General features: G+C 38.0%; 4 protein-coding genes across 4 annotated transcripts; 3 read left to right on the top strand and 1 right to left on the bottom strand.

Moving 5' to 3' along the window:
- Window positions 1-13984: 13984 nt before the first annotated feature.
- LOC132279421 (uncharacterized) lies at window positions 13985-14977 on the top strand. The gene is made up of 2 exons (XM_059781397.1): window positions 13985-14680; window positions 14777-14977. Exons 1-2 carry the CDS (start codon window positions 13985-13987, stop codon window positions 14975-14977), a joined length of 897 nt encoding a protein of 298 aa, XP_059637380.1.
- Window positions 14978-50963: 35986 nt separating this feature from the next.
- LOC132279415 (GDSL esterase/lipase At1g29670-like) lies at window positions 50964-53121 on the top strand. The gene is made up of 4 exons (XM_059781386.1): window positions 50964-51218; window positions 52124-52251; window positions 52368-52613; window positions 52861-53121. Exons 1-4 carry the CDS (start codon window positions 50969-50971, stop codon window positions 53119-53121), a joined length of 885 nt encoding a protein of 294 aa, XP_059637369.1. The 5' UTR covers window positions 50964-50968.
- A 2848-nt stretch (window positions 53122-55969) lies between these two features.
- Window positions 55970-59002, top strand: LOC132312367 (GDSL esterase/lipase At1g29670-like). The gene is made up of 5 exons (XM_059810747.1): window positions 55970-56222; window positions 56437-56561; window positions 57237-57482; window positions 57956-58208; window positions 58329-59002. The coding sequence occupies exons 1-5, from the start codon at window positions 55970-55972 to the stop codon at window positions 58544-58546; spliced, it is 1095 nt and encodes a 364-aa protein (XP_059666730.1). The 3' UTR covers window positions 58547-59002.
- Window positions 59003-60297: 1295 nt separating this feature from the next.
- LOC132310657 (floral homeotic protein AGAMOUS-like) lies at window positions 60298-71607 on the bottom strand. The gene is made up of 8 exons (XM_059808700.1): window positions 71498-71607; window positions 70909-71144; window positions 64270-64351; window positions 62827-62888; window positions 62243-62342; window positions 62070-62111; window positions 60573-60614; window positions 60298-60468 (listed from the first exon to the last, which is right to left on the bottom strand). The coding sequence occupies exons 2-8, from the start codon at window positions 71133-71135 to the stop codon at window positions 60298-60300; spliced, it is 726 nt and encodes a 241-aa protein (XP_059664683.1). The 5' UTR covers window positions 71136-71144; window positions 71498-71607.
- Between the last annotated feature and the right edge of the window lie 482 nt (window positions 71608-72089).

Below are 72089 nucleotides of genomic sequence, written 5' to 3'. Positions count from 1 at the left end.
ATTTTTATATTTATGCTTTGTGGTCAAGAGAAAGGAACGTGAGCAGGTGGCTTAATGTTGTCCACCAAGTTTGGTATAATGGTGGTGGGTTATTGCGGGTCCCAAAAGAGTATTAATGGGATTTGGTTTTGTTATATGTATATATATATATATATATATATATATATATATATATATATATATATACATTATTCGTTTATTTATTTATTTATGAAGAAAGGCTTTCAGCCTGAGAGAAAATAAAGTGGGGATTGAAAAGGTGATGATGTAACTCGCGGGTCCCACTTGATGATATTTGATGGGTTAAATTTGAGTGTTGCATTTGTATATTATATTTATATGTATATATATATATATATATATAGCTTCAGTTGGAGTAATGGGTTTGATTTTACATATATATATATTATGTGGTCAGATGGTGAAAGGTGGCTGCCGAGAACGGGGAAAAAAAAATTGTAATAATGGGTGGTGGGACCCGATGGAAGATTTTTTAGCCAAAGTTTCTTTTGTTTTGGTTCCTTCACGTGGGTTTTGATAGAGTAAGAAAAGAAAGAGCATGTCGATCAGTTTAATGGAAAAAGAAAGAGAAAAAGTTGATGTGGTGGCGGGTCCCGCTGATTGATTTTGGGCAACTTTTCTTGGCTTTGATTTTTCTTCACGTGGGCTGCTGATGTTAGGCTAATGTTGCTTATTGAATCTGATGAAATGATGTTGATGGAGGCGTATGGTGTACACTAATGTGATATTTGTCGAGTGTCGGTGGATTATTGCCTATATAATTATGGTGTTTGCATTGTGACCTTGTGAGCATATAAAGAGAAAGAGAGAGAGAGAGAGAGCCGAGTTTGTAGAGATGCCGAGAGCTTGCAGAGGAGGCCGGAAGTTTGATGTTCTGATGATCCAGTGAGGAAATAATTCTTTTTCAGTGTAGGGTTCTCTGTACCTTGAATGGCATGTGGTGATTTTGCTTCAATGATTTTTATTAAATGTTTTGATTAAATGCATATTTATTTTATTTATATACTCACATGAATATGTTTATTTTGTGAAATTGTTTTATTACACCTCCATGAAATTCTTGTTATGGTTTTTCCTACTCGGACTTTCAATCTCACCACCCTCTAGTTTCAGGTACCGAGGATGGACGGGGATCGCTAGATTCGGGCTTAGGCTGAAGAGTTGACATTGAGAATTTATTTTATTTATTTATTTGGAAAGTTTTTTATATTTGAAGAAATTAATTTTTTTATAAAAGAGGGCAAATTTTATGATCCTGGGTGTATTGTGATGTATTTTGATTTATATAAATCGAGGATTTTATTAAAACATTCGGGTTGTGACAAAATGGTATCAGAGCATTTTAGTAGAAAAGTCGGGGCGTAACAAAATGGTATCAGAGCTGTACCCAGCCGGAAGTGCGAGTGTAGTGATGATGTGGATGGGTGTAAGTGGGCGAGTGTGTAGTACTGGTCAGCTACCACTCGTAGCAGAGTGTGTGTGGGCGGATGGCATTCACCAGCAGCTACTTGGATGGTTAGTTAGTGTGGTTGGGCAGGTAGCCCAGTTTGTTTTTGTTTATTTTTTTTAGTGAGCGGGTGACGGATCGACTAGCTACCACAACGGTTACAGAGTGTGTGGGTAGGTAACTAGCACTAACAGCTACCACAGCATCTTATATATCACGGTATCTCACACCGCCTGGGGTAAGGATTTATAGATTTGGTTTTGGTGGTTATTTGTGTTTTCGGGTATGCGATGACTGTTGGACCTGAATTTCGGGGATGAAATTATTTTTAAGTGGTGGAGATTGTGATAACTCGGATTCTTTTTTAAATTTTAATTTATAATTTCGTTTTCTTATTATAATTGTTATTATAATTATTATTATTTTTTTAAAAAAGAAGAAGGTGTAGTTGTTGTTATTTTTATATTTATGTTTTATGGTCAAGGGAAAGGAACGCGAGCAGGTGGCTTAATGTTGTCCACCAAGTTTGGTATAATGGTGATAGGTTATTACGGGTACCAAAAGAGTATTAATGGGATTTGGCTTTGTTATATATATATATACATTATTTGTTTTGTTTTTTTTTTTTTTTGGGATGAAGAAGGGCTTTCAACCGAAGAGAGAATGAAGTAGAGATTGAAAAGGTGATGATGTAACTCACGGGTCCCACTTGATGATATTTTATGGGTTAAATTTGAGTGTTGCATTTGCATATTATATATATATATATAATATATATATATATATATATATTATGTGGTCAGATGGTGAAAGGTGACTGTCGAGAATGGGGAAAAAAAAAATTGTAATGATGGGTGGTGGGACTCGATGAAAGATTTTTTAGCCAAAGTTTCTTTTGTTTTAGTTCCTTCACGTGGGTTCCGATAGAGTAAGAAAAGATAGAGCAGGTCAGTTTAATGGAAAAAGAGAGAGAAAAAGTTGATGTGGTGGCGGGTCCCGCTAATTGATTTTTTGGGCAACTTTTCTTGGCTTTAATTTTTCTTCACGTGGGTTGCTAATGTTGGGCTGATGTTGCGTATTGAATCTGATGAAATGATGTCGATGGAGGCGTATAGTGTACACTAATGTGATATTTGTCGAGTGTCGGTGGATTATTGCCTATATAATTATGGTGTCTGCATTGTGACCTTACGAGCATACAAAGAGAGAGAGAGCCGAGTTTTCAAAGATGCCGAGAGCTTGCAAAGGAGGTCGGAAGTTTGATGCTCCGATGATCCAGTGAGGAAATAATTCTTTTTCAATGTAGGGTTCTCTATACCTTGAATGGCATGGGGTGATTTTGCTTCAATGATTTTTATTAAATGTTTTGATTAAATGCATATTTATTTTGTTTATATACTCACATGAATATGTTTATTTTGTGAAACTGTTTTATTAAACCTTAATGAAATTCTTCTTATGGTTTTCCTACTGGGGCTTTCAGTCTCACCACCCTCCAGTTTCAGGTACCGAGGATGGATGGGGATCGCTAGATTCGGGCTTAGGCTGAAAAGTTGGCGTTGAGGATTTATTTTATTTATTTATTTGGTGAGTTTTGTATATTTGAGGAAATTAATTTTTGTATAGAAGAGGGCAATTTTTATAATCCTGGGTGTATTGTGATGTATTTTGATTTGTATAAATCGAGAATTTTATTTAAAAATTTGGGTCGAGACAAAATGGTATCAGAACATTTTAGTAGAAAAGTCGAGGCGTGACAAAATGGTATCATAGCATTTTAGTAGAAAAGTCGGGGCGTGACAGGTGGCTTGTGATGACCCTGTGGGCGGGTGTGCCATAGGCGGGTGCGAGACACTAACAGGCTATTACATTGGCGAGTTACATGTGCACAATCCCACATCGCCTGGGAAATGGAAAGGTGAAGTGCTTATATGTAGGTGTGTCACTACAATTGGTATGAGGCCTTTTGGGGTAAAGCCCAAAAGTAAAACCATAGAAGCTCAGGCCCAAAGCGGACAATATCATACCATGTGGTGGAGTGGGTTGTTACAGTTTTGCTCTTGGGTTTTACCTCAAAAGGCCTCATACCAATTGGAGTGACACACCTACATATAAGCACTTCACCTTTCCTTTTCCCAGGTGATGTGGAATTGTGCACCCATAGCTCACCAGTGTGGTAACTTGTCAGTGTCTCGCACTTACCCACAGAGTCATCACATTCATTTGTAATGACCCACTCCACCACATCGTATAATATTATTCGCTTTGGGCTTGAGCCCGCACGGTTTTGCTTTTAGGTTTTAACCCAAAAGGCCTCATACGAATTGGAGTGACACACCTACATATAAGCATTTCACCTCTCCCTTTCCTAGGCAATGTGGGATTGTGCACCCGTAACTCGCCGGTATGGTAGCCTATCAGTTTCTCGCACACCCGCGCACAGGGTTATCACAATCCACCCCCCTTGAGGCCCAACGTCCCCATCGGCACACTTCCGACTGGGTCAAACTCTGATACCATTTGTAACAACCCACTCCACCACATAATATGATTATGATGTTTCTAATTTTCAGCATTTTTCAGTTTTCTGAAAATTTGTTGGTGTAAGGGTATTTTCGTCATTTCACGTTTTGTGTACGGAATTCTGGTTGAGTCCACTTGCATTTCATACATTTTATTTCATGTGTCTTAAGTGATATTGTGTGGTGGTGCATTATATATATATTTTTTTATGTGGTGTAAAATTTAAGCAAAAAGAAAAAGAGAAAAGAAATTGGGAGTGGTAGGACCCACCACTGACTCTTTTGTGAGGCTAGAGACCATTTTGGTTTCTCACTTTCTCTCTCCCCGTAATCCCTCTCTTCCTCCTTCTTTTCTTCCCCTTTTCTTTTCCTTTTGATTTTCAAACTTTAAATCAAGATTCCATCGTCAATACTTTGAATTTTGGAGTGCCGTTTGAAGCAAAACGGAGAGCACGACGAGCTCTACGCGTGAGTACCAACAATTTCAGCTTTGAGCCTCCTTAGGGATTTTGAATTTAGGGACCCATTTTAAGAGTTTTGCTCAAATCAAGGTAGGGGTCCTTAATCCATGAAGCTCTTGTGCTTCACAAGAGAGAGAAGAAAAACGCAGGTTTTTTCTATTCTGCCCAGATTTCATCAAACGTCCGATCCCACTTCGTCCGTGATCCGATCGAGCTGAAATTTGCAGGAGAGGTTCACGACTCAATGAGTTAAAATCTAACGGTGGAGATCGAATTTTGAGCTCGGGAACAATGATTCGTGCCCGTTAATAGTAACCGGGTTTTGGTATTTTTCTCTCCAATTCTCTTTGTTTTTGCCAAGATTGGTGATATCTTGATGAGATGTATTGTAGCCTCTAATTATGATTAGAGAAGACTTTGTGTACCCATTATTTGGTTGATAGTGAAGATTTTAACTGAACTAGGTCCCGTGGTTTTTTCTTCCTCACACTGGGGAAGTTTTCCACGTAAAAAATTGCTTGTGTTCTTGTGGCTTGGTGTGATTGATTATTTTTCTATTATTTTCAGCACATATAAAAGTAGAGATACACTATATTTGCTTGCATATAGGGAGAAGAGTTATTCCGCTTGTTTGTTTATTGTTATCTCTCCTAACAGACTCATCTATGCCCGATGAGTGTAAAGAGGTATTTATAACCTTTTTCGCAAGGGCCTGATCTTTCCCTTTGATTAAAATCACATGAGTTATTCATTGGATACATGTGTATTGTGCTTTTCATTCTTCTTTTTCAATGTCGTCTTGTAGGGGCATTTGAATCCTTTAAAAAGGGAACTTGACCTTAAGCAAATAGAAAGCCATTGCCAGAGGTCTAAGAGTGGAGTGCAGGGACTTCGATTGAAATTGAGTAATGTGGTAGGACAACATGAGGAGGGGATTGATGCTAGTAAAGGCATTACTAAATTATATTGATACACAGGATGATCTGCCATATCGACCTGCAATGTCATTCTTATTCTTCGGTTTCACGGGAGCTGGTAAAGCAGATGTAGTAGGCTGCATACATAGAATCAGATTCACTTTCCCAGTTCTTAAATGGGCCGTTGGAACTTCCATAATAAGATTTCCTTGTTATTGTCATTTGGTTGTTTGAAATGCTAAAATTACCGGTGTGTACGTTTCATTCTATTGTTACTACGTGAGTGATCACTTTTTGTGGTATTCTGGTATAGTGGCCATGAGCAACGTGGCTTGTCACTCTTAGAGGCCGTCAGAATGAAGGCACACAACATCCTTCTTTTTTCTTTGGTAGAAAAGACTCACATGTCCGTTTTTAGTGTTTTACTTTGATCTTTGGTCTTCGTATATTTAGTATCAATGGAGGACATACAGTAGACTTCAGAAACACTATTGTCATATTTACCTCAGATCTGGGAAACAAGGCAATTCTTTCGCGACTTGTTGGCATCCTGATCAGGGTAGTGTTTTGGATGATGCTACTGAACAGGTAGACATATAGTCTAAATAGACACAGCAGCAAAGTAGTGGGTAGACTTTGGTAAATACTTTATAATGCTTCTCTTTCGTTTTTAATACCCCTCCTCATGCTATATGTTTTGGGATGATTTAGCAGGAAAAAAGAAGGTTTAGGTTTGTGTTGTTGAATCGCATTGATGAGATAGTAGTTTTTAATCCTTTTGCTCGTAATCAACTGAGTAAAGTTGGGAGGTTGTCAATGCGGGTTGGCCCTCATCCGGAAGCTAGATGTCCTCTTACATTTCCAATGGCATTTATGCATTTGTTCAAAATGGCTAACGATCTAGTAAGTATACACTCAGACACTAACTTGGATTTATTATTGTTGGGGTAGGTATAAGAAACGCCCCTGAAATATACATTTCATAGCACTTTTATCCCTTAATTAAAAAGGTGTGCAAAAAACATCCCTATTCTTTTTAATTTGTGCGAAAACAACCCTTAATTAATATAATGCCCATTTTACCCTTTTACTCTTCCAAAAATGCCCCTAAATAAATCAATAAATTTCTCTGCACCTCCTGCAACAAGGACCTCTGCAACTCTCTCCAAACATTTCTCCCTACTAATTTCCAATTTCTTTTCTCCTTTTTTCTGTAATTTTGATTCTCTCTCTCTTCCAAATTCCAATATTTATCCTCTTTTATTTCTTTTCCTCTCATTCTATATATATACACACATCTAATCTATATATCTTTCTCTATTTCTTGGAGGTGGTGACCACCATCGGTCATCACCACCACTTCCTTATAAAAAACAGGTTTAAAAATGCCAATTTGTCTATATAAATATGATATAAATTTGCAAACTTAAATCTGGATCTCATTGAGAGCTTAAAGGGAAGATCCAAAATTTGACCTTGGTGGAGGAGGTTTTGATTTTGGGCTTCATTAGGGTCGGTGGGGAAGAGGTGGTTGACGATTGGGTTTGTAAATCGGCGAGGAAAGAGCACCACTGCCGACGCAAGGACTGGACGGCGATGAGATGTGTCGGGTGAGCTAGGAATGGCGGCGATGATGCACGAGGGATCTGAACTTACCGATATCGGCGTCCAACGATGTGGTGATGTGCAGCTTTGAGGATGGCGGCAACATAACTAGCCGGTGATGAAATGTGTTTGTCGAGCTAACTTTTCAGATAGTTCTCTGTCGCCGCTGTCGGTTCAGAGCACTGCCATCCTCGCTGAAAACATCTTTGCCGCCATCGTTTTAGTCCGTCTCATCACTAGTTCAAACCATCGTCGTCCTTTATCCCCGTTCCTCGACACAACTGGGTGGTGGTAGTGAGATGTTGAGGTTGTGATTGGAAGGTGGGGTAGAGATAGAAAAAGAGAAGAAATGGGGTTAGGTTGGAGAGAGAGAGAGGGAAGGGGGTTGTCGATGAGTGGGCTCGAAAACACTACATCACGAACATATAAACTGGGTTTAAATGTTCTATTCCAATATTTTACTTTTTGCTAATAAAATAATAGAAGAAGATAAAGAAGGTGTGTAAGGTTAACATCATTAGGCGGAAGAGCTGGCCATTTTGTGCGACGCCGAAGTAAGAGTCATCATCTTCTCCAGCACCGGCAAACCCTTTTTAGTCAATTTACAGAAAAAGAAAAAAAATATATATTATAAAATGTGTTGTTAAGGGCATTTTAGTCCAATTTTTATAAATAGGACCTATTTGCACAAATGTCATAGTTTAGGGGTTTTTTTTTGCACGGGAGGAGTGCAATATACACTATAAGCATATTATATGAGTGTTTTTTGCACTTGACCCATTATTGTTTGTTCCTTTTTAACGTATAATAATGTAATTGTGTGGTTAGCTCTCTAATATGTTTTTTCTTGTGTAGTTCAATAAAGTAATGCCATCAAGCATCGATCTAGTAGCGTCTGTTTTCTCAAAGGGACTACTTGTCAATGAACGCTGTAGCAGATCAGAGGTATAGCTAGCTAACTAACTGGAATGGATGTCTTTCCAATGAACTCGTGGAAGGCTGGAAGCTAACTTAACAGTTTTCAAATCAACAATTAATCAAAACTGGTTCTCAAAGTTTTTAAAGAAAGTAAAGGCCATCCATAATTCCATATTAGCTAGGGATTTAAGTTATTTGGTTCTTAATAATGTAAATTTAACGAATTAGATTCTTGTTAGCATATGAATGCATCGTAATTTTTCAATTATTGACGCATTATATACAGAGATCCCATTTTCCTTGGAACAATTTTATTCAAGGTTGGGTGGTGTAAACGGGATCTGAAGAAGCATTTATCAAGGTGCGTCATCATAATCATACGTAGCACAGTACAGAAAATATTTCACTTCTATTTAATGGTGAAAACTTGTTCATTTATCAGGGTATGCATTGTCACTCTCATAAATTTGTGCATGTTATTTTATTATTATTATTTTTTGGCTAAACATAATATTGTTTGTTTTATATTCTTTTCGCTCGTCTAAACGTATAACAGTGATGTGAGACATCACATATTGTACCGTGTTAAATAGATTGTACCGTAAATATAAAAAAAATATTGTTAGCTTGGGAAAGCAAGTTCCACATTTGAAAGTCTAAACATCTTTTTTAAAAGATACTAGAGTGACACACCTTTTTTCTTTTAAATTTTGAATTAATTCAGAATGAAGGAAAAGATAAAAATTTGACTATTTTTGGAGCTGTGTGACAAACCCGGGAGTCTATATACCCAATAATCCAATAATTGAGGGAGATCTTTTATAAAGCATAGAAAACATAATTTCTTTCAAGACTAACCAAATAATGCAATGTTTTAAATTTATCTTGAGGTAAGCAGCCTTTGAATTAAGTTGCTTTTATTAATGACTTAATTTCCAGTGGGGTTTTTTATTTTTATTTTTTTATATAAAAAACGTAAAACAAGAATTGTGCAAAAGACTAATCTAGTGTTACTTGTTAAACCAATGATCGAGGTGTTGTTTTAATCTTCCGATTTTTCATGATTTTTTCATTTCTGATTCTTTTTCATCAAACCCATTAGAGTACACAGTAGCAACTACATGAACGTGTGTTATATGATTCAACAATAATCTTCTTAGTGGAGAATTCATCTTTAAACAATATAGAGAATTTTTAACTTAGAGAATCCTTGTCATTGCAATCACCTAGAATATATTTTATTCATTCAACTAATACTAATAAAGTTGAGCATTCAAATGCTAATTAGACAATCAAAGTACATTAAATTTACACATTTAAAAACCAGTTGTACTTGAATCCCCAGCTAATATGCATGGCCTATACTTTTTTTTTTTATTTTTATTTTTTTTTATTTTTTTGAAAGGTAAAACAAATTTATTAAAGATAGAAGAAGAATAACAAGCTGGCCCAATCGGAAAATTGAGCCTAAAATAAAAACGAAACCTTGGCCCAAAATTGAGCCCATGCTTTCTTTTGTTTTTGAAGATGGCACCCGAAACAATTTATTCTTCTTCTCAAGGAAAATGCTCCTATTTCAACATCCTTTTACCTTTTTCCCAGATTTTCTTTCTAAATATAAAAAGAGAGTCAATAATAATCTTATATAAATAGATATATAGAGAGAGGGTTTTGTCTATAATAAATAAAAAAATTAATGTGAGCCTACCTCATCTTATTACATTAATTCCATGATTTTTTTGAATTTAAATAATACTTTATAATTTAGGGCCTTGTTTGATTTTATAACATGGGTTCATCAATAACTTTCAATTATAATAATTCAATGTCACCTTATATTTTTTAAGTATGTATGGAACACTAATAAGATACATTTTCTTTTAATAAAACTGCTTGTTTGAGCAGTCATTTCATGTGCTGTATATTTATTGCGGATCAATTACAAATTATGCTATCTATTTGTTTCTGATATTAATATAAATGAGGCAGATACTATTTACTACTACGAAGAGCAGGTTGGATATTATTGCTTGCATGCAATTTAAGTCAGAATCAAAGAAATATATATTTTTTTAAAAGAATTTTTTTTTGTTTCCCGGTAAGTAAATTGTATAACCCATAAAATTCTATACAAAATAAAAAAAAAATATGTAAAAAAAAAAATTTCCATATATATATATCATCAATCCCAATTTTAACTATATAACTCACATCTTTAATGAATAAATCATCATTCAATATTTTTCTTCCGCCCTCTGATAAGCAATCCCAGCTAACCTTCTTACTATTCATGAAGCAACTGAATGAAGGAAATGGGATGTAGCTGCTGAGGAAGCCAAAGCCTTAGCTCAGGCAAAAGAGATGCTTGATGAAGCCCCTGCTAGATCTCTAGCAAATGCCAGACGTGAACTTGCCTATGCCAGAGAGAAAATTGCTGATTTAGAGAGAGCTCTAAACCACAGGGATAAAGTGCATAGAGGAAAGCAACCACTAACAGTAGAGGAAGGCCCTGCTGAACCTTTTGCCACTCACACTTGCTCAAGTGAGGAAAGGAGTAACGTTCCAAGCTTTCCTGCATCAGGCAGAGGAAGAGGGAGAGGGTCCAGTGGTAGGGGAAGAGGTGGAGGAAGGAAGACCGCCATTATCTCCCAACACCAGCACTAGAGGAGCATCCACGCGCCACCTTTGGAGGCAGGAAATACAGCAGGTCTGCAGTAAAACCATGTAACTGACACTTCTGTCCAACCCATTCCAACACAAAATGACTTTCCTTTCTTACACCAAAATAGCAATTCTAGGCTTCCACAAAGTCTTGACACTGCTCAGCAACCCTCTATTGACTATGCTGACCCTCGAGACACACACTTTAGCTGGTCAAAAGTTGCTGCTACTGGGCATGGCACAGGAAGTGACAGGTGCAGGATGAACCTGGAATTTCTCTCACCCAATGCAAAGTCTGGATCCTCCATTGTGGTTGATCTCCCTGCAAGTCTAGCTGAGGAAGGGGAGCAAGAATGGAAGGCCAGTATTGTAGGGTACTTTCTACAGAAGAAGCTGCCATACACTATTGTTAACAAACAAGCTCAGAAATTGTGGGGTTCAATGGGCTTTGAGGAATTACTTGGGGATGACAATGGCTTTTTCATATTCAAGTTTTCCAGTGAGGATGATTGTAACAATATCCTTGTGAATGGGCCATGGATGATGATGGGAAGACCAATCATTCTCAAAAAATGGGAAAAGGGTATGGAGTTTAAGAAGGAGGCTTGTAATATCATACCTTTATGGGTTAAGTTTTTCAATATTCCTTACGAGTATTAAACTGCAAAGGGCCTAAGTCGTATCACTAGTGCAGTGGGGAAACCTTTATTTGCAGATAAACAAATTGCAGCTTTAACTAGGATCAATTATGCAAGGGTTTGTATTGAAGTGGATGCTGCTAAACCTCTTGTGGATAATTTTGAAATAAGGTTGGAGACTGGTAAACTCATAACTATTGATGCAGAATACCAATGGATGCCTCAAGTTTGTGAGATATGGAAGTGTTTTGGGCATACAACCTCTAAATGTAAACCTCTCCTTAGCACCACAGGCCCTAAACTTCTTGAAGGCAACAATGTCACCTCTAGCTCTGAATAGAGGGTGGTTAAGAAGAACAATAAGGAGGGTCCAACCACACTGACTGAACATCATGCTCCCAATGATCTCATTACTACCACTGTTACTTGCTCAGAGCAGGCTCCTTCCCTCAGTAAAAATGGTAGACATGAACCACCCTTGGCAACAAAAAACCAATTTGCCTCATTAAGTTCTGAAGCTAATCCTTCCACAATAGGCTGCTCTACTCCTATTAACACTGATAATGCTCCTGCTAGCCACAACCATAACCAGCAAACTGAAATTGAACCTTCCACAATAAGCTGCCCTATTCCTACTGTCCACACAATTGCTGAAGGTAGCCACTACCATGACCAAGTGGGTGACTGAGGATACAATAAGTGATATGGGTCGGTTATAGTTTGCTGACATGGGATCGGGGCAAACAATTGAAGTATAGCCCATACAAGAGCACCACGAAATAGGCCGAGCTTGGAGGACCCACTGAAGAGGACCGAGCCCATTAGAAAGAAGGCCTAAAACAGATAGTCCAGTAACACTGGTAATTTCATATAAAAGGGCAGTGAAGAGAGTGAAAGGGGGGATTGATTTTTCATTATTGAAAATGTAACAAGATTCTATCAAAATAAAGATAGAAAAATCTTTGCATCTTCAATTGGCGCCGTTTGTGGGAAACGACGAAGACGATCGATTCGAGCTTGATCAATATCATCTTGATTCAAGCAAATTCGTGAACAAAAAGTTTGATTTCTGGAAGTTGAATCCAGATCAGTGAGATTGGAGTTTGTTCAGAGAAGATTCTTGAGTATTAATTGATTTTGAGGCATTTGCTTCAGAATTACGCAACTGTGATTTGTTCAATTGCAGTTAGATCCGGTGAGTTCAACGCTAGAAAAGCTCAGATCTAGCAAACGGTGACCACGATTCAATGAAGTTGAGTTCAGATCTGACAGAATTTGCATCGGTAACGCTTAGATCTGATTAGGAATTCGTGATTCATGCCTTTGCTTCACTCCGGAATCATGATAGGGGGTAAGAACTCCAATACGGTAGAGAATGTCCAGCAGATGAAACTTGATGAGTTGATGAGCATGATTCAAGCTCTCCGGAGAGAGAATGCATATTTAAGGACTAAAATGCAGTGTCAAGAAGTTCCGGTGATTCCGCGACCGCTCCCGGCAGGAGAAGAAGTTGCACGTACCAATGCAGCACAACATGGCGAGGAGGTAGGGAACAATCAGGCAGATCTTCACCGCGATGAGTTCCGGCTAAACGATTTGCCGTCAAATCCTCGTCGTGTTGATGATCGCGAAGGATCAACTCACGTGGATCCACGGCGTGAGCAGATCCAGCGAAACGAAGCCATGACTTTCTCGATTATCGCACAAAGCTATACCGCCGTGGCACAAAAAACTTATTGAGGACAGATCATTCGATCCGACTTATCGGCCTTCCATGGCGACATTCGACTATCGCAGCTCAGAGAGGAGATCTGTAGATCAGAGAGCGATCGCGAGGTTCCAGAGGGAAAATGAAGCCCTCCGTTCAGCAGATCGAACTGTTGATTCACCGTTCACCGATGAAATTCTGAATGCCCCGAGTCCGAGGAAATTTTCCATGCCCGTTTTCATTCTGTTCGATGGAACGACCGATCCAATTGATCATGTGTATCACATCCAGTTGAAAATGGCGCTGAACACTGAGAATGATTCCTTGATGTGCAAGTGCTTCCCTACAAGTCTAGCTGGACCAGCGCTCAACTGGTTCAAAAACCTGCCGAGGGGCTCAGTGGATAGTTTCCGAAGCTTGTGTGATCGGTTCATAAGCCAATATTATGGAAATAAGCGTCCAGCAAATGGCATTTCGAGCCTATTCACAATGAAGCAGCATGAGGATGAGCGTCTCCAAACTTTCCTAACCAGGTTTAACCTAACTAAGAGTATGGTGATTGAATGTCATCCTTCTACCGCGGTTCAAGCGTTTATATTGGCTATGACTCGTGGCACTCCATTCCACACAAGCTTGGTCGTGAATACGCTAAAGACTATGGATGAACTTAATGAAAGAGCTGATGGATTTGTAAGCTTAGAAGAAGAAGAGGCAGCTAACGCTCAGAAGACATCCGTCATATCCACAGAGGAGAAAACCAAAGCAAATATCAGACAAAAGTAGGTTCAGCCACATCGTCAGACCTCGTGGAAATCTGAGAAAAGGCCCAGGGCGGAAGAGCTAGTTACTCCGTTGAAAGTCACCTTAGCAAGGCTGTACCAAGAAAATAAAGATAAGTTCCAATCTCCTTTACCGATCAGACAACCCCTCGAACAGAGGGATCAGTCTAAGCATTGTGCATTTCATTCTGACTTTGGCCATCAGACTAATGAATACAGGAACTTAAGGAGACAAGTAGAGATGCTGATAGCCAGAGGGGAGTTCGCAAGTTATATTCAAGGCCCGGCGGTGGAACAGAATTGACCAATGGAGCACGTGAAGAGGAATCAGAAGTCGAACTCTCACAATACGCAACCAGTTCAAATAATCAATGCAATTCACGATCGGCCTGAGCCTACTGAGGAGTCAGATGAGCTGCTTCGAATACGCCTTCGCCAGGCACGGATGAAGAGGAGGATAGGCAGTGTCAACAATTTTCACCAACAGAGCACATCAACACAAATAAAGTTTGACAGAACAGATCTATTACGTGTCCAGATCCCTCATGAGGACCCGTTGGTCGTCAGTTTGACAGTAGCCGAATGTTTGGTATACAGAGTTTTGATTTATCCTGGGAGTAGTGCGAACGTCATGCCGAGGGACATATTTGATCGACTCGAGATCAAGCCGGACCGGCTCAAGCCCACTGGAAATCCCTTGCTAGGGTTTGATGGAAAACGAGTGGAGCCCATCGGTACGGTGGAGGTAGCAGTACACGCTGCTGAGAGGGTTCTGATGGAGACATTTGTAGTTGTCGAGATTCATCCCTTTTATAACCTTCTGATGGGCAGAGGTTGGATCCACAGAGTTCAAGGTGTTCCATCCACTCTGCATCAAATAATGAGATGCCTAGGATCAAACGGAACCAAGGTGATTGACATTTATGGGGTCCAGGTTGTAACTAAGGAATGTTATTCAGTAACGCTGAAGTATGCTGGAAAAGGGAAAGCTCCCATCTGTTTGGCAAGCCCGAGATAGCAATTACAGGAGCCTCCCCCCAAGCAGAGTGGGGAGGAAGAGCCAGTGGACTTGACTGAAGAACCCCTGGTTGATGTGCAGATCGATCGGTTCCGACCGGAACGAACAACCAGAGTGGGGGAACGACTCGCCGTGGAGGAGAAACAGGAGTTAGTTAATTTCTTGTCTCAAAACGCCGATGTATTTGCATGGAGCCACCTAGATATGCCTGGAATCGACCCTTCTGTATCCTATCACTTCTTGAACGTTAATCCCAATACAAGACCTATAAAGCAGAAATAGCGATGGTTTGTTCCCGAGCGCAACTGGATCATAGCTGATGAAGTTGACAGGCTACTTGATGCGGGATTTATAAGAGAAGTGTATTAACCTGATTGGTTGTCAAACGTTGTTGTGGTGCAGAAGAAGAATGGGAAATGGCGAGTGTGCATTGATTTCACCAATCTGAACAAAGCCTGTCCGAAGGATAGCTTTCCGCTACCGAAAATTGATCAAATAGTGGATGCTACTACTGGGTATAAGCGTTTAACCTTTTTAGATGCTTATTCTGGTTATAATCAGATCCCCATGGATTCTGCTGATGAAGAGAAAACTTCTTTCGTTACCGAACGCGGGACTTATTGCTACAAAGTCATGCCATTCGGACTAAAGAACGCTGGAGCAACTTACCAAAGACTTATTAGCAAAATTTTCAAGGGTCAAATAGGGAAGACCGTGGAAGCTTACATGGATGACATGGTGGTAAAAAGTAAGAAGAAAGTTGACTATCTGAAACATCTACAAGAAGTATTTGATGTGTTGAGACAATATGGAATGAAGCTCAATCCAACCAAGTGCTCGTTCGGCGTGAGTTCTGGTCAATTCCTGGTACACATGGTTAATCATAGGGGCATAGAAGCTAGCCCTGCCCAAGCAGGAGCTCTGACTAAGAATGCCGAGCCGACGACAGTCAAAGAAGTGTAAACACTTACGGGACGGATCACTACATTGAGCCGGTTCATTTCCAAATTGTCAGATCGCTGCAAACCATTTTTTGACACAATACGAAGCCATGGCAAACAAGTTTGGGGGGATGAACAGCGCTTAGCATTAACTGCTCTGAAAGAATATATGCAGAACCATCCAGTCCTGTCAGCTCCAGAACCAGGCGAAAAACTATTTTTATACCTCGGGGTATCCAGCATCGCGACAAGTGGCGTTTTGATCCGTTGTGTAGAGGGGAAGCAATATCCAGTGTTCTATGTTAGCAAAACGATGACTGAGGCCGAACGACGTTATTCAAAGGTGGAGTGGGTGATACTCTCACTAGTGCATGCGAAAAGAAAGCTCAGGCATTATTTTGAATCCCATCCTATCATCGTTCTAACCACTTTCCCTATCAGAATAATCCTGCACAAACCAAACCTCTCAGGAAGGATGACGAAGTGAGCCATAGAGTTAAGCTCATTTGATATAACATATGAACCCAGAACGGCAATCAAAGGGCAAGCGGTGGCAGATTTTTTACTAGAATGTGATTCAGAAGACATGGAGGAAGAACTTCGTGGTTGCTTGTGGAAACTTTTTGTCGATGGATCCTCAAATCAGATGGGGGCAGGCATTGGGATCAAACTGCAGACACCGGAGGGTACGTCCTTAAGTCAAGCGCTCCGGCTTGAATTCAGAGCCACCAACAATGAAGCGGAGTATGAAGCATTGCTGGCAGGACTTAAGCTTGCCAAGGAGCTGAAGGTCAGGAATTTGACTGTCTTTAGTGCTCGCAGTTAATTGTTCGGCAGGTGAATAGCGAGTATGAAACCAAAGATGAAACGATGGAAGCATATCATTCTGCTGTTATGCGGGAAGCCAAAAACTTTGAAAAAATTAAATTTATCCAAATACCGAGAGAGCATAACGAGGATGCCGATCGGCTAGCATGTAGTGCATCGGGTTCTGGAGAAACATTGGCAAGGGTGATTCCAGTAGGAATATTAAACCAGCCATCCATTTTTAAAGAACCTTCGGGCTCAGATCCTTGGCAAGTGAATGTTATTCCATATGAGCCAAGTTGGATTGATCCGATCATAACTTACATCCGGGATGGTACTCTGCCTGAGCAAAGAGATGAGGTTAGGAAAATCAAATCGAATGCTGTAAAGTACGCCATAGTGCATAACCAGTTATACAGAAGATCTTTTTCCGGGCCATACTTAAAGTGCGTCACCCCCACAGAGGCTCGGCAGATACGGCGAGCTATTCATGAAGGTGTATGTGGAAACCATTCAGGAGGAAGGTTTTTAGCGCACAAAACAATGACGCAAGGGTACTTTTGGCCGAACATGTCTCGAGATGAGGAAGAATTATTCAGAAGGTGCGATAGGTACCAAAGGTTCGGACCACTGATCCACCAACCACCTGAGGACTTGCACGTAATGGCCACACCATGGCCTTTTGCACAATGGGGGATGGATGTGGTTGGTCCTCTGCTAACTGCAAGAGCTCAGAACAAGTATGTGTTGCTGGCTACAGATTACTTTACTAAGTGGGTAACTCAAACTCATGTGAGACAGTTCATTTGGAGTAATATTATTTGCCGTTTTGGTGTTCCAAGGTCAATCGTCATGGATAATGGGACCAACCTTGACAGCAAGCAAGTAAGAGAGTTGTTGGAGGAATATGGAATTAATCAAAAGTTGGCGGCAGTTAGTCACCTCGAGGCTAATGGACAAGCAGAAATCGCGAATAGAACAATCTTTACTTACATCAAGAAGAAGCTTGAAGACAAGAAAGGAAAATGGTTAGATGAACTGCCGAACGTCTTATGGGCTTATAGAACGACCCCAAGGCGACCGACCGGAGAAAGCCCATTCGCCATGGCATATGGTACCGAGGCAGTTATACCGGTTGAACACTTGGTTCCGACTGTTCGAAGCTTGGCATGGACCCGAGAGCATAACGACAGTATGTTGAGGTTTAACCTCGATATGTTGGAAGAAAAGAGAGATGCAGTAGCAGTAAGGCTCGCATCCTACCAGCAGACGCTTATGAATAGCCATAACAAAAAGGTAAAGCATAGAGACTTTACACCAGGTGATCTAGTTCTAAAGAAGAAGGTAGGAAAGGTGAAGAAAATGGTGGCACATTGGGAAGGCCCATATAGAATTGCAGAAGTCATAGGAAATGGGGCATATACCCTAGAGACCATAGCCAGAAAGCTGGTTAACAAGCCTTGGAATGCTACATCTCTGAAGAGGTATTATCAATAAAAAGTTGAGTTTCAATTTTGAATCCTGTTCATTTTCAATTGAATGCAGGCGAGTGTACAAGTTTCCGAGATTTATAAAAATAATATTCCTCTTCAAGAGATTGATTAAGTAAAAATAGCGAAGTAAGTGGTAGCTGGCACTATGAGCCGAACGCCAGACACTTGCCAAAAAATAAAAAGCCAAGTGACAAGTGGCATTTTAGCCAAGCGCCAGGCACTTAAGCAAAGTAAGTGGCAGCTGGCATTATGAGCTGAACGCCAAGCACTTGCTAAAAAATAAAAAGCCAAGTGGCAAGTGGCATTTTAGCCGAGCGCCAGGCACTTGAGCAAAGTAAGTGGCAGCTGGCATTATGAGCCGAACGCTAAGCACTTGCTAAAAAATAAAAAGCCAAGTGGCAAGTGGCATTCTAGCTGAGCGCTAGGAACTTAAACAAAGTAAGTGGCACCTGGCACTATGAGCCGAACGCCCAAAACTTGCCAAAAAATAAAAGAGTGAAAGTGGCAAATGGCATTCTAGCCGAGCGCCAACCACTCAGCAAAGTAAGTGGTACCTGGCACTATGAGCCGAACGCCAAAAAAACTTGCCAAAAAAAATAATAAAAGAGTGAAAGTGGCAAGTGGCATTCTAGCCGAGCACCAACCACTCAGCAAAGTAAGTGGCAGCTGGCACTATGAGCCGAACGCCAGAGACTTGTACAAAAAATTTGTTGTATGGTAAAGTGGCACACTAGCCGAAGGCCAGCCATTGACATACAGAGAAGAACCAGATTAGATAGCATTTAATCATTAAATCAAGTGATTTATGGTAAGAGTTTAATAAAAAATCAGCCATCTCATTAATAATGAAGTTTAAGAGTTACAAAAAAAAGTGAGGTATACAGATGGCAAAAATATAAAAGAAAGGAGATCAGTACATCAGAAAGGTTCTAGCTAGAAGCATTTGCCCCGGCAACTTCTTGATGTTGCTGAACGGCCTCCTCATCATTGTGGGCATTACCATCCTCACGGGGAGGAGAATCGAGCTGAATGACAGAATCATTCTGCTGAGTTCTATCCTCAATAGCATTAGAAGAATCATCCTACCGAGGGTTATCTTCAGCAGCAGTGATGGATGGAGTCACAGTGGATAGAGGAAGAACGTCCAAAGGCAGAGCGGTTGAAGGAGTAGGAGTGATCCTGGAAGAGGCAATCTCTTGGCATTCGTCAAATATGCCCTCAGCAGCGGTGGAGTCTGGATCGGCATAAACACCCAGATGATCAATCTCCAGCTCTCTGTCAACCTCGTTAGGAGTAGAACCGGTCTGACCTTCATCCGGAACACGATCGGCATAACCATCTCGGAACCCCTGAGCATATCTGAGGGCCCCAACCCTGGAAAACTGAGCGTGCAGAGCTAACATACCACCATTTACCTTACTGATGGTGTTGAGTAAAGCATTGCGCTCGTCTAGAGCCCTTTTCTCAAAGGCCATCTGAGCGGATTGCTTATCACCCAGGAGGCGTAGAAGTTCTTCCTTTTCAGCCCTAAGGGATTCTCGCTCGGTATGCAAGACGCTCTTCTCAAGCTGCAGAGCATTCCTTTCATCCTGAAGAGAGTCCGTCTCTTTCCTCAGAGAGTCTCTCTCCTTTTCAATTTTGTCGAGCTGAACCATCAACCCGGTCTTCTGAGCAGCTAAATCATCGTTCTCCTTATTAGCTGCACCAAGGTTGTTAGAGAGCATGCGAACCTTGGCATTCACCAGCTCAACCTGCTTCTGCATGGCCATCATCCCGTACAGGGTCTGTAAAGATATACAGGACAACTGATTAAGCCGAGCAGATGGTTAGAAGAAATCAAATGTAAAGACTGTATAAAGATTCATTAACTAAGATGCAGAAGTTACCTCCATGGCAGATAAGGGGAACCGGCTAAACACTTCCTTCTGAGACAGACCCTTGGTTACCTCAATGTCCTTAGGAGTCCACATGCTCCTATAGTATGCCATAGCGGTCTGACCATCCTTGAATATGGTCTCATTCGGCTTTATAGACGATCCGTCTGTCCGAATAAAGCGAAGGTTCCATGGTGCCGTTCCAGAGGCAGAGGCATGCCCAGAAGGGGTAGGAGGCCTAGTCAGAGGAGTCCTAGTTAGAGTTTGCACGGACACATTCGGCCCAGAAGGCCTAACCCTCTGTGACAGAGGAACGTCATCGAAGCTGAGGGCACTATCAGGCTGATGCCTTTTTCCTCTTGTCTTTTCCCGTGCAGAAGTAGTGGTAGAGCTGGGAAGGTTGCTGACAGAGGGGGTCACGTTCGGATTAACGGTCATTGTGTTGGAGATCAGATCGGTAGCCGTCACGATCGAATCGGTGGAAGGAGTGGTATCAGAAATGGTGGCAGAAGAAGATACTGAGACTGGAGAAGAAGTTGTTGCAGGGGTAACAACGGGCTTGGGGGCAGTTTTCCTCCTGCCAAAGAAAGGGATCTGGAGCTGATTCATTGTCTTGCCGAGGGCTAAGAGAGCAATGAAGTTGTCTGAAGTAAGAATATCCGAGCAGGAGGGAATGTTGGTCAGAACGTACTGCTCCAAGTAGTTATCCCTATCCCTGCACACACCGTAGCTCAAATCATCACAAGGAAGCCTAAGGAACGGCACAAGAAAGTACAAAAACGAGGAACGCAGATCTCGCAAGAACAGTCACTCTTATAGGTTTTTTATTTTTTATAAGAAGAGACAGAGCACTCTCCAAAAGCGCTCGGGATAGGGAAATCCTCTGCGACTGGAGAAAACCAGGCTCCCCTAATCCCAATTATATTTTTCCTCCAACCCTTCTTAGATTCGATCTTATCTTTGCAAATGGACCTCTTTTCAATGGGGTAGAAGTGGTAAAATGGTTCATCAGTTCTGATTTTGCTAATCTTGTAACAGAGGAGAAGATCTACGAGGTCCAGATCTAGACCTCTGTCAAGGTTCAGAAGCAACATAACAGATAAAATCCTAAGAAAATTTGGATTTACTTGCAAAGGGAAAAGTTTCAGTTTATTAAAAACATAGTAAAAGAAGGGATGCAGAGGGAACCTAAGGAGATTAAGATGAAGGTGGGAAAATAGAACCTTGCCGGGAAGAAGGCCAACACCGTTTCTAATATTCACCTCTTTAGGGCAATTTCTAATTTGTATATCGTCAGAAAAGTGAAGTCTCATACGAAGAACATCTAGATCTACAATCATGGTGAGAATGAATGAGGATTTTAAGGGAGAAAAAGAGGTCTTCTGAAAGAAAAAGGCAAATGAAACTAACCTCAAGGAGTGAGAACGTCAAAGAGTACTACAAGGTCGCTGGAAAAAGAAACTTTTGCAAGAAATCGCCGAAGAAGATTCGAGCAAAAATAAAGTGAGATGGAGATGGTAAAGAGAATCGATGGAACATCTATGAGGCTTATAAAGACAAGGTGGGCCCGAGGGCCGAAGAGTTAGGAAAACGAGGAGTTTTTTTGAATCTCGAAGCGCCGACCCCCAAATCTAACCATCCATTCTCCCATGTGATCTTCTCGAGCCGTTAAGTCATGATTAGCAGCCTCTAATAATTACCCCCTAATTATTAGGGAGTAATTATGGGGGCAGTTGAGGATACAATAAGTGATATAGGCCGGTTATAGCTTGCTGACATGGGATCGGGGCAAACAATTGAAGTATAGCCCATACAAGAGCACCACGGAATGGGCCGAGCTTGGTGGACCCACTGAAGAGGACCGAGCCCATTGGAAAGAAGGCCCAAAACAGATAGTCTAGCAGTACTGGTAATTGCCTATAAAAGGACAGTGAAGAGAGTGAAAGGGGGGATTGATTTTTCATTATTGAAAATGTAACAAGATTCTGTCAAAATAAAGATAGAAAAATCTTTGCATCTTCAGTGACATACAGAGTGATGATGTTAGTTCCAGCAATGGCAATGCTGAAACTTCTCATACCTCTTCTGATACTGCCATGTCCTCTGCAAGTCATGGTAGTAAAACAGGAAAAAGTGATGACAGATGTATTGAGGATGATACAGTGAAGAAGAAGAAGAAGAAAAAGAAGAAGAAGAAGGGTGACATTACCCAAAAGATGCCCATTCTGGGATTTCCAGGTCTTGTTATCCAATCTACTTAACGATCAATACAGTAGCTTAGAATGTCAGGGGTCTTAATTCCCCTGAAAAACAAAAAGAAATAAGGAAGCTTATTTATGAATATAAGCTCCAGCTAGTGACAATTGTGGAGAGCAAGGTTTAAGAAGTTAATGTCAACTCAGTTTTAAGGAACATTGCCCCTTCATGGCAACTACTACACAACTACAACCATGCCGCCCTTGGACGAATATGGATTCTTTTTTACCAAAGATTCATTAAGGTCCAGAAGCTTAGTGATAGTGCCCAAGCTATCCACTGCTCTATCACCATAGACAGTGACCTTACTAACTTTAATCTCTCTGTTATCTATGCCTTTAATAGTGTTATAGAAGAAGTTTGTGGAATAACATCTGTCAATTTGCTGCAGCTAGTGTGCAAACCCCTTGGATCCTGCTGGGTGACTTTAATGTCATTAGACACCCTTCAGAATGCTTTGGTGGATCTCAAAGATGAACTCCTGCCATTGATGAGTTTAACACTTGCATTTACAACTCTGAACTTAGTGATTTGAGGTACTATGGAACTCTCTTTACATGGACTAATAAAAGCCCAAGAGTTGCCAACATCTCAAAAAAGCTTGATAGAGTCTTATCTAATGATAAATGGCTTACAACTTTTCCCCTTTCTGAGTGTGAGTTCTTACCCCAAGGAATTTCTGATCACTCCCCAATGGAGGTTAAGATTGGTAACCTGAATCCTAGAAGAAATATCCCTTTCAGGTTCTTTAACTTTCTTGGTGATCACAGGGACTTCTTATCCACTGCCAGGGCTGTATGGGAAACTAATGTGAATGGTCACACTATGTTCTAAGTAACTAGGAAGCTCAAGCTTTTGAAGCAGCAGCCCAAAGTTTTAAATACTAAAGAGTTCAATGGGATCTGTTCTAGAGTTATTGAAGCTAGGGAGGCCCTTCACCACTGCCAAAAGACTCTTGACTCTTCTCCCTTTGATGAGCATCTAAGAACTAGAGAACAGGAGCTCCTTCAAGCTTATAATGATGTGGCAGCTGCAGAGGAATCCTTCTTTAGACAAAAATCCAGAATTAACTGGTTAAAGGAAGGGGATTACAACACTACTTTCTTCATGAAAGCTTTCAACAACAGATACAATAGGAAGAAGATTCTCAACCAACCACTAGTAATGAGCCTCAAGTGATCAAGGAGGAAGCTCTCAAATACTTTAAATCTATATCTGGTGGAGAAACAAGCAATTACTCAGGTATGGATGCTCTACAATCTGTATATCACAAGGCTATTCCTGATACCTTCATTGCTCAGCTCACTGCTATTCCTTCTAATGAAGAGATTATGAAATGTTTTTTCTCCTTCAAAAACAACAAATCTCCAAGGCCTGATGGGTATAATGACTACTTTTATAAAAAGGCTTGGTCTGTCATTGGTGAAGACACCACTAAGGCTGTTAAAGAGTTCTTTTGAACTGGTCACTTACTCAAGGAGATAAATGTTACCTATCTTGCTCTTATTCCTAAAGTGAAGAACCCCAATTACATGAGAGACTTTAGACCCATTGCCTGCTGCAATACCATCTATAAAGTCATCTCCAAGCTTTTGGCAAATAAGCTCAAACCAATTTTTCCTTCCTTTGTAGACAAATGCCAAACAACCTTTATCAAGGATAGAAGAATTGGGGATAGTGTTCTATTGGCTCAGGAATTGATGAAGGGGTATCATACTAGTTCCAATAGTCCTAGATGTACACTGAAAGTTGATCTACAGAAGGCTTATGACACTGTGAATTGGACTTTCTTGCTGGACACTCTCCATATTCTCAAATTTCCAGCAAATTTTGTTAATTGGATTAGGGCTTGTATTACATCTCCTGGTTTTTTAGTATCTATAAATGGTGAGCATCATGGTTTCTTCAAGGGTACTAGAGGCCTGAGGCAAGGTGTGATACCCCTCGGATCCGAGACATGGGTTGATTAGGCCCAGGCCCAAACCCGAGGGTTATCAAACAATTAATATTTTATAATGAACACAGAATACAAACCGAAATAAGAAAGTAAAGATTAAGCTGATAAAAACTAAAATAAAATCCTTAAATACTAAAGATCCAATAATCCAGCTCAAAAACCTTCAAGGTTATAACCTGGGAATCCAACTAGTGGACCCCGAAATAAAACTCCAACTGAAACTGAAAAACTGAAAGTAAAGATATTCCAAAACTAGATCATGAAATGAAATCCTATATCGTCGGTATAATGAATGAGACTCCCTACTTAGCACGATTAAGCTTGAGACTGGAACCGTCCGTTACCTGAAAAACAAAAAATAAAGAAGTGGGTCAGGCCTACATGCAAGTCCTAAACTAACTGTAATCCATACAGTGCCCGATACGCAGATACACCCTAGATACCCTCAACATAACTACATAATCCATAAATATACATATATATCCACACTAAGGACATTCACTGAACTATAGTAGAGGTCTCAACCTGAATAGAAGGCAACATGCGAAAACGCACCCAAAGGTGGGTATGAGTACCTAAACCTAACAGGGTACACCTACCTACTATATCTAGCTACGCATCCACTGCATATACGCACCCTAACCAATGACTCTGAGACTCACACTCATATCGTGGTACCATAACCATATATCTAAAGTCCATCCAAAACCATAGTATGTCATTCACTTATTCAATGAGGAGACATACAAAATACCGTCCAGATAAGCACTCAACTTATTCAGTTGAAGTGACTTAATTACAACCAATTAATCCAGGAAATCACTCAACCTAGTCAGTTAGTTCGACTTAAGCACATTAATGGATTCCATATTTTACAATCCATATTTTCCATCCGGTAGGTTAGGTTAGCGTTTTTAAGCTAAACCATCCCCAAGTATGCCACCGTCCCATACCGGTGCATACAATCCTCCATAATCATGCAGATTATAACCTATAAACAATTATTAAGTGATTTACAGTTCAAATCCTCATCCATGTAATTGCAGAAAAGCAATTTATATTCTAGCAATTTAAATCCGAACAAAAATTCAGCTAATTGCAGAAAAGATTTAAATTTGTCAACCATTATTATCCAGAGCATGCATATAACACATTTATTAAACAGATAACCTTAACATGCATTTAGAATCAACATATCAGTTCATGTTAATCTACTGGATTCACAAAGTTTAGCTTAAGCAACCAAGTCTCCTTCCGTCGGTTAATCGTATACAATGTACATAACCTTTCTACAATTTGTTCTATTAATTCAGAGGCAAGCTTTGATCAATCAAGGATCCTATTAGCACTTAAAATTAGCTTCTTAGTCACACTGAAAAGTCCCAGAATTTTTAGACATAGTTCAGACCCTCAAAATTCCAAACAGCTCGTTAAAATTCAACTTCAGAACAAAGTTTGAGAGAGAGCCTGCTCTTCTTTTGAAAGAGCAGGCTCTTAGAATTCCTAGAGCTGCCTCTAAGGAGGGTAGAGCCGGCTCTACCTCTCCTAGAGCCGGCTCTTTGATGGGGGAGCCGGTTCTTTGTATTCCAGAGCCGGCTCTCTCCTCCTCCTCGAGCCCATTCAACCTCTGTTGCTCCTACAACTTTTTGCAGTGTTTCCGGCCATTCACAACCTGTCTAGTTGGTTTTAAACTGATCCTAAGAGTTCCATCTAAGTCCAGTATCATTCCCAAGATGTGTTTACAGCAGTTAAATACAAAAAATAGAGGCTACAGATTCATCAGATTTTTCATGCTTCAAGAGACAAATAAATCACAGACACGCATAAACTGTAACTGAATAAATTTTCACACATACAGAACATTGATATACCATCAAATATACATAAGAAACTCAGTTAATTCTTAATTAAATCCTAGAGGCCACCTAGGTGCACAAAACATAAGCAAAGGGAAAAAAGAAGGAAAAGAACTTGCCTTTGAGTTTCAGACTTGAAACTCTAAATTCTCTGCTTCTGTGGTGATATGTTTGTGTCCTAAACTGCAAGTCTGCTTCCCCAGTAACTTGGTTCAACCCAGAGACACCTCCTATCTTCCTATGTTCTCCCTCTGTACCTCACAGTTTCTGTGTCTTTCACAGAACTCAATTCACGTCTCCGAGTTAACTGCTATGAATCCAAAAAACCCTAAGCTTACCGCAGGTAATATATTTATAAGCTTAACTCTGAACCCTAATTCTTGTAACCTTAAAGCCAGAGCCCATCTCGGCCCATAAACCAACCTAGGAAATATACCTACGTCGGCCACCTATGTGAATTGTAAACCTAAATTCACGTAGAGAACAGAAAAACTAAATTCCTTTAAATTTAAATTTTCATTAAATAAAATTGATTAAACACTTAAATAAACACAATTAAATAAAAAAAAATTAAATAAACAATTACCAAAAACAATTAATTAAGTAACATGACTAATTAAACAAATAAACCTTAATTAAATAAAACTATTACGCAAATAAGCAAATAAAATGCAAATAAACTATAAATTAAATTCCAGGAATAGCCTTTTAAAATTAGGGGTATTACATTTTTTCCCCCTAACAAAAGGAATTTCGTCCTCGGAATTCGCTCTTACCTTCATCCAATATTTCAGGAAACTGCGAGCGAATCACATCCTCCCGTTCCCAAGTGGACTCAACGTCATTGTGAAGGCTCCACTGAACACGAACCAATGGAATAACCTTGTTACGAAGAATTTGATCCCATCGGTCGAAAATACGACACGATGGCTCCAAATAAGTGGCATCCGGTTGCAACTCAATCTCCCCAACATCGATATGCTGATACCGATCCTCATCTCGCAGAAATTTTCGTAACATGGAAACATAGAACACATTATAGACGCGATCTAAGTTATCCGGAAGTGCCAACATATAAGCCACAGCCCTAACACGATCCGTAATCATGAATGGACCGACAAATCGCGGAGACAACTTCCCTTTCTTCCCAAAGCGCATAACACCCTTCATAGGAGATACTTTGAGAAGAACCTGATCCCCAACACGAAACTCCAAAGCACGAGTGCGACGATCCGCATAGCTCTTTTGCCTACTTTAGGTAGTACGCATGTGATCTCGTATAAGAGCTATCTTCTCAGAAGTATCCTTGATGAACTCAGGACCCAAGAATCGGCTCTCGCCAACCTCCATCTAACAAACAGGCGATCGACACGGTCGGCCGTATAACGCCTCAAAAGGTGCTATCCCAATAGTCTTCTGGAAACTATTATTATAAGCAAACTCCACAAGTGGCAAATAATCCTCCCAGTGTCCCTCGAAGTCAAGAACACACGTAGCATGTCTTCCATGATCTGATTAACCCTCTCAGTCTGTCCATTAGTCTGAGGATGATAGGCAGTGCTAAGGTGCAATTCCGTACCCAAAGCCAGCTGAAAACTCTTCCAAAAGCCAGACACAAAGCTCGAATCCCTGTCCGATATAATAGACAATGGAATGCCGTGCAACTTCACAATCTCTGAGATGTAAAGCCTTATCAACTGCTCCGAAGTGAAATCAGTGCAAATAGGCAAGAAATGAGCTGACTTGGTCAACCTATCCACAATGACCCATATGGAATTATGCCCCTTGAAAGAATTCGGCAATCCTTCCACAAAATCCATAGATATGTTCTTCCATTTCCACTTCAGAATCGGTAGGGGCTGTAGAGCTCCTGGCGGCCTCTGATGATCAATCTTAACCATTTGATAAGTACTACACTGAGAAATAAAAAGAGCAATGTCCCTCTTCATACCTGCCCACCAAAACTGCCGCTTCATAACCTAATACATTTTATCGCCTCCTGGATGAACAGAGAACTCAGAGTGGTAAGTCTCAGTCATCACATATTTCCTCAAACTATTAGCAGAAGGTACCACTAACCGTCCCTTATACCTCAAACCTCCATCAGCCGCAATATAGTAAAATGGAACCTCGCCGGACTCTATCTTTGCAACATTGTCAATGCATTGCTGATCTGCGAGTTGTGCCTTCAAAACCTTGTGAATGATAGAAGGTGTAACTACCATACAAGCCATGAACGCATCCGACAATTCATCCACCTTCTTTAACGCATTCCACTCAGTAGTGAACAGAGCAAAAAGACTATCAACAGGTCGGCGACTAAGTGCATCTGCCACCACATTCGCTTTCCCTGGATGATACTGTATAGAAAAGTGATAGTCTTTTACAAACTCCAACCATCTGCGCTGTCTCATATTCAGCTCCCGCTGAGTGAACAAATACTGCAGACTCTTATGATCGCTAAATAATCTAAAGGACTCACCCAACAGATAATGCCTCTAAATACGTAAGGCAAAAACCACAGCTGCCAACTCCAGATCATGTGTTGGATAATTAAGCTCATGAGGCTTAAGCTTCCGAGATCCATAAGAAATCGGTCGCTCCTCCCGCACCAAAACATATCCAAGACCCTACAACGAAGCATCCGTGTAGACAAGATACTCTATCCCGCTCTATGGAGTAGCCAGAACCGGTGTAGAAGTCAACTTCCTTTTCAGCTCATCAAAAGCTCGTTGATAGTGCTCATCCCATACGAACTGTACATCCTTCTTGGTCAGATAAGTGAGTAGTCCTGTTATCTTGGAGAACCCCTGAATGAACCTCCGATAGTATCCTGCCAATCCGAGAAAACTCCAAATCTCGGTAAGTGAAGTAGGCTGTCCCCACTCAACTACAGCTTAAACCTTGGCTGGATCAACAGCTATCCCCCCTTCTGACACCACGTGACCCAGAAACTTCACTTCCCGCTGCCAAAATTCACACTTCTCGAACTTGGCATATAACTGGTGCTCACAAAGCGTCTACAACACTATCCGTAGATGCCTAGCATGATCGGCTCCGACCGAGAATAGATCAAGATGTCATCAATAAAGACAATAACAAACTGATCCAAATAAGCCCGGAAGACACTGTTCATTAAGTCCATAAACACTGCTGGTGCGTTAGTCATCCCAAACGGCATGACACGAAACTCATAAGAACCATATCTCGTGAGAAATGCTGTCTTAGGAACATCCTGCTCCCTAACCCTCAGCTGATGATATCCAGAACGCATATCAATCTTGGAGAAGTATGTAGCTCCCCGTAACTGATCAAACAAATCATCAATCCTGGGAAGAGGGTACTTGTTACGAATAGTAACCTTGTTTAACTCCCTGTAATCTATACACAGGCGAAGCGAACCATCATTCTTCTTCACAAATAACACTGGTGCTCCCCAGGGTGAAGTACTCCTGCGAATGAAACCCTGGCTGAGTAACTGCTGAATCTGATCCCTCAGCTCGCGCATCTCTACCGGTGCCATCCTATAAGGTGCCCTAGCAATAGGCGTAGTGTCTGGAGCTAAGTCTATCACAAAATCAATCTACCGGTGCCATCCTATAAGGTGCCCTAGCAATAGGCGTAGTGCCTGGAGCTAAGTCTCACAAAATCAATCTCGCGACTAGGTGGCAACCCTGGAATCTCCTGAAATACATCCGGAAAATCTTGTACAATCGGTATGTTATCCAACAATACAGTAGTCCCCTCCTCCATTTCCTCCTCTACATAGATCAAATAGGTGCTAATGACTCTGCTAGAACGCAGCATGGCGACGACATATATGTCCTGACCAGGTATGGTAAACACAATAGACCTATCAAAACAATTAACTTGGGCATGGTAGTGAGACAACCAATCCATCTCAAGTATCACATCATAAGTGCGCATGTCCAGGACCAATAGGTTGGCTAGAAATCTGAGTCTGCCAATATCTAGTGTCACAGGCCCATCACTCTCATGTATAATAGTTGTATCACCCAATGGTGTAGAAATACCCTGAGGTCTAGTGCATACCCTCGTCCTCATCCCAGATAAAACAACAAAAGTCCTAGCTACAAATGAGTGTGCAGCACCCGTATCAAACAAAACACGTCCATGAAAACCATGTATAGGAAACTTACCCTCAACAGCCTGAGGTGCCTGCATATCCTGTGGCTTAGGGTTATACACCCTGCCATAATGTAACTGCTGCGGTGCCTGTCCCTAAGGCTGCGACGGTGCCAGTAATGCCGGATAAGTCTATCCCTGAATTCGTGGAACCTGTGGAGCTGGTAGAGGCACTGGCGCTCTCTGCCCCTGCTGCACATGCTGTCCCTGTCCCTGTCTAACTGTAGGACACTGCCTGGAAGTGTGACCATACTCTCCATAAGTGTAACAACTACCCTGGAAAGTACCAAATGGCCTCCTCTGTCGGTTAGCCTGTGGCTGACCCTGTCCTGCTAGTGGTCCCCCATTCTGTTGATGCTGAATAGCTGCCACATCCTTGGGAGTATCTGAACCACCCTTGTGCTTCTTCCAAGGCTGCTGTCCCTGGAATCTTGATAAGCGCCGAATATTGTATATTCAAGCGCCCTAAATTGCATTAGTTAAGTCCATCGTTTGATTATTTAAGTAGATTATCTTCATTTATGTGTATGTATATATTTTCAGGTCCATTTGCCAAAAAAGGAGCAAAATCAAGGCTTTGTGGAGTTTTGGCCATCAAAAGGCACAATTCTGAATTTCTGACAGTAGTGGAGTCAGGACTTTGCTTGCCATTTTGACCTTGCAAACTCGAGAACTAGACTTCCATTATAAAATGGCATATTTAGAGCTATGAATCAGATTTCCAAATCTTCAAGCAGTTCATCATTTGGAGCTTGGAGCAGAGAGTTATGGCCTTGTTACCAGAGGTACACAGAACTGCCTGGCAGCAATGAAATTCTTCCTTGATCTTCATTTTCTACCAACCATCCTTGAGAATTGGATCTCCACCAAAACATGAAGTTTTTAGAGCTCTGAATTAGCTTTCCAAATCTTCAAACGGTTCATCATTTGGAGTTTAGAGCGCAAAGTTATGGCCATTTTACCAAAGTATGTCCGGACGGAGCAAACCAAGCATAGGGCATTCTGGCCAATTTTCGAGTGCTCGAGGCCTTATTTCGAGTGCTCGAAATTAGGGCAGATTGCTTTACGAGATCAGCAGTGGAGTCAGGACTTTACTCGCCATTTTGACCCAGAAAGCTCGAGAACTGGACTTCTGTCATAACATGAAAGATTTAGAGTTCTGAATTAGCTTTCTAAATCTTCAAACGGTTCATCATTCGGAGCTCGGAGTAGAGAGTTATGGCCTTGTTACCAGAGGTGCGCAGAACTGCCTGGCAGCACTGAAGTACTGCCTTTCTCCCCATTTTTGACCAACCAGACTTGAGATTTGGGTCTTCATCAAAACATGAAGTTTTTAAAGCTCTGAATCAGCTCTCCAAATCTTTAAACGGTTCATCATTCGGAGTTCGGAGCGCAAAGTTATGGCCATTTCATCAAAGTAGGTCTGGGCGGAGCAAGTGAAGCATGGAGCTTTTTACACTAAATTCGAGTGCTCGAGGCCCTATTTTGAGCACTCGAAATTTGGGCAGTTTGCTCCACGAGACAGCCCACTTGTGCTCTGAAATTTCCAATTTTGGATGGCCCTCTTTTATGAGGTGGTTGGGGATGTTTTTGGAGGAGAGAGAGAGCCTAGTTTGGTGGTAGATAAGAGGGATAAGAGCCACACATTTCATAAGCTACATTTTACAAGATAGAGGAGAGAGAAGAGAGCAAGAAAGGTGTGTTCTTGGAGCTAGAAGAGGGGAGCTCGAAAATGGAGGTCAAGGCTTTGCTTCCTCCTTCCTCTAGTGCATCAATGGGTAACTAAACCTCCATCTAGGGAGGTGATGAAGCTCTACCTTGTAAGCATGTCTAGTTTTTTATTTATTTTGGGGAATGAAATGTATATTTGGCTAGTTCCATGGCCTAGAGCATGTTACAAATTGTAATGAAGATTTTGAATGTTTGAATGACTATGTTGATTTACATACTCTTGTCTTAGATTATTTAATCTCATAGTTGTATGGCTTATAGTTTCATAGTGACAATGGAACTAAGATTATGGAACGGTTTTAATGGCATGGTTTTGAGTAGTTTGTTAATCCATAGCTTAAGAATTTCTTTTGATGAGTTAATCTTATGAGTTGATATCATGTGCTTCCACCAATTGATTAATTGTTTGACAATTTCTAGCTTAGTGAGCATGTCTAGGTTTGCATCTTAGTTTAGGTAACTCAACCATGTGAAGCTTTGATAGGTTGTTCTTACTCTTTAATTAATTGAATTTCTTGAAGATATTATAGTAGTCATGTATTATTATATATCAAGGTCATTTCTACATTAATTCCCCAAATCAATCATATAATTAGCTTGTGTAGAGGTTTGGAGTGGATTCACTTCCTTAGACTTCCTTCTCTAAATCTTCTCTTTTAATCTCCTTCAATTTATTGTTTTATGCATTCTGAATTTGTAGTTTTGTGACAAACAAAACAAACCCTCTATGAACACCCCTTATCACTCTAAAATGACTCTAGACACTTAGGTTGCCATAGATTAGCGCAGTCCCAGTGGTTCGACTTACCCGACCAATAGCCCTATTTTACAATGATTCGTGCTATTGCGAAGGTTGATGTATAGTTGATCAACCGATCAATTTTTGACGCCGTTGCCGGGGACTGCAAACGGTTTAGCGACCAAGGTTCTAGGGTTAATTTTAGTTTGATTGTGAATACTGTGTTTTGTAAATATTTCTTGTGTGTTTTGACCATTTTCGTGTTGTAAGATTCTAGGGACTCGAATCTCGCCGTGGAAACGCTAGCAAAGCGTAAGTCTAAAGGACCCCAGGTAAGTTTCTTGACCTTTTAGTTTCACATTGTAAGATATCGTGCATGTGTTAAGTTTAGAAGTAGTTAATTTATTTGCAAGCCCTTGTTGAGGCTATATTATTGTTTTAATTCTGTGTATAAGCATCAGTCCTTGTCGTGGCCATGTATTTTCTGTCTTGATAATTGAGGAGAAAGGGAACATCGTATGTGGAGTTGTGGATAATGAATTGCTTTGTTGATTATATGCTGTGCTGTTGATGTTCGGTCGTAGGTCACTCTCTCTACCCACAATCGATTCGCCCATTGATATCAATTCTCTTGAAAGAACTCTTAGAAGAAATCTTAGGGAATTTACTCTTACAAGGGATCTTGAAACTGAATTTAATACAATGGGAGATAATATAGGAAATCTGGGGAATGAAAGGGCTGAAATTCCTAATATCGAGCCAATGACTCTTAGAGATCATTTCATCCCTACCACCTATGCTTCTCCTTCTTGCATAGTAATGCCAAACATCGATGTAGCTCAATATGAGATCAAATCTAGTACCATCCAAATGCTTCCATCTTTTCATGGTTTTGATAATGAAGATCCATATAAGCATCTCGATGAGTTCCTTGAAATCTGTTCGACCATCCGGTTGAGAGGATTTTCTGAAAATGCACTCCACTTACATCTTTTCCCATTCTCCCTAAAGGATAGGGCAAAATATTGGTTGAACTCCCTCGCTCCCAACTCTATTACTTCTTGGGCTCAATTGCTACAAGAATTTCTTAAGAAGTATTATCCGGTGAGTAAAACCAACCAAATGAGGCGTTCCATTATAAGCTTTTCTCAAGTTGATGGAGAACAACTCCACGAGACTTGGGAAAGGTTACAAGATCTTCTTCGGAAGTGTCCTCATCATTTGATCCCAAAATGGCAATTAGTGCAAGCTTTCTATGCCGGCTTGACCGACACCCATAGATTCATAGTTGACTCTTCTTGTGGTGGGATGTTCATGTCCAAGAATGCGGATGAGGCTTGGACCTTACTTGAGAATTTGAGTGAAAATTCACTTCAACACAATTCTCGTAGGGCTCCGACCTCAACCACTCCAAAGAACACCAATCCTTGTCAACAAAAATCAATAAGGGAGGAATCATCTCAAGTGGATGCCATTGCTCATAAATTCTACCAATTGATGGCACCACATCTTCCCCCTTCATTGTCTCAAAATTCGGCAAGTTCGGTTTGTACTTCATGTACTAGTCCATTCTATCTTTCGGAAGATTGCCCCACACTGGAGCAATTTCCCAATCCCAACCAAGAGCAAGCTAATGCCATGTTCTCAAGGCCCGGGCATAACCCGTATTCCAATACATATAATCCAGGTTGGAGGGACCATCCGAATTTTTCGTGGAGGAAACAAGCCCCACAAAATTCCCAACTTCAAAATCAAGGGCCTCAAAATCAGCCCTCTTCTCAATATCAAGGTAGGCCTTTCCAGGCCTCTTCAAGCTGCCAACCTCCATACAATCCGAATGTCTCCACTCAACCTCCTGTGAATCCAATTGATGAGATAGTGGCTGCAAACAAGCAAATGATGGAATCATTAAATGTGCAAATGATGGAATCATTAAACAAGCAAATCATGGATTCCAACAAGCATCTCTTAACATCCTTGCAACCTACTCTCCAAATGGTTCACTCCCATACTCAATCCATAGCTAGGCTCGAAAATCAAATGGGACAAATAGCTAACCAAGTGAACCAACTTCTTCAAAAAGACAAGGGTAAGCTTCCCGCTCAACCATTTGAAAATCCTAGAGGAATGCATGTGATTGATGAAACCCCTCCTCCGAGTGGGCCGACTCATGAACAAGTTCAAGCTATCACCACCCTTCGGAGTGGTAGAGTGGTTGACAACAAGGTTGATGGAGACACAAGTGAGAAAAACCCTCATTTGAAAAATCCGAATTCAAGCTCTTCAAGTCCAAATTCAAGCTCTTCTTGTCCAAATACCATTCACGGAAAGCCCACTTATGTCACCCCAAATGTGGAAACTTCTTATGAGCCAAAAGCTCCGTTTCCTCAACGTCTCCAAGAGTCGACACATTTTGGGAATAAGAATTGCAAAATTCAAGACATGTGGAAAGTTTTCAGGCAAGTAAAGATCAATCTTCCTCTCTTGGATGCTATCAAGCAAATTCCTCCCTATGCAAAATTCCTTAAGGATTTGTGCACTCAAAAGCGCACTTCCAGAAGTCATTTACCAAAGAAAGTGAGGTTAACCGAAAATGTTAGTGCGATCATTCAGCACAGCACTCCTCTGAAGTATAAGGATCCGGGTGCCCCCATAATCTCTTGTGTCATTGGTGACAACAAAATCGAGAGGGCCCTCCTTGACTTAGGAGCTAGTGTGAATTTGATTCCATATTCGGTTTACCTACAACTTGGTTTGGGAGATCTTAAACCAACTCCGATAGTATGGCAACTTGCTGATAGATCTATTAAGCAACCACGGGGAATTATTGAAGATGTTATCATAAAGGTGGATAGGTTCTACTTCCCGGTAGACTTCGTGGTTCTTGATACGGAACCAGTCCACGACCCAAGAAAACACATTCCCATAATTCTCGGACGTCCTTTTCTAACTACAGCTAATGCTTCTATTAACTGTAGAACCGGATTGATGGATATCTCTTTTGGGATTATGAATGTTAAGCTCAATATCTTCAATGCTGTGCAACTTCCTTCAGATGACAATGAGTGTTTTGCAATCACTATTGCTAATGAACACATTCAAAATCCAATCCCACCTCCTTCAACGGAGGATCCCCTACATGCTTGCTTGGTCCTTTTTGATTTTGAGGATTTTGGTGTGGACAAATCCATTCGGGAAGTCAACTTCTTGCTTGATATTCCATCACCATTTTCCTCTCCTTTATGGGAAGCACCAAATCCATCTCTATCTTGGGATTGTCCATCTCCTTCCATTACTTCACCGGAGTTACCTCAACATTTTGAAGGTGAACCACCGGACAAGGGTAAGGAGAATGTTGGCAAGTTGCTGGAAATTCTTCCAATCATTCCGGCCCAATCTAGAATCATTGTCCATGATACTCAACCTATGAACAAACCATTTGAGTACAATGAGGTATATGACTTGGAGATTGCAAATATGAAAGGTCATGATCCTCCCATTGTTAGTCAAGACAGTGACATTCAACGAGCCTCTATAATCTCGAACAAGCAACACCTTTGCTTAAATCTGAAAATAAAAGAAATGAGATTAAAAGCAATGCTCAAATCCTCTAAGGCCAAACTTGTTTCTCTTCGGAAGGATCAATATCCCTCACCATTCATTGATCCAAGTTTGAGACCATATGAAGAAGGCAAGTTACATACGGAGCGTTAAGGATCCATCTCTCCAATGGATCCCAATCCTGGTTCGTCTAGCTATCGACATTAAATTTAGCAAAGCAAGGGAAAAAATTCTTTCGATGTTCCAAGCTTCCCTCCTTTCAATTGCCTGAGCCTTGAAATTTTCCGGGAAATGGTTTCGAAAAGCCAAAAATTTGATTTTTCTGGAATGCTCTTCAGTTGTGTTCCACAATTTTAGACCGGCTTCTTAGACCTTCTCAACTTTTGTTTTCATTCCCGGAAGTTTCTGGCTCTATCAGGCAATTTTCTCGGACTTTCGATATGGCACTCACATGCATAACCTCTCATCTTCAATGCATTGTTGAAATGTCCTTAATCTCATTCATGCATTGAAGAGATGTTCCAAAGCTTGAAAATTTCCTCAAAATCATCCATGCATTGTGTGAGGTTGCAAAAGTTGGGAAATCTTCTTGAAATCATCCATGCACTCAAAATCTATCCATGCAAGATCTTCCATGCATTCAAGTTGGCTAAAACATTCAATCTCCAAGTGCCAATTCATTTCCAAGCTACTGAGCCAATTTTGTGCCCTCCAAATCCCATTCAGATTGCTCCAAATTACCACACCAATTTTGCATGCTCACTGCCCAAGTTTGGAGCGCTCTAGCTTCTATTTGGATTGCTCCAAACTTCTCCACCATCATTCCGAGGCTGCTGCTTGTATTTAGAGCACTCTAATTCCATTTTAGAGTGCTCTAAATGTGAACCAATCTCATCCCAAGCTACTGCCTTCATTTAGAGCACTCTAGCTCCCATTTGGAGTGCTCTAAATGTGAACCATCAATCATGCAAGCTCACGATGCATCCATGCAAGCTCACTACCTTCACATTGCAACCATTCAATTTCCATGGTGTGCAACTTCATTTCCGCACCTACTGATGCCAATTTCGTGCACTCCAAAGTCTAGTTGAGTGCTTGAAAATTCCGACCCAAAATTTTGAACCCTCTGCCTCAATTTCGAGCAATCTCAGCTCCATGTTAAGTGCTCGCAGCTGCCCTCTTCCAAGTGCTACACCCACTGCCGGATCTTCGAGCACTCGAAGATCCCATTCGAGTGCTCGAAAAGCCTTCAAGCCACAAATCTTGAGCCCTCGAACTCACTCTCGGCATCAACCTCACAAACTTCACCCTCCTTCACCAAACCAAACTCTCAGCATCTACCAACTCATCCACCATACAAACCCCCGAGCCCTAGCAACCCTCACCACCATGCAATCTCCATTAACCCGTCCCTCTTAACTCATCCCACACTCCAAGCCACACCTCTCGGCCACCCTCTCATCACCCACAAACCATCACTTACCCTCAGCACACCACCTTGTACACACTAAACTAACCCACCACCAAGCCACCACCCACAACTCCACATACCAACCCACCTCACAAACCATGCTCGAACTCCACCAACCTGCACACCTCTCACTCTCGGCATCCACCCATAAACCATGCCAACCTAAACCTCACAGCAAACAATCCCCTCTCGGCATCTTTGCACACCACCACATCAACCAAACCAACTCCCAAGCCCCATGCATGCATGCCCCTCACCATGCACCAACCATATCAACCTTTGGCCCTCTTCCTTTTTGTCTTGCACACCACGTGTTTGACGAATTGCCTAAGCCAACTTCATCTCTCTAAATGCACGGCTTTTGGCATTATTTTGTTTTCCATTTTAAACTTATGACTCATGTGTGCCAATTTGTATTTTGTATGGATTTTTACCTTGCAATAACATTCATCTTAGTGTTTTCATTTCTGTTTTGATTTTTCTTAAGAGACCTATGCTTTTACCTGTGTATATTCGTTGTATTTTGATAGGTCTTTATGTCCAAGTTTGGGGGACGCAGTTGCGCACTCACATAGCTGAACATCTTCGCCTTTGTCACTCCACTTGGTATTATTGTTCTTTTCCCCCCTTTTTGCTCTTATTTTGATTTACTTGTCTTCTCACATTTAGGACAATGTGACATTCAAGTTTGGGGGTGCATTTATGCATTTTTGGTTTCATAATTTTTGCTAAGCAATGATAGTATAACTTGACACTTGTCGGAGATGAAGCATATGTTTAATACCTTGTGTATAGAAGCAATTGACATTTTTGAAAATAAAGAAAAATTTGAGTTGAAATGATCATGTAGATTCAAATTAGTCCGTATAAATGTTTCAATTAGATTCTTACTGGATTTACACTCTTATAAGCTTCACAATGCACAGATGCACATTGGAAACTTAACTGTGAGGCATGCAACTTGATCAACCTTGACCTTGGCCTAGTTAATCTGATTTGATGAACCTGATAGATGAATATCTTTGGCATGATTTAAGTTGAAAAAAAAAAAAAAAAAAAAAAAAAAAAAACTGAGAAAGAAAGAAAAAAATGACCAATTGACGTTCGTAGCCTTTCCAACTCGAGCTATTAAGCCCTAGGAGTGTCTCTACACTTAGCACCCTAAAGCCGTCTGGTTTGGGAGTTGTTAGCCTAACGCTTGCTACAAGGGTTGGTTAAAAAGCTTAAAGGACTTAAACATTGCACGGTCATTCAAAAAAATTGTAATAAACATGGTTCGCTAGAGTTCGTAGCCTTTCCAACTTGAGCTATTAAGCCCTTTGGAGTGTCTCTACACTTAACACCCTAAAGCCATCTGGTTTGGGAGTTGTTGGCCTAACACTTGCTACATAGGTTGGTTAGAAAGCTTAAGGGACTTTAGCATTGCACAACCATTCTATGTTTCGCTTATGAGTTGCAATAAATTGTCAACAAGCAACAAAAGTTGTCTTGTAAATAAAATCATGCCTTAGGGACCTCATATAAAGGGGAATTCAATGATTTGAAAACTTGTGCCTTGGAATTGGAAAAGAAAGTAAAAGTCGCATGTTGAGAATCCAATTCACTTTCACTGAAGTAGAGTTAATTTCCATTTAAGAGATGACAATCGAGTTATTTATATGGACGATGATGTTGATGCATGTATGTGGAAATGTATTTAGCCAATTTTTGTATCAATGCTTCATATATGCAAGGTAGTTTTCCCAATGACCCCATCTCCAGTTTTTGTCTGTTTCAAATTGTATTTGAGCTATGTATCTATCTCATTTTACCATGGATGATATTTTTGTAGTAGAATGCCCATGGTTGTCTCTTCATTAAGTTTTTCATTGTAGTTTTGCTAAGAGACTAGCAAAATGTAAGTTTGGGGGTGTGATAAGCGCCGAATATTGTATATTCAAGCGCCCTAAATTGCATTAGTTAAGTCCATCGTTTGATTATGTAAGTAGATTATCTTCATTTGTGTGTATGTATATATTTTCAGGTCCATTTGCCAAAAAAAGGAGCAAAATCAAGGCTTTGTGGAGTTTTGGCCATCAAAAGGCACAATTCTGAATTTCTGGCAGCAGTGGAGTCAGGACTTTGCTTGCCATTTTGACCTTGTAAACTCGAGAACTGGACTTCTATTATAAAATGGCATATTTAGAGCTATGAATCAGCTTTCCAAATCTTTAAGCAGTTCATCATTCGGAGCTTGGAGCAGAGAGTTATGGCCTTGTTACCAGAGGTGCGCAGAACTGCCTGGCAGCAATAAAATTCTTCCTTGATCTTCATTTTCGACCAACCATCCTTGAGAATTGGATCTCCACCAAAACATAAAGTTTTTTGAGCTCTGAATTAGCTTTCCAAATCTTCAAACGGTTCATCATTTGGAGTTCAGAGCGCAAAGTTATGGCCGTTTTACCAAAGTAGGTCCGGGCGGAGCAAACCAAGCATAGGGCATTCTGGCCAATTTTCGAGTGCTCGAGGCCTTATTTCGAGTGCTCGAAATTAGGGCAGATTGCTTCACGAGATCAGCAGTAGAGTCAGGACTTTGCTCGCCATTTTGACCCAGAAAGCTCGAGAACTGGACTTCCATCATAACATGAAAGATTTAGAGCTCTGAATTAGGTTTCTAAATCTTCAAACGGTTCATCATTCGGAGCTCGGAGCAGAGAGTTATGGCCTTGTTACCAGAGGTGCGCAGAACTGCCTGGCAGCACTGAAGTACTGCCTTTCTCCCCATTTTCAACCAACCAGACTTGAGATTTGGGTCTTCATCAAAACATAAAGTTTTTAAAGCTCTGAATCAGCTCTCCAAATCTTTAAACGGTTCATCATTCGGAGTTCGGAGCACAAAGTTATGGCCATTTCATCAAAGTAGGTCTGGGCAGAGCAAGTAAAGCATGGAGCTTTTTACACTAAATTCGAGTGCTCGAGGCCCTATTTCGAGCACTCGAAATTTGGGCAGTTTGCTCCATGAGACAGCCCACTTGTGCTCTGAAATTTCCAATTTTGGATGGCCCTCTTTTATGAGGTGGTTGGGGATGTTTTTGGAGGAGAGAGAGAGCCTAGTTTGGTGGTAGATAAGAGGGATAAGAGCCACACATTTCATAAGCTACATTTTGCAAGATAGAGGAGAGAGAAGAGAGCAAGAAAGGTGTGTTCTTAGAGCTAGAAGAGGGGAGCTCGAAAATAGAGGTCAAGGCTTTGCTTCCTCCTTCCTCTAGTGCATCAATGGGTAACTAAACCTCCATCTAGGGAGGTGATAAAGCTCTACCTTGTAAGCATGTCTAGTTTTGATTTATTTTGGGGAATGAAATGTATATTTGGCTAGTTCCATGGTCTAGAGCATGTTACAAATTGTAATGAAGATTTTGAATGTTTGAATGACTATGTTGATTTACATACTCTTGTCTTAGATTATTTAATCTCATAGTTGTATGGCTTATAGTTTCATAGTGACAATGGAACTAAGATTATGGAACGGTTTTAATGGCATGGTTTTGAGTAGTTTGTTAATCCATAGCTTAAGAATTTCTTTTGATGAGTTAATCTTGTGACTTGATATCATGTGCTTCCACCAATTGATTAATTGTTTGACAATCTCTAGCTTAGTGAGCATGTCTAGGGTTGCATCTTAGTTTAGGTAACTCAACCATGTGAAGCTTTGATAGGTTGTTCTTACTCTTTAATTAATTGACTTTCTTGAAGATATTATATTAGTCATGTATTATTATATATGAAGGTCATTTCTACATTAATTCCCCAAATCAATCATATAATTAGCTTGTGTAGAGGTTTGGAGTGGATTCACTTCCCTAGACTTCCTTCTCTAAATCTTCTCTTTTAATCTCCTTCAATTTATTGTTTTATGCATTCTGAATTTGTAGTTTAGTGACAAACAAAACAAACCCTCTATGAACACCCCTTATCACTCTAAAATGACTCTAGACACTTAGGTTGCCATAGATTAGCGCAGTTCCAGTGGTTCGACTTACTCGACCAATAGCCCTACTTTACAATGATTCGTGCTATTGCGAAGGTTGATGTATAGTTGATCAACCGATCAAATCTGCCCTTGTCATTCTGTCGGTGTCCGTTCCCATTCCCTTTCACAACTGACTAGTTAGCAGAGTTTCTGTCACCCCGTTTCTCACCCTTAGCCTGTCTGATGTCCACGGTCAACTGGTACTGCTGTAAAGCGGCGTCTACCACCTGAGCATAGGTAGTATAGGCTGGACTACCTGTAATAGCTCTCTTGATAGACCACATCAGTCCCTTGACGAAACTGTTGCGCTTCTTCTCTTCTGTATCCACCTCCTCTGGTGCAAAAAGAAACAAGCGTATGAACTGCTGCTCATACTCTACCACAGTCATGTTCCCCTACTGGAGATTTAGAAACTCGGTCTTCATAGTTGCCCTGACTGCATAAGGAAAGTACCTTTCATCAAAGCGTGCACTGAACTGATCGTAAGTCAATGCCATCCTCTCCTCTGCGGTGGTAACTGACCCCCACCACTATAATGCATCCCCAACTAGCTTGAATGTAGCAAGCATCTGCTTCTGAACCTCCGTGCACTGAACCAAGCGAAGATGTCGCTCGATGTCCTATTTCCATTGGTGAGCTGCTCTCGCATCGGTGGAGCCTGTGAACTCAGGTGGGATCCTCTTTGTGAAAAAACTCCTTGCCTTCTCCTAAGTATTAGTCGGAACAACCGGTGCTGGTAGCGGTGCCGGCTGTACCTGAGGCTGATTCCGAAGTACAGCTGTTACCCCAGCTTCTATAACCCGAGTAATGAGGTCATTGATGCGAGGAGTAAACTCTGGATCTCCTCCCTGATCCCGAGTTTGCTGAACATCCTCCTGCTCTTCATGGAACTGACCATCATCCTGAAACTCTGGCAAATGCTGCTCTCCCTGACGCCGCAGGCGTTCCTGTAGCCTACGAGCCATTCTCCTCTGTCGACTGTTCATTTGTCCTCTTCTAGCGTTAACCATGCTGTTAATAAGGAAATACAGATATCAGTACGAGTTTAAACGAACCGTAAAGGAATACAATGAATCCTAAACTTAAGCTCTAATCAAGAGAAAACGCTACGCGGAAGTCTTAATATGAAACATCCTAGAGACACTTGAACCTGGAGTGCTCTAATACCGACTATGATACTCCTCGGATCCGAGACACAGGTTAATCAGGCCCAGGCCCAAACTCGAGGGATATCAAACAATTAATATTTTATAATAAACACAGAATACAAACCGAAATAAGAAAATAAAGTTTAAGTTGATAGAAACTAAAATAAAATCCTCAAATACTAAAGATCCAATAATCCAGCTCAAAAACCTTCAAGGTTACAACCTAGGAATCCAACTAGTGGACCCCGAAATAAAACTCCAACTGAAACTGAAAAACTGAAAGTAAAGATATTCCAAACCTAGATCATGAAGTGAAATCCTACATCGTCGGTAGAATGAATGAGACTCCCTGCTTAGCACGATTAAGCTTGAGACTGGAACTGTCCGTTACCTGAAAAACAAAAAATAAAGAAGTGGGTCAAGCCCACATGCAAGTCCTAAACTAACTGTAATCCATACAGTGCCCGATACACAAATACACCCTAGATACCCTCAACATAACTATATAATCCATAAATATACATATATATCCACACTAAGGACATTCACTGAACTATAGTAGAGGTCTCAACCTAAATAGAAGGCAACATGCGAAAACGCACCCAAATGTGGGCATGAGTACCTAGACCTAACACGGTACACCTACCTACTATATCTAGCTACGCATCCACTGCATATACGCACCCTAACCAACGACTTTGAGACTCACGCTCATATCATGGTACCATAACCATATATCTAAAGTCCATCCAAAACCATAGTACGTCATTCACTTATTCAATGAGGAGACATACAAAATACCGTCCAGATAAGCACTCAACTTATTCAGTTGAAGTGACTTAATTACAACCAATTAATCCAGGAAATCAGTGAACTTAGTCAGTTGATTCGACTTAAACACATTAATGGATTCCATATTTTACAATCCATATTTTTCATCCGGTAGGTTAGGTTAGCGTTTTTAAGCTAAACCATCCCCAAGTATGCCACCGTCCCATACCGGTGTATACAATCCTCCATAATTATGCAGATTATAACCTATAAACAATTATTAAGTGATTTACAATTCAAATCCTCATCCATGTAATTGCAGAAAAGCAGTTTATATTCTAGCAATTTAAATTCGAGCAAAAATTCAGTTAATTGCAGAAAAGATTTAAATTTGTCAACCATTAATATCCAGAGCATGCATATAACACATTTATTAAACAGATAACCCTAACATGCATTTAGAATCAACATATAGGTTCATGTTAATCTACTGGATTCACAAAGTTTAGCCTAAGCAACTAAGTCTCCTCCCGTCGGTTAATCGTATACAATGTACATAACCTTTCTACAATTTATTCTATTAATTCAGAGGCAAGCTTTGATCAATCAAGGATCCTATTAGCACTTAAAATTAGCTTCTTAGTCACACTGAAAAGTCCCAGAATTTTTAGACATAGTTCAGACCCTCAAAATTCCAAACAGCTCGTTAAAATTCAACTTCAGAACAAAGTTTGAGAAAGAGCCAGCTCTTTGATGGGGGAGCCGGCTCTTTGTATTCCAGAGCCGGCTCTCTTCTCCTTTTCGAGCCTCATGCAACCTCTGTTGCTCCTACAACTTTCTGCAGTGTTTCCGGCCATTCACAACCTGTCTAGTTGGTTTTAAACTGATCCTAAGAGTTCCATCTAAGTCCAGTATCGTTCCCAAGATGTGTTTACAGCAGTTAAATACAAAAAACATAGGCTACAGATTCATCAGATTTTTCATGCTTCAGGAAACAAATAAATCACAGACACGCACAAACTGTAACTGAATAAATTTTCACACATACAGAACATTGATATACCATCAAATATACATAAGAAACTCAGTTAATTCTTAATTAAATCCTAGAGGCCACCTAGGTGCACAGAACACAAGTAAAGGGAAAAAAGAAGGAAAAGAACTTGTATTTGAGTTTCAGACTTGAAACTCTAAATTCTCAGCTTCTGTGGTGATATGTTTGTGTCCTAAACTGCAAGTCTGCTTCCCCAGTAACTTGGTTCAACCCAGAGACACCTCCTATCTTCCTCTGTTCTCCCTCTGTACCTCACAGTTTCTGTGTCTTTCACAGAACTCAATTCACGTCTCCGAGTTAACTACTATGAATCCAAAAAACCCTAAGCTTACCGCACGTAATATATTTATAAGCTTAACTCTGAACCCTAATCCTTGTAACCTTAAAGCCAGAGCCCATCTCAGCCCATAAACCAACCTAGGATATATACCTACGTCGGCCACCCATGTGAATTGCAAACCTAAATTCACGTAGAGAACAGAAAAACTAAATTCCCTTAAATTTAAATTTCCATTAAATAAAATTGATTAAACACTTAAATAAACACAATTAAATAAAAAAAATTAAATAAACAATTACCAAAAATAATTAATTAAGTAACATGACTAATTAAACAAATAAACCTTAATTAAATAAAACTATTACGCAAATAAGCAAATAAAATGCAAATAAACCATAAATTAAATTCCAGGAATAGCCTTTTAAAATTAGGGGTATTACACAAGGTGACCCTCTGTCATCCTTCCTCTTTGTTATAGTTATGGATGTCTTATCCTCTATTACGCTTCAGAACATTGCCAATGATCATCTTTTCAGTTACCACTGGAAATGCAAGAAAACTAAACTCTCTCACCTTATGTTTGCTGATGACCTCATGTTTTACTGTCATGGTGACATTCAATCCCTCTCTACCATTATTAAGTCTATTACTACCTTTTCAGAGTTGTCTGGACTCTTCCTTAACCTCTCTAAGAGCCTGCTATTTACTACCAATGTCCCTGAGGATATCCAACAACTTATGACAAATTTGTATGGCTTTGAAGTGGGAAATCTTCCTATTAGATATCTTGGTATGCCCTTAAGCTCTAAGAGGCTCAATGCTAATGACTGTAGAATCTTAGTTGAAAGGGTTACAGGTAGAATTACATATTGGACTGCCAGATTCCTATCATATGCAGGAAGATTGCAGCTTATAAAATCCATCCTTGTTAATATGATTGGATTTTGGTGCAGCCCTACTGTCCTCCCTAAGATGGTGGTAAATCAGCTCAACACTGTCCTTAGGAAATTTCTTTGGATAGGGGTTAAACTAAAAGCTTCTAAAGCTCAGGTTCCTTAGTGGAATGTGTGCAAACCAAAAGATTTTGGGGGAGTAGGCATACCTCAGTTAGCTGCTTTAAATCGAATATCCATACTCAGGCATATATGGAACTTGTTCAAAGACAGAGGCCAATCAATTTGGTTCGAGTGGGCTCATGTTAATCTCATTAAAAACAGAAGTTTCTGGATCTTGAAGGCTCCTTAGGTGTGCTCTTGGAATTGGAAAATGCTTCTCCACCTTAGAGGTTTGGCTAGACCTTTTTATCAAACATGTGGTTGGGGATGGGAAGGATGTTTCAATCTGGTATGATTACTGGTTTCCATTAGGTCCCCTTGACACTAGAGTTGATCATAATCTCATCGCTTGTTTACAGTGGGAAGATTGGGCAAAGGTTCAATGTTTCATTAGGCATAAGCAGTGGAGAATTCTTACTTTGTTTAAAGAAATCATCCCTTCCATAGGTACCACAGAGCAGCTTCCTATCTTGAATGTAGGATCACATGACTCTGTCACTTGGACCCTTTCCCCTACTGGCAGCTTCCATCTAGCTACCACTTACAGAGCTCTTATCTCTCCATCACCGACCATATTATGGCACTTTGCTATTTGGTTTTCAAATCATATCCTAAGGTATTCGTTCATTACTTGGGTTGCTCGCACTCACAAACTCAAGACTAGAGACAGCCTAGTCCTGGCAAAGAAAATTGTTCTAAATTACTGATCTCTGTGCCTTGCTGATACTGAGAGTCATCAACACCTTTTCTTCAAATATAGTTTTGCTTCGGAGGTGTGGATGTTTTTCCAACACCTTTGTGGAATTTATGTTGGGGATTCTAACTTATATGACATTACCAACTGGATCGTGTCTAGGTGGAGGGATGGAACTAAAGTTCCGAATGCTTATGTATACAAGCTCTGCCTTACTATAACTGTCTACTTCATATGGAAAGAGAGAAATAGGCGACATGCCATGAATCAAGTTGCCTCTGCTGCTTCAGTTACTAAATTGATCTACAATGATGTTAGGAACCGTCTCTTGTCCTGCAAGCTGCGTGATTCGAAGGCTGCGAGATCTATTGCAGCTGCTTGGAGTTTACATAGTTCTGTTTTTGGTAAGGGGCATTAGTGTGTCGTGTTGGTTCTCGTTGCTACTGCAACTGTGTTCTCTAGTTGCAGTAGCAACGGGTTTTTGTGGTGTTGGTTTTTGTTTATGTTGCTTGGTTGGGCCTTTTTATGGCCTCCTGGGCTTGTTGCCTTCGGGCCTTGGGCTTTAGCCCCTCCCCTCTTATACGGTTTTTTTTTTCCTTTTAATGAATTTGATTTACCAAAAAAAAAAAAAAAAAATCATCATTCAACATCCATGTAACTTACTTGTGAGGAGTTAAATCTATTTCTAACTTGTTGGAAATTCTCATTTTATTACCTATTTACAATCATTTTCTATTGAACGTACATCTACATATATTTTATTGGAATTTTATCACTACCAATTGTTAGTGAGTAAATTATGTAAATAATAGCAAAATTCATAAAGATGTTAAAGCTTCCTTGTAGCTTGTGCTTAATTGCCAAATTAATTTTATCATGCTGATTGAACACATCCCTTAATTTGCAGCTGAACTTCTAGGGTTTAACGATGGATCACATTCTATCCTTCACAACTACAAGAGGCTTGGATTACCTCAGAAGCGTGAATTGCATTTGGTGGAGGTGGAATTCATGATGAAACTGAAAAAAACACGTGGTATTGAGCGAGCTGTGTGTGCATGCACTTGTATAGCTTACTCTATAGATATTATCTTATTTATAATCAATATTGTCTTATTTATGATAGCTGAAAGCTAACACAAACTCTTTAGCTAGCCAAATCTTATAAAAAAAGAAGCATGAAATAATAGTTGCGGCTTGGACCACCCTGTCTATGCTGCAAATCCAGACGTTTTTTGGCCTGACGTTTGGCATGACACCAGATTAAGGACTGGATCTTACTTTGATACCAACTGTAATGGGTGGATGCTTGTGTTAAAAATTGTGAATGAAAATTGTTTAATTTGTTATCAACAGATGTGTTGGACTGAATAGGTGTGATCATTGGTTGGTTGTGAGATGAAAAAATGTAACTAAAAACCAACAGACATAACTTATTGGTATAGATGTGTCTAGTGGTGAACAGACACCATGTGAACCATTGTAACCTATTGGTGAAAAGAGACATATAAATAGTTGTGTCCAGTGATGAATAGACACATATAAATGGCTATGTTCAGTGATGAAGAGACACACGCAATCCGAAAATGCACTTCTATTTCTATAAATACTCCCTTGGGCTACCATTTGCAATTGGTTCAATTCATTTTCTCCTCTCTGCCTCTCTAAACTTAAACTCAACCCAAGTGGGTTCAAACTATAAGTCAAGTGGTCTGAGCCACTTAGACTCTAATCCAATTTCATCGAGCTATATTAAGATTGGTCTGAACCATTTAGTTCGGCTTGCACCCAATTCAACATTTATATATTATAGATGCATTTTTAAGTCAGAGAGAATATTACACGAAGGAGGTTCGCCGTATCCATGAGTTTATAGTGCTGCTACTGGTCGGTGTAAACCGTTGTATTCTGGGAGACAAGTGCCACAGAGTCCGTTAACACCATGTGGGACGTAAATTGTCTTAAGGACATAGTATCCAATACTAGTATCGAATCAGGTTATTTATTTATTTATTATTATTTTATTATTTTAATTTGCATGTTTAATTAAATATTGAGTAGAATATTTATTTAATTATTTTTAGCATTTTATTAAATATCTCATTACATATTAGTATAAGGTTGCTTATATCTTAAATATCATTTGAATTATATATATTTTTTAATAGCTTGTCTTTTTATTTAAAAGTTTAAATTATTTGATAATATTATATACCTACTTATTTATATCCAATCACTTTTTCATTCGAATTCATACCAAATAAATAACTCTAATTACACACACGACAGTAACACTAACAAAAAAGGACATTGGCTTAACAGCCTCAAAAGGCCCTAACAAACGTAGCTATTAAAAATCAGCCAGAAGGCTAAATTCAACGAGGAGTTAAAAAGAGGACCACAAAACATCAAACATAGAATATCTAACAATAATAAATATTTGGATAACTATCCAAACATTTATTACTCCAACTGCAATCATAAATATATCTGATAGATACATATGATAGACGTATAGAAAAAAAGAGACACGTGTACTTGTGTGGTTTGTGTGTTCGCTAGACGTTAATGGGTATGTGTGTGTGCTAGGTTTCTGCTGATATTTTAATACGTCTACTACTATAATAGTTGAATTGAAAGACCCCTCTTGAAGAATTTGAAAACCAACTAGCATATTTATCATATATGTTGCTGGATTGTATTAAAGTTTTCAAATATATTATTTTATTATTTTACTTGAGAAAAGCTTGGTAACCACTAACTATATATGTACATGTGAAGTACAAAAAAAAAATCTTATTAGATGGTGGTGTGACTGGTGAGTGTATATACCACATATTTATCTATTAAGAGAAAAGAACTAAAAAAAGAAGTTATTACGTTTACACGGAAAAATCATAGTGTTTCGAAAAAATGCTGACTTAGAAATAAAAATATATTGTTCATTAGTTCAAATTACTATTTTGAGGTATAACTATTATGTAAATATTATTTTTGTATACATAAGTACTATTTTTGTGTATAGAAGTATTACTTTTTGTGTACAAAATAATAGTATTGTGAACAAAATGACCTTTTTGTGTAGGCCATTTTTGATGACATGGCCTCCACAAAAAAAATGGTACCTACATTACAAGAGTGGTATTTTCTTATAAAAATTTAGTACCTACATTGCAAGAGTGGCATTTATATACAAAAAAAATGATATTGTACCTCTTTATATAAGAGTGGTAGCTGAAAATAGTAAGGATAGTTTCCGCATATGAAATTTTTTTTTTTTTTTTTTCCTGTTCACTTCAGTATTTTGTGCAACTTCATTGCTTCAAAATATTATGATTTTAACTCCAAAAGACGTAAATAAAGTTCCAAAACTCTATATTCCCAAATGACATGTGCCTTGTGTATATGTGACACGTGTGTGTGTGTATATATATATATATATATATATATATATGTGCATAATATATAAATATGATAACATAAGCACAAAAGCTTCTCATAGAAGCTTATAAACCGCCATGTTAATTATCTAAATAGACAAAGCTTCGTTTAGAAGCTTGTGGTATCCGCCTTAGGCCTATTTCGTATTCACGCAGGGAAGTTAACATTTTAAATTATATATATTATTTCAACGTTACAGATAATCCTTATATACGTATTAGATAACGTGACTAACTGGCCGGATATATATAAATTATATCTATTCTATTCTATTTTATTTAATTCAACTGTTAAGTTACCTCAGTGGATATAGTTGTCTGTGAGTTGGAATTATAAAGTTGAATGTGATACACATGTTAGTGCTTAGAAAATTAATTATTGAAATTTAGACATATGATTTGAGAATTATTGTTTTAGTAAAAGTATGATTATTTATATTCTGTGATTAACAGGAAATGGTAATTTTGTTTTGATTACTTGCCTTAAAGACAGGTTTGATTTATTTTTACTTTTTTCCCTGTACACGTTTTTATTGTTCCGGAAGTTAAAAATTTTGTAGGTATGTTGCTGAAATTTACCTCTAATGTTCAAGGAAAAATATATTATTAGAAATTTTAAATATAAATCCATTGAAGCTATGTAATTATCTTAGCAAGTGAAATAACCTTAGTTTTCTTAAATATCTAATTCCTTTAATCACACGAAATACGGGTGTTACATATTGGCCATGGAATACATTATTTTATTTTGTTGCCAAGAGAAAGAAGTGGTCAGTACGTCTTTCATTCTAGGACGCTAACATTTATTCCTATTATTAGACTTTATACTCATTTCCTTTTACGCCTTACAACTTCATCCGTTCATGTATATGTATCTATATATAGATATACTTCTCTCTTCTTAATTTCACTTCCCTTCAAACCACACACCTCTTTTGCCATACCAATCTCTTCTTCTACATCATTTTTCTGTAATTGCTTTCTCCATTAATGGCTTGTAAGCTAAAGATATGGTTTATGGTGTTATGTATAGCGTTAATGGTGGCCAATTTGGGACCATTGGTTCGCGCTGAACCACAAGTCCCATGTTACTTCGTTTTCGGAGACTCATTATTCGACAATGGCAACAACAATGACATTGAAGTTGATGCCAAAGTCAATTACTATCCATATGGGATGGATTTTTCTGATGGTCCTACTGGTAGATTCTCCAATGGTCGAAATATGCCAGACGTTGTTGGTCTGTTTTTCCTTCCTACTTACTCCACCTTATTTTACCATCATGTCTACGATATAAATTCAATTATTTTGATCGATTTTTTCGATTTAGTTTATTTGATTCTTGTTAGCAAATGCCCATTTCCATCAAATTTTTTTTTTTCTGCATTCACTTTCTAAAGCGTTATCCATTTTCGTTGTATCAAGAAGAACAACTATGGAGATCTTTATCAGAAATCAACAGTTAAAAGATTTTAAGCTTGATCATCGTAACAATATCTTGATATGACATCCTACGATGTCAGAATTAAAGTCTTTTAATAGTTGATCTCCAATAATCTTTTTACAAATAATAAGTTTAATAAATACAAAAAGGGGAGAATAATATATTTTAAAATTTTAAAATAGAAGGTTGAGGGTTAAAATTCTGTATACGTGAAATAAAAAATTATGTTGTTTTTATGGAAAACAATATCATCTCTTTACGGACTCCTAACTCTCATTATCAACTCAGTTCATGTAAAGCCAAATCCTTTGACAAGAAATGAGTTTTTGCTTTTCCACAAGAGAACTCCAATAATGAACTCTTTTATAGTAAAAAGCCAAATTAATTAAATAAAAAAATTCACACAGAATTCCAGCAATTTTGTTCAACTACTAAAATTTTACCAGATTTCCCTGTAATGCCTCGCCCACAATTTCTAATTTTAAGCATTTTCCCAATTTTTTTCTATTGATTAAACTGCCTGTATAACATTTTTTATCCTTCTTCATACTCTTTTCTTTAAAAAAAAAAAGAAAAAAGAAAAAGAAAAAAACCTTAAGTAAACAACAAATTCCACTAAGATTATGTTATAGCTTCGTTGTTGCTGTTACTTGCCATAGTCATCATGGATGCATGCTGATCGAATGTAACATCCGTTGCAGCTGAACGTCTAGGGTTTGACATCCATGACATTCCGCCTTTCGCAAAAACAAAAGACAGAGATGTACTCAAAGGTGTAAATTATGCGTCCGGCGGAGCTGGAATTCGTAATGAGACTGGACAACACCAGGTATGTCTAGCTGCCCGTGCATGCATGCTCTCGTATGTTAATTTTTGTACGTCGGTTTCATTTACATAAAATTGCACTTCATTTTTTTTTAAAATAAAAAATTTCTCATCTTACAGGGCCATTCGATTTGCTTGAGTAAGCAACTACAAAATCACCAAGTGACAATGGAAAAGATCGCCACTTCGTTAGGAAGTAAAGAAAAGGCTGCTCAGCATCTAATGAAGTGCATGTATAGTGTTGGAATTGGTAGTAACGATTACATTAACAATTACTTATTGCCAAAGTTCTACTCAACTAACCGAGAATATACTCCGGAGCAATATGCAACAATCCTTATGAAACAATACGACCAGCACCTTAGGGTCAGTATTAAGCGTCCGAATCCTCTGTTGTAGTGCCTTGGTGCTGCAGCGTTTTTCAACGCACTTACATCTGTTTTTGTGTTGAAATGTTGATGAAATGTGTTGAAAACATATATAAGTGCGTTGAAAATCATTGAAAATAAAAAAGGATATGGACTCCAGTATTACAGTTTCTATCTTCTTAGCAAAGGGGGGAACTATTACTAATTTTTTCTTCTTTATTTGTATTTTTTTGGATATATTACAGACTCTGCACAACTATGGAGCTAGAAAGATAGCACTGTTCGGAGTTGCTCTCGTAGGTTGCATCCCACAAATGAAAGCTCTGAATCCCAATGTTAGAACTCCATGCGTTGATTCAATCAATCATTACGTCAAACTTTTCAACGAAGGGCTTAAATCGCTTGTTGATCAACTCAATCAAAACCTAACTGATGCAAAATTTATCTACGTAAACACGGTTGGAATTTCCTCAATTGAATTTCCAATTATTGGTGGTGGTGAGTAACTACAAATTCTCCTATAAACTGTCCTTCTAACTTCTTTTGCATCTATACACACACACACACACACTGAAGGAAAATGATATATAAGCATAAAGTGGAATCTAAAGCGGGTTGGGTAAGGTATTTCTTTAAAAGGGACAAAAAATAAAAAGGTGTGTTGGTTAATATTAATGTTTCTGCTTTCTTGAGACTGCCAAAACAAAAACCCAAAAAGTTACTAAACACCCCTTATTTGTCCATTTGCAGGTATTACACTTACGAGCAATCCTTGCTGCAAAATAAAAAGTTCTAATGGACTATGTGACCCTAAAAGTCCTCCATGCCTCAGCAGGCTCTTGCATATATTCTTTGACGGATTCCATCCTACCGAGCTTGCAAATAGGGTTGTCGCTGGAAGAGCATACCGCTCTCTGCTTCCGGCTGACACACATCCGATGGACATACGAAGCCTGGCTCAACTCCAGCTCTAATGAACAAAGTTTACATATGATATATAATATATGTAATTAGGTTTGCTGTATAATAAGCAATTTTCTAGGGTTTTCTGCATATAAATGTTCTTGGGTTTTTTATAAAAATAATAAATATTCTTAGGTTTTCTCTCAAGTTTAATTGGGTGGGCCTTGGCTAATGGTAAGGTTGCTGACTTAGAAGTCATGGAAGGTAAAACTGTTTACATTTGATCCTTCCTCGAACACGCAATAGCATTAGTCTTGTGTATTATGCTATTTTTTTTTTTTCTAGGTTTTCTTAAGTTTGTCGCAATTTGATTTGCCATGTAATAATTATTTATTGTAGAAAAGAGTAGTGATTTGCATACAAGTTAATAACATCAATTCCAATTCTTCCCCTGCATATATATATTAACATGATATTGAGAATATATATAGCTGCCCTTCTATCTCTCCTTTGTATGGATTTTCTTTGGTTTTGTAATTTATTGATGCCGCAGGGGAAAAAAAAATGTATATTTATGCATAATTAATATATAATAATTTCTTGTATCATGATAAAAAGTAATCTAATAAACATCAAAACAGTAGGAAAAAAAAATTTAAAATCATATCTGAATTGAATATAGACATATTTGAATTTAAGCAAACAAAAAAATTGATTAAACTTCTTATTGAGTACTAGATGGAGTTATGAATAAAATATCCAAATATATTCATTCAATAAAACACATAATACTCAACAATTCATTCATGAGGGTTTTATATTTACAAGGAACAAAGCATACTATATAATCTGCAAAGATAGAAAGTAATACCTATATATAAGAGAGATATTTTTGAATTTATAGCCAAAGTAAAAGGTGAGAGCATTTAACCCCAAAGAGTTGATCTAGTTGAAAAAGATTTGGATGAACACTGGTGTTTCATGAAATATCAAGTCTCAGTATCAATGCCAGCTACATGCAAACAATGAGGGGAATATGCATTGGCTACGTCTCTGCATGCAACAACAATATATGCTAGGATGCATTCCATCCTATATAATTAATGCATACATATTATATATATAACTTATAATAAATAAATAAAAATACTTGTTTGAGCAGTCATTTTTTTTTGGGAATGTTTGAGCAGTCACTTCATAAAATTATATATATATATATTATGGATCAATTGGAAGTTATGCTATGGTTTTATTTCTGTGAAATATGGAATATGGCATATAGTGCCTGTTTTTATGTTAGTGTTATTTATTTTTTTATTTTTTCAATATTTTTTTCGTGACCGTAAAAAAAGGGGGAATATAGCCCCACAGCAAAGGCCCCAACATACCTACCGAAAATTATGCAGGAGGCCCAATTCAACAAGGACTAAAAGAGGACCACAAAATAACAAATATCATAAATCCACAACCCCAAACATAGGTACCCAAGCCCCTGAAACAGGCCCAACAAAAAAGTTTGCAACTGGAGCGAGAGCCCAATGGACTACAGGTCCAACTACTTGAAGATATCTACAATAAGCAATTGAAGTTCTTAGATTTACTGATATGCAATGTTCTTAGGTTTTCTGTAAATGTTAGGATTTTTTTTATTTTATAAAAAGTTTAATTTTCAATATAAATATGGACAAAACTACAGAGGCCCAAGAGCCGATGTTAGCAAAGGCTAAGCAATACAAGAAACATTGTTAATAACAAGTTGACTTCAAGAAATGTCATGATTGCCTCTCAAAAAATTTAAAAAAATAAAAATAAATAAAAAAAAAAGAGAAAAAGAAAATGAAAATGATATGTAGTTAGAGTGTCTGACTAATTAGACTTTTATTTTTTTTCAAAATAGTCAACTCTTACAAACATTTTGGACTATGGTTGCAAAATAAACCAATCCCACATGCCTCTTAATACGTGCAAAATTAAATAACGAATTTGTGTAGTGGTGGGTTCGAACCTTTACCTAGACATTGAATATAGCTTGTCAAAGCTTGAAAGTCCGTCCTTTCAACCAACTATGATATGCTAAGGGGTAATCAATACAATAACGTTATCTTCCACTCACGTGAATGTAGTCAGATTCACAACTAAAAAATAATAATAATAAAATAAAATAAAATAAAATAAAATACTCAATAGCTTAATGTCCATAGAATGCGATTCTTTATTGTGTTGTCAAGAGAAAGAAGTGCTGAGTCTTCCATTCTATGATGCTAGCATTTCTTCCTGTTACTAAACTTGGCACCCGCTTGTTCTTAGGCCTTACAATTTCATCCATCTATGTGTATACATAAATATATATATATTTCTTCTCTCTTTCTCAACATTCCTCAAACCATACCCCTTTTTGCTCCCACCAATCTCTTCTTCCACAACATTCATCTTTAATTGCTTTCTTCAACAATGGCTTGTAAGCTAAAGATATGGTTTATGGTATTATTATGTATAACGTTAATGGCGGCCAATTTGGGACCACTGGCTAGTGCCGAACCACAAGTCCCTTGTTATTTCGTATTTGGTGACTCACTATGTGATAATGGCAACAACAATGGCCTTAAAACTATTGCCAAAGCCAATTACCCTCCTTATGGGATTGATTTTCATGATGGCGTTACCGGCAGATTCAGCAATGGTCGAAATTTGCCGGACATCATTGGTCTCTTTCTCCCTCCTACCTATTCCACGTATTTATATAACATGTCTAAGCTTTAAATTTCATGTTTTTTATTTATTAATTTGCCTATGATATCAATATATATATATATATATATATAGATATATATATATATATATATATATATATATATATATGTGCTCACTTGCCATAGGCATTATGCATGCATGCTGATTTAACGTATCTTACATTGCAGCTGAACGTCTAGGGTTTGACCATCACATTCCACCCTTTGCAACTGCGAAAGGCCGGGATATACTCACCGGCGTGAATTATGCATCGGGAGGAGCTGGAATTCGTGATGAGACCGGACAAGCACTGGTAAGTTATTAATTGCATATGCTTGTGTGCTGTGTATGCTCTTAATTGTATGTTAATTTTTATATATATTGATCCCATTTGGGATTAAACAAAACAAAAAACAAAAACGAAAACAAAACAAACTAATGTAAAACCTTTAACCATATGTTATAAACATGAAATTTTTAATCAATGAAGAGCCTCTGATCTACTGTTCTTTTCAATTAATTATGCTGAAAAGTTGTTCTTTCTTGTAATAGCTTTGTTTTCCTCAGCCCATTGTCCAATTAATTGAACCACTGCTTGTACATATTACCAATTTATATATAAAAAAAAAAATTTGTAGGGCGAATTTATATAATTTCAAGAATAATGATTTAAAGTTTGATTGATTTATGTGAGTGAAGTTAATATCATCGTGATGTCATGATGACATTAACCTTTATTCACATAAAAATTCTAAAATTAATAACACAGCACTGGCTCAGATAGTTATGGGTGATCCCATAATTGCTGACCCACAACTTTGGAGACGTGGATTGATTAATAGAATGTTGTCAAATATAATTAGTCAAATGTTGACAAAAGTAGCATTTACTCATTTTCTAATTAGCGCGTGTAATTGATAAAAGTAAATTACATAAAATTGCACTTTTTCATTTTTTATTTTATTATTATTTGTTTCTCATGTTACAGGGACAAGTGATCAGCTTGGGTAGGCAATTACAAAATCACCAAGTGACAATTTCGCGGTTTGCTACTTTACTAGGAAATAAAGAATCAGCTAATGAGTTGGTGAAGAAGTGCATGTACAGTGTTGGAATTGGTAGTAACGATTACATTAACAACTACTTACAGCCACAGAACTACCCAACTAGCAAAACATACACTCCAGACCAGTATGCACTAACCCTTGTTCAACAATATCGTCAACACATAACGGTCAGTACTTGCAGATCTATCTTCTCCTTTTTGTTTTTCAACATTCATATTTTTTAGAAGAGGGTTGCTTCATAATAATGTGATTTTCTCTCCCTCCCACTCCCTTACCGAGGTTTGTTGGCCACTTTATCAGCCACAACTAGCCGACGTGAAAAAATAACCTGAAATGATTAAGTAGGGGTTTGTGAATCTCATAAGATTATGTTCTTCGCTTCAAACCTAGAAAGGACAAATATGTTATCATACCAAAAATTTCCAATACATAATCGAGCAATTTGGATTTGGAAATGAAGGAAATTTAGTTCAACGCAAATTCAAGACGCGTATTTGGTGATCCCAAACACAACGTAACGGTTCTAATAGGAAGAATGATGTAATTAACCCCGATCTTGACTTCCGTCTGTAATGACGGCAAATCACATTAAGTGTTAACCTAATTTATTATTTATTTATTTATTTTTGGATATACACAGACTTTGTACAACAATGGAGCTAGAAAGGTAGCACTGTTTGGACTTGGTGCAATAGGTTGCAGCCCAGCGGAGATAGCTCTGCATCAACCAAGTAAATCTCCATGCTACGATAAGATCAACAATGACGTCCAACTTTTCAACAAAAGGCTTACAATTCTAGTTGATGAACTCAATAAACAACACTCTGATGCAAAATTTATCTACATAAACTCCACCGGAATTTCCATAGTTCAGCCTTCATCTCGTTCTAATTGTGAGTAACAACAACTTCTTATCTAAACTGCACCTCTTAATTTGCTTCTTTTGCATATATATATATATATATATATATATATATATATATATATGATGTCATTCATTTGTCCATTTTCAGATGCACCACTTAAAAGCACTCCTTGCTGCAAAGTATCAAGTAATGGACAATGTGTCCCGAATAGTGTTCCATGCAATGACAGGACCAAGCAGGCATTCTTTGATGCATTCCATCCTACTGAGATTGGATATGTTACGGTTGGTGAAAGAGCATACAAGGCTCTGCTTCCAACTGACACATATCCGATGGACATAAGCCACCTGGCTCAGTTCAAATGAGCGCGACATGTACATATGATAATCTATATACTTAGTTTGCTGTATAAATGGGCAATGTTCTTAGGTTTTCTGCATATAAATGTTGTTAGGTTTTTTAATGTTGTGTTCATAGACACAATCTAATCCTTCTGCTAGCAATTCAGTATAGGCCATATATCTGCTACAACAACAACCAAGCCTAGTTTCTAACCACTTGGGGTCGGCTACATGAATCCTATGTTTTCACATGCTGTCATATCCTTCCTATGGATATACTAGACTAAGCCATATATCTACCAGAGTCAGATAATTTCTTAGTTTCCTCAGTTATAGGAGGATTTGGAGCTCTGGTTTATGTTCTGCATTTGCTGTCTTTTGGTTTGCTTTTGCTGTCTACATAGATACTGCTTAGATAGAAAACCTAAGAGGTTTTACTCATGTAATTTTGCAGATTCTGCAACAATACAATGAGAAAAGAAAATAAGTTTACATCAGTAAGATTTTTTTAATTATTTTATTTTATGGGAACATTTAGAGTTTGTGTCCCTGTTGTATATTTATTCTAGCTTACAACAAATTATGGATTTTGTCACGAACTTTTTTAGCATGAATCCAGGTACGTGACGATTTGATAGGTACAATTTAGCCATGTAACAATTCTTATTGAAGAAAGTCATTTGACGAATTCGTATTATTATTCCATTTACCGAAGGAAAGAGTAGGGGTTTGCATATGAGTAAATTATTACAATTCATTCAGGAAAAAAAAAGATTAATTACCACAATTCCAATTCTCCCCCTGCATGTTTAGTAGTAGTCATGCTAGCAAATGGATCAAAAGAGGGAAAAAGAAATCACACAAATTAAAGATATTAAATAAGTTCATATGTAAACATTACAGTGCATATATGAAACATAAAATAAAGTACTTTGAAAATGCACTTATGAGTCTAGTGAACTTAAGTGAAGCTATGACATCATGAGAGAATATCAAGACCATACTTGAGGAAGTCTGATTGCCGCTTCTTGGTACTCCCAAAGATAGCTGTAGCTTTTTTCTTGTACAATACTGGATCCCCTCCACAGAAAGTAGAAACTAGAGAGATAACCGGCCCTTTAAGCATATCAACTGTGGCAGAAAATGGAAACAAAGTATTAGTCCCTGTGCATAGTTAGTCCATAATGCATAGTTAGTCCATAATGGTTTATTTGTTTTATGGTGGTCTAGCTAGGCTACTTTGTTGAGCTTGTGTTCTTTTTTGAGGCCTGTCCTCTGTTTTCGTACAGTTCCATACATCAATATAATTCTTCCATGCCGATATAAAAGAGTGGCTTGGACCTCTTGGTTCATCATCAGGATGAGGAAATAGAAGGCAGGTGGTTAATTGAAGCCATAAACAAAGGTGTTTGGACGGAAAAATCACAAAGCAAACATTATCAATTCAGATTTTACTATGGCTTTCATTCCTAGAGGTTCAAATTATCGATTTCAAGCATGTTCTGAAAATGAAAACAGAGCTCTTGTGCAGCCAAAAGCTCATGTATGTGCTAAGTATACTATATTTGTACAGGATTATTTGGATAATTGTCACCTTGTACAAAATTTGATGCATATGTGGGAAACTAAGTACTGCACATAGTTCAATTGGTTGAAGCTAGGCGTATGTGAGAATATGTTAAATCCATATATATGATGAATGATTGAATGTGATATGAATGGAAATGGATGCATATGTTTCTTGGTGATGGTGCAAATGTTGATGCCAACAATTCTTACACTAATTGAAGGGGCATTTGGTCTTGACGGGAGTAATGATGATCGGCTTGCAGCCCATTTACTTGAAGGTAGTTTCGAGCATCCAATGTCTGGTTTGGCATGACCTCATAATCAGAACCTCCTGGCATTAAGCTCATTTGCTGCTGGGATCTCTCATTCTGAGCTATCTGCATAACGAAAAAAACCCAAAAAAACTATAATTAGATAAATCTGTAGATAGATAGGCAGATATATTTATATAATATATACATATATAGAGAGAGAGAGAGACCTTTGTTCTGAGGTACTGGTTATTGTTATGCAAATCGACTTCCTGCATGCAGTGTAAAAGCAGAGAGCAAACAATTCTAAATTAGGAGAAACTCTTGAGTTTTGTCAGAGGATAGAATATAACTAACATCAGGTTTTCAATTACATAAGATAAGAGAAAACTTTTGGAACAAAGGGAAGTTTCTAAAATGAAATCTTAGGATATATTAGGGCTTCTGTATGCAACTGCAGGGCTTATCAAAAAAGTACATTTCATCAATGTACGTACATAAAACTTTTAGAACTCTTCTGGTTGTTTAAGGGCTTATAAAATATAAGATAAATCCATATTTCATCATATTTTTCAATGTACTACTTTCATTAATAAAGGAAGAAAAAACGTCGTATATTTTGTATTTGAATAAAACTTAAAATTGTTGATGAGGGCAAGGTTTATGGACATTGATATATAGGATTGATTTTCAATTATGAGAGAGCAAAGAAAATTGTCCCATATATCTACCAATAGTAGAAAGTTGTACACTAGATCATGCCTTTCAGCAAACACCATTGGGTCATTATACAAACTCAGATTTTAAAAACTAGTAAAGAAAATAAATCATAAATTAAAACACACATGAGGTGAAATTGGGACAGGAAAGAAATGTACATCTTTATAGCATCAAAGCAAAAGGGCTAGGGTCCGTTGGTTGAAAGAAGGCGATCAACCATAATTCAACCTATTTTTTCCTACTATTTCAACCATAATTCAACCTATTTTTTCCTACGATTTCAGTATCCGGAGCAACAGGAAAAAGCTTGTTAGTGTATCTGATTAGAGTGGAGCTAGGCTGGAGAGTATGAACTTGAGAACTGAAAGCAACCACTTCCAATGTCTCCTGCATAATTTGGATACGTCCGGGTAAACCATTCCTTGGTCAATTAATTTCTAAGTTTGTTCCATATCATCTCTTTCAATCTTTGGTTCAAAAACTGTAATTGCTCATTTGACAACTTCAAAAGCCCTTGTCAAAATTGATATGGAGATTATTTCTTTACAGAAACCTGGCCTATTATTGGGATGGACATTATTATTGCTATTAGGGATTTTAAAGCAGAAGAAGAAGAATTTTAAGGTCTTGATCTAAATCAGATTTTTATGATAATTTTTGGAACTTAAATGTTGTTAATCAGGACCATAACCATTTATTGAATTCTTATGACATTACTTTCATGGATGCTTCAGAATTAATTATATACAGATACCCCCAAAAAAAGTCATCTTCCATGCAACATAAATTGAAAAAAGCAAGTTTCTTAGCTAAATTTTAGAAAATATTCCAAATTTTGGAATGAAGTCATCTTCCATCATTCTTATATGTAGAGAGACTTAATAGTAATATGGCACTTATGGTTTAGGTTTTCCAATATTACTGGTTTAGTTATCTAATTTGCAGGAGCATCAAAGACAAATTAAGAAGCAGAGCACACACACAAGAGCAAGAGTAAGAACAATTACCCTCTTCTGCATATACTCAATTTCAGCAAACAACAGCTCATTCTGGTAATTGGAAAAAGAAAGAAAAATAGTTGTTAAGAAGGAATCAAAGAATCGATGTGCTTGAGACAAACAGTAACACTTTTCAATGTGATTAGAGGAAATGTTCACGTACAAATGGTACTAATCAATACCTTTTTTGATCGGATTCTGCTAATGCCTCGCTCTAAACGACCCTCCAGGTTCTTGAGCTCTCTCAGAGTCAAAGTGCTCAGAGCTTCACCCATCATATTCCTGAAAGGTTTTTTTTTTGGGGGTTAGGTATTGAGAATTATTAGATGGTACTGGAGCGCGACAAGTTAGACCAACAAATGTGTCATAGTAAATTTTTATAAAGAAATATGAAATTTTTTTTTTTTGTTTTTATATATATTTTTTTATGACTTGAGATCTCGCAATAACTGACTCTTTCAACTTATAGTTGTCAATAAACTCTTAGTATAACAGCCTGCAAACCACACGTATCGGATAAGTTTGAATTCGTTGCCTCAGAGAGAGTCGAACACATGACTTCGTGTGAGAGATCCTGTGTTCAGCTCCTGAACCAATGGAGCTAGCCCGTGCGAGATATGAACATTAATTTTGATTAGGCTTAACCACCAAATGACAGATAATCCAAAACCATCTAATGATCACGGTTAGAAAAACAACAACAAAAAAGTGATGGTAGTACAATTGCATATGATGGTACTCAATTACTTATACCACTTGAAATTACCTGTTTGAATTCTGCAGATTTCCAATTTGTACACGCAACTTAGAGGCTTCTTGCTGGTAGAACTGCAATGATTGCCATCACATACTCAGTGGGTTAATAATTGTAGCTGATAACAAAGGCATTGCAATCAAATACATCTCCATTTGCTCCCACCAAAAAATTTGCAAAATAAGTTAAACGCATTTGATATGATGCCCTTAGTTACCACTATAATTTCTATGAGCAAATTTTTGGCTTTAGACAATATTATTTTACTCCCGTATTATTATTGACCAATCTCTTGTTATAATATGATTTACAAATGAATTTTCTGAATTGGCGGGTAAAAAAAATCAAACCTATTTTACAAAACATTCTCCTTGCTCAATAACTCTTGAGAGACTATACAAAAAGTTTCTTTATCTGATATGTGTGATTGATTTTGGACGTTTCTGATTAATAGTTGAATTGAGAGATTTATTAGAGAAAGATTACTATCATACCAATTTATTATGGTGAAGACAATAGCCCATGAATACCATTGATTTTGATTATAGGCTATTATCTTCAGCAAAACAAACTTGGGCAAAATAAATTTGTGTCAATCGATCGTACCTCTTTTTATTAAAATATTCATTTATGTTATCACAGTTCTCAAAAATTATCTAAATTCAATGATCAATAAACATAAAACTCATGATTGTCACGAGAGAAAGAGTTTCTTAAAAGTATTACGCATTTACAATTCATTTAAGAGTACACATAGGGCACTATGTTCTCGCGTTGTATATCCCACTGCTTCTTTTGGTACTATTATGTTATTCCCTCTGCTCTATTTGCCTTAATGAGTAATAAATAAATAATAATTTATCCAAATAGTTAAGTACTTAAGTTCGAATAAAATATACATAATATAATAATGGTATATATAATATATAATATGAGAAAATATATAAAATTTGAATTTATATGTAGTTGCATTTATAATTATAAATTTTATTAATTTTTTATTTTTTAAATATTTTTCTTTAATTTACAGTACAGTGATGCTTGTAACTAAAAAAATGTAAGTTAAAATATTATTATTCCAGATAAGAGAAAAAAAAACTTTTAGCTAAATTCATCTAATCGGGAATATTATATAAAATCTCCATTGACTTGGTTAGTGGGGGGTAGTTTTGACAAAAATTCAAAAAACAACCCCCTAAGTTAGTTGAGGGAAATTTTTGGCTAGAAAATAGTAAAATGGGGTTTACTAAAAAAAAAAACTCATATATATATATATATATTATAATGTTGCAGTTTAATAGCTTTAGTTAGTTTCATTAATAAAGTAAAGCTTAGCTAGAAAATTCAGGTGGCCTTTCAATACAAGTCACTCTCACAGTAGCTTTTACTTCAATTCATGCACATCAAATCACATATACACTATATACTGTATTTAGACTAAATAATGAAGTGTACCTGAGCATTGGCCTCGGAAACAGAACCAGTATTGGAGGAACCTGAGCATGCCTTCTTGTACCTTTCGATAGTAGCTTTGACACTACATTCATAGTGAACGATTTGTCAGAGGCCAACAAATGGTACTGAACAAATGGTACTGGATTAATACCATTCAAAAAATAAAATAAAATGGTACTGAATGAATTGTTATAAACTGCTTTCAAGTCAATGGAACATCGAAACATTATGTTTCAACATCAAAAAGCATATATAAATGAAAACAAATATTTGAGCCTATAAATTATCGGTAAATTAGACTTAAAATATTAATCACTTGTTTACCATTGGATATGTTTGAATTAAGAATATGTTTTACTTAAAACATGAGAAAAATGTCCTTATTTATCGGTATGATGTATAATAGAAAAGAATAAAAAAAATAGAATTGTTGTCCCCAATTCGATCCATATTGTATTCTAAACTATAATTATTAAGAAAGCTACATTCTCCCACCCCACAGACCCCTCTCCCTCCCTCCCTCTCCACCATATATCTTCCCTCGCTTCCACCATGATTCTCACTTGTAATTTCCGTCAATTTCTTTTTACTTTGTCATTTTTGTTTTTTTAAACAATGGTGATATGAGTGTTAGATGTAAAAGAGAAAACTCTATATATTGTATTGATGTATAAGAAATATATACAGGAGGATTATGTATGACAAACAAATAAACCCTATATGTATATGGTTACTATATAAATGGTAATCCTATACAAGGTAAACCTATATATGGTAATCTTATATAAGGTTATAATATATTATACAATATAATAATAATATATTCTACAATATATTCTAACAGCCCTCCTCCTCAAAATCAGGGTGGATTGAATGAAACCATCTTGAGTTTGGAATTGAGTTTGGAAACGAGATATTGAAAGCGGCATGACGGAAGTGATTTGGTGAAGATGGGTTTTCACCCATAATGAGATAGAGGCACGATTAACAACTGAAGTGGCACTACTGCAGGCACCGCTGCTGATTGTGTCTAACATGGCAACTGACGTGGCATTACTGCTGGCACCGCTGTTGACTGTGTCTGACATGGCAACTGATTGACGCAGTAGGTGACGCACTACTGCTGGTACCGCTGTTGATGTGTCTTAGAAGCTAATTAGGCAACTGATGACGTGGCAGTGCTAACGTGGCACCTGTTGCCTTGGCAGTACTAATGTGGCAGAATGACACGGCGGTGCCAACGTGGCAGGTTGACGTGGCCTGACATGTGGAGTGGCGTGGATCTGACGCGTGGTGGCGCGGTGACGGAGCTGATCCGACACGTTGAGGTGCAGGATTGCCGCTGGTGCCCATGAAAGCACATGGAAGAGTGGGATTACCACTTGAGGCGCATGGTGGCGTGGTGACGGAGCTGATCCTACACATTGAGCATCTCTGAATGAGGCATCTCGTTAAACAACGAGGCTTCCCTATACGGAGCTGATTCGACACGTTGAGGGGCAAGATTACCGCTGGTGTGCGTGAAAGGGCATGGAAGAGTGGGATTATCACTTGAGGCACATGATGGCGCGGTGACGGAGTTAATTCGGCACGTTGAACATCTCTGAACGAGGCATCTCATTAAACAACGAGGCTTCCCTATACGGGGCATCCCTACGCAGGCCGAGCTTCTCTAAACGAGGCATCTAATTGGGTTTCCCGGAAGAAGACTTAGACAACGAGGCTTTCCTGAACGGGGCATATGAAGATCTTGGAGTGTGAAAGCGTGAGTTTATTGGTTGACTGTCGACGCCGAGAATGAGGCAAATCTTAGAGTGCAGAAACGTGAGTTTATTGGTTGACCGTCGCCACCAAAGATGGGGCTAATGGTGCAATCCCCGGCGATGACTACGAGAAACTAGTATATTGTTTACCAGAAATCAAAAGGTTCTAATACCATGTTAAATATAAAAGAGAGAGTATAGAACTCTATTACATTGATGTGTGTAAAATGTGTATACAAGAGGAGTTTATATAGGAAGGGTTATGTGCTATGAAGCACCGACACGTGGGAATGGGTGGTCGTACTGGTACATGCGTGTCCAAGGCTTCGACACGTGTCTGACACCTCTATAGAGGTGTCCTATTTTTTTATCATATTTTTTTAAGCCGGACACTGCGAAAGACACGCCGGTGACACACATAGGACACGGGATTCAAATTTTTTGTCAAAAAAAAATTAAATAAATAAAGAGATATATACACAGGCTAGAAGAGTGTAGCTCGATTGGGATCTTCCTGAATTTATCCGGCCACAGCCGGAGCCACCGGACTGATTGATCGGCGAGATGGTTTCGGATCAAATCTACTTCGTTCCCCTTTGCACACCGAACTTTGATGGTGTTTATTCTACTCTCAAAGTTTAATCAATTTGAACATTTTGTTCTTAGATCTCTCTATAGGAAATGATTGGTAGAATGATGCTTCGGATCTGCTCTGTGGCTTTCTCTCTCATACACCAGACTGTGGTAGTGTACACAAGTGTGTTAGTGCGCTGACTTTCGATTCTTTATACAATTAGGGTTAAGTTGCTAATTGCATGTAAGATTTGTCTTAGTGAATGGGCTTGGGCTCAATGATGCTTGGGCTGTATTTTGGGGCTAAAAGTTGTGTTTATTAAATAATGGGCCTAAAAGTTGTGTTTATTAAATATAAATTAGAAATTGAGTAAAAATAATATATATATATATATATATATATACATATATAATTTTATTGCCGTATACTTGCCGTATCCGTGTCGTATCGTACCTGTATCCCGTGTCCATATCCGTGCTTCATAAGTTAGTGTGACAAACAAGTAAATCATATATGTATATGGTAACTATATAAATGGTAATCCTATACAAGGTAAATCTATATATAATAATCCTATATAAGGTAAATTTATATATGATAATCCTACATAAGGTTAGAATATATCGTAAAATAATTTTACGTGTATTCATTAATGAATTATGAAATATTAAGGGTTCTCATTATTAGAATATATTGTAAAATTACAATATATTCTAATAATGAGAACCCTTAATATTTCATAATTCATTAATGAATACATGTAAAATTACCTTCCACGTGCACAAGTACATAGTTACCAAGTGATTCCCTTGCATGACATCAAGAAAATTGGAAGTCCCAAATTCCAAAATATGAGGGAGAGACTCGCTATAGTTTATTCCCTAAAGTTAACATCCAACTATTTATTTATTATTTTTATTAAAGAAAAATAAATAAATAAATAAAATAAAAACAAAGGTTAAAGTAGCGGTTAATACATTTACAATATTATCCCTAACACAAACTCTTTGGGGAAAAAAAAAATCTACCGGGACTAATTTCCAATACTAAGATCCTATTATTAGGAGAGTGATGTGTTACTGTGTGTATATACACTTTTGGGAATCCAAAAGACAGATTTAAGATCAAATCTGAGATCTGATGCATTCATTTTTCAAACTCGCAAGATGATGCATTACGGCCCGTTATTCAAAAAATGATAGTTGTCTCAAAATAATAATTTTTTAATCTAAATTTAAAAAATAATTAAACCCAAACAAATTTCTATACATTTTCCAAATTTTCATCCTAAAAATTTAAAAATATTTTCAAAAAACTGAACTAAATAGATTTGTTATTGTTGCTCCTAATACATTCAAGTTATGCATTATATTAGGGGTGGGCAAAAAATTCGTGAATCCGCGAATTCGATTCGATTCTATCCGTGAGTCCAATCCAATTCGATCCATGAGATTTATATATATATTCAAATAATGTGTTAGTTAATTTAATTAGTTGATGATCATTTAATGGACTTTAAGAATGTATTAATTAATGATCCATGAGTCCGATCCAATCCGATTCGTGAGATTTATATATATATATATATATATATATATATATATATATTCAAATAATGTATTAGTAAATTTAATTAGTTGATGATTATTTAATGGACTTTAAGAATGTATTACTTAATAATCATTTAAATATATTAATTAATAATAACAAATTGAAATTTTATCTATTGAGTTATGGTAAAAAAAATTAATAATATAAAATATTTAAGAAAAATTTCAATTTACTTATCCAATTCGACCAGTAAAATAACTTATTGGTGGCATATCAAAAAAATTTCAAACAAATCAAATAAAGATTGCCTAATTCTATCCCATTCTATCCGTGGCCACCTACATTATTTGACACTTTAAGATAAAAATGGAAAATATTTTGAATCAACCCAACTACATATCTCAATATGCATAGGCCAACACAAATTGGCTGAAGTTCTGACTTTCGACTCAGACTGCAAAGTTTTAACGTGACGGATGATGTAATTTAGTATGATTTAACATATATGATATGATATGATATAAAAGCCCCCTATTCTCGATGTGCTTTTACCTTAATTTCGTCGAGCCGTTGATTGGCTATCTCTGCCATGCCGGCACATGTTTGCACAATATGATTGGCTCAACCTTTTTCTAGGTCAAGTTTCACCCTTTTACTCAATGAACAATGTCAACAACTAAATGGTTCATACAGTTTTACCCATCCTCTAACTACAGAGTTACAAAAACACACACATACATATATATATATATGATATATCATACTCCGTATTAGATTAGTAAAATAAGTTATAAATATATAATATTCAGTCTTGTCCCTATCTGTAACTCTGAGTGCATCAGGGCCGTCCATTCCATTGTTGTACACTTCTCATGCATTAAACAAGCCAAAAACTCAGAACCCTCTCATTGGTTAGCAGTTGTGGTACAATTTTGTGCGACCAATCTCTCTCTCTCTCTCTCTATATATATCTTTCTCTCACTACAATGACTAGCTTGCATAGATATATCTATACAAGATCTACAAACAACTGCAAAAAAATCCCAAAGTCTCCAATGCCAATATCAGTCAAGAGGTGACGGTTTAGAGTAGCTTATTTTGACCTAAGATGGGCAATTCTCATTGGTTGGACTCTGAGTCTTTGCTGTTTTAGTTTTAACATCCAGAAGGTCTGTGAAAGGCTCAACTGATAAGAGCTAAAAAAAATCGAATATTTTTTAACTACTAAATTTGCCCAAGAGGGTCTCTGTTTTTTTTTTTCTTTCACCAATGAAGATAAAATTAGCATTCAGAGAGATGAAAAAGAAGAGCCCCAAGTAGATGAATCATGACACACCATTATGTCAGATTTTCAAGAACTGAAAAATCGTGTGTGACGTGACCAAAGATTCTTGTGACTAAAACCATTAGGCTATGCTCAACTAATATGTCTTCAACTCTAACTAGATGTACCACACGTCCTGATGATATATAGTATGTGTATGTGTGTGAATGTGTGTACGAACCTTTGTGAACCCTAACTGGGTGTTCATTGGCTGCAGAGTGTGGAGAGATCTGGCAATTTTATTTGAAGAAATACCCATTTAAGTTTCTGTAATATGTAGCAAATTAACCAAAAGAAATTGTTAAATATTAAACCCTAGTTTGGTTATCTTTGACTTGAGTGTTGCACCCTTTTTAATTACAACACATTTAATAACTGAGAGAAACCCTAATTTTGGCTGTGATTGGATGTAACTTGATCTGGTTTTGATTGGATGTTAAAAACAAAAGGCCTGAAAAAATTATGTGTTTCATGCCAAAAGCATAATAGGGTTTCCATAAAAAAAAAAATTAAAAAGAAAAAGAAAAGAAAAAGGCCTTTTGTTGCCTTGTATATATGAGATGTTAAGTAAACTGATGTGCTAAAATGAAGCAAGAAAATGGGCTAATGATCAGAGGAGCACAGTTTTGTTGTAGGCCTTCTTAGGCTTACAGATGACATAGGAGAGAGAGAGAGAGAGAGAGAGGAATAAAAGGAAAGAAAGAGAAAGTAAAGTGCAGGCAATGTGTTAAACAGCAATGGAGGAAGATAGGAGAGGGTGATCTCACAGTTTCTGCATACCTTGCCAAATCTCTCTACTTGTTGCTACAACAGTCATTTATGCTGTTTCTATCTACTATACAAACAGATCTATGTATCTACGGAACTAAGAACTAAAAGGGGATCACAAAGTGCAAGTGGAAAAAAAACATTAAATAAATAAAAGAATGAAAAACCAAATAGGTGGAGAAAAAAACATCACAGAAAAAAGAAAGATCACAAGCACTCTCTATTTAGAAAGAACTCAAATTTCAACTGCTCAAAAAAAATGATTGTGCTCTTATGCTTAAATCCCCTCAAAAATTCTATTGCAGATCCAAGCTTAAAATTTGGACAGTCAAATCACAAATACAATCTTTATTAATTATTTACTTAATTTCTTAACAAAATTAAAGGAATGAAAACATAGTTAAGAAGATTCTCTTCAAGAGTTTATAAAATATAATTCATTTATCTTACCCAAAATAATAATATTATTATTTTCTTCAACAGCAGAAAACAAAGAAGGGGTCTTCACTGAACTATATTAATACCAACTAAAACATATAGTTCATATATATATATATATATATATATATATATGTAGCCTGGAAAGAATAAGATGAGGCCATGAATAGTTGAGATGAGCTAATCAGGCATGAAGAAGCTAAAAATGGAGGAATTAGTACCTATTGTTAGCATACTCATAAAGCCGGCCACGATTGGAGAAGACAATAAGGGCAACCTCAGCATCACAGAGAACAGATAGTTCATAGGCCTTCTTGAGCAAGCCGTTTCGCCGTTTGCAGAAGGTGACTTGACGATTCGTGGTGTTTTCGATCCGCTTGATCTCAATCTTTCCCCTACCCATTTTTCTCTGTGGAGAGATCTCCCTTGATTGATCCGGAAACGCCATGTTTTGGAGCTGAATCAAGCATAGTATGTAACAAACAAACTGATATTTAGCTACTATTATATATATACATGCAGACAACAAATTCATTACAATTAGCCCTTTGTTTGATTGCCAAGAATTCATAGGAAAATTATGACATGAATGTTATAAATGGATGCAGCTAGCTTCATTCTATCCCCAACCATTTGTAACATTCCATATTGCCATCTGTATATTTTCCTTTTGATTTCTCAGCAACCAAGCAATGTTAATGCAATGATATATCAGCCTGTGACATCAAAGAAAAGATAGATCATGCACCAAAAAGAAAGAGGTGAAGCACTAGAAAATGATGTATGATCAAGTCTTTTCAGCTCACTAACCTGGTGATGAAGCAGATGAAAGAAGATAATTAAAGACTGAAAATCAAGTTTTCTGGCTTTCCTTTTCTCCCCCTTATTTTCCTGGAAAATCAGCAAGGGAAGGATGCTGAAAATGGGAAGGAGCTGCAATAGGAGATGGGTTTTTATAAAGTGGAAAGTGACTCTTTATGCATTAACAAAATGTCCCCAATTAATTCCAACTTCTTGTACTAATTAATTTTGTTCTCTTTTTAATTCTAACTCTCGAGTTCATGTATGTTTTATGTATGATGTATCTGACTCTTGGTGGTCTGTATTGAAGGTGAAGCAAAACAGAGGCTAAAGAGGGAAATCACATCAGACTGAGGCTTTTGTTCACCATTCATTATTTTTTACTTTCATGTGACTGATGAGAGTAGAAGAAGGAGATCTGAAAAGGACCTCTCTGAAAGTGATTTTTAATGGGATGAGTGGAACATTGGACTAAGTTGCACTCAATCTTTAATCTTCTTCAGTACAAATGTCTATACATCTTAATCAGTTCGAGAACCTCTCTTTCCCTCTATATATATATATATATATATATATATATCACAAACACACACACATACAT

Source organism: Cornus florida, unplaced genomic scaffold (assembly GCF_030987335.1).
Source record: "Cornus florida cultivar Cherokee Brave unplaced genomic scaffold, ASM3098733v1 CherokeeBrave_3.0.0_Hap2_Chr01, whole genome shotgun sequence".
NCBI classification, from domain to species: domain Eukaryota; kingdom Viridiplantae; phylum Streptophyta; class Magnoliopsida; order Cornales; family Cornaceae; genus Cornus; species Cornus florida.
The sequence above is the reverse complement of the archived record's forward strand: the minus strand, read 5'-3'. Positions and strand labels throughout refer to the sequence as shown.

Bases quoted from the DNA above. Each gene is read 5' to 3' on its own strand.
- LOC132279415 (XM_059781386.1), top strand. From the start codon at position 50,969: ATGGCTTGTAAGCTAAAGATATGGTTTATGGTGTTATGTATAGCGTTA. The intron at 52,252-52,367 runs GTATGTCTAGCT...CTCATCTTACAG, and splicing joins ATGAGACTGGACAACACCAG to GGCCATTCGATTTGCTTGAG. The intron at 52,614-52,860 runs GTCAGTATTAAG...GATATATTACAG, and splicing joins AATACGACCAGCACCTTAGG to ACTCTGCACAACTATGGAGC.
- LOC132312367 (XM_059810747.1), top strand. From the start codon at position 55,970: ATGGCTTGTAAGCTAAAGATATGGTTTATGGTATTATTATGTATAACG. The intron at 56,223-56,436 runs GTCTCTTTCTCC...CTTACATTGCAG, and splicing joins AAATTTGCCGGACATCATTG to CTGAACGTCTAGGGTTTGAC. The intron at 57,483-57,955 runs GTCAGTACTTGC...GGATATACACAG, and splicing joins AATATCGTCAACACATAACG to ACTTTGTACAACAATGGAGC.
- LOC132310657 (XM_059808700.1), bottom strand. From the start codon at position 71,135: ATGGCGTTTCCGGATCAATCAAGGGAGATCTCTCCACAGAGAAAAATG. The intron at 64,352-70,908 runs GTACTAATTCCT...CTATGAATGTAG, and splicing joins TATGAGTATGCTAACAATAG to TGTCAAAGCTACTATCGAAA. The intron at 60,469-60,572 runs GTCTCTCTCTCT...TTCGTTATGCAG, and splicing joins ACCAGTACCTCAGAACAAAG to ATAGCTCAGAATGAGAGATC.
- LOC132279421 (XM_059781397.1), top strand. From the start codon at position 13,985: ATGGAGCACGTGAAGAGGAATCAGAAGTCGAACTCTCACAATACGCAA. The intron at 14,681-14,776 runs GCAAGCCCGAGA...GTTGATGTGCAG, and splicing joins GGAAAGCTCCCATCTGTTTG to ATCGATCGGTTCCGACCGGA.